General features: G+C 39.3%; 2 pseudogenes; both read left to right on the forward strand.

Moving 5' to 3' along the window:
* The first annotated feature begins 23,943 nt into the window (after positions 1 to 23,943).
* LOC149200221 (uncharacterized) lies at positions 23,944 to 30,636 on the forward strand (annotated as a pseudogene).
* A 14-nt stretch (positions 30,637 to 30,650) lies between these two features.
* On the forward strand, positions 30,651 to 52,570 carry LOC149200222 (protein TORMOZ EMBRYO DEFECTIVE pseudogene; annotated as a pseudogene).
* Positions 52,571 to 72,089: the final 19,519 nt, after the last annotated feature.

Consider the following 72,089-nt stretch of genomic DNA (forward strand, 5'->3'; position numbering starts at 1 on the left):
TGGATTGTATGCAAAAGAAAATCGATCAATGAAACGATTCTTTACAACATAACCAATGATATCATTGTTAACAACAAACTCCACCATAACCAATGATATCATATTTAACAACAAACTCCACCAATCACATATTAAAATTTTTGAGAACTCATTGTTGAGAGCAAGTTAAGTCTTAGTCAACTTAAATTAACTATCATGCCACATTGTTAATTGTTCATTTTATATATATATATATATATATATATATATATATATATATATTATATTGTACCACTTTGGTATCTCTTGTTGGCCTTCTGAATTAGAGAAGAATGGTATTATCTCATCTACATCATCTCTATTAATCATGATTATCTTTGTAGGCAGGACATGTAGTAGTCAATAAATTTTAGGCTTTCACTAAAGTTTAGGACTCCTTTGTTTTTTCATCAAAATTACCCCTGTTTTTCTTAGGAAATTTACAAGGAAATTACTTCTTTCTTTACACGGAAATTTGTTATGAATGTAGGCCACAATATTTGCTTCTCCTTAGAAAGTATTGATATAGTATTTTTACTTGTGGTACATTCACCTTTCTATCTCCATAATTATCCTATTCCTCCTCTCCATGCTTCCATTTTGTTATTGAGTGAAAGGAGTGGTATATTTCTTATTTGCAACATGTGGTGTAATTGCTAGTGATAACAATCGATAACTTAAGATTATGGATGGCATCCATTGAGTGGTAAAGGTATTTTCTTCATGGCATTTCCTTTGCAACATGTGGTGCAATTGCTAGTGATAATCATGTAAGATCCATGGATAACTCAAGATTATGGATGACATCTATTGGGTTGTAAAGGTGTAAAGGCGTCAACGATAATGATATTGTTTGGTAGTGAGTGGTTTGACCTTAAAAATAGAAATTTAGTGAAGAGGAATTGTAATCATTGAAGATGGATTTGTATAATTTTAGTTTATTTATTTTGTTTTTATGATAATGGTATATTTATAATTCTATTCAATGAAACCATTTTTTACAACATAACCACCAATGAAATCATTGTTAACAACAAACTCCACCAATCATAAAACACATTTACTTTTTTGAAATCTCATTGTTGAAAGCAAGTTAAATCTTAGTGAACTTAAATTAATTGTACCAGGACATTGTTAACTGTTCATTATATATAAAAACTCATGCATATTCGTTTTATTTGTTTGACAACTTTTGAGAGTTATTTCACCAAGGGTTCACATTATATGTTATTGAATTAAATAAGAATTAGAATAAACCTATTCTAAGTATAAGATTAAACTCCATGCACTTTCAAAATAGTACCAAAAATTGATACGTTGGGTCAAAAGAACCTCTCCGCATATCACCCACCCACTTTCTTGATGGGCACAACCTAGCGTGCAGGGATTCTATTTCAAATCAAGATTGTATGGTGAAAACAACATAGCATAACTTAATGTGCATATGCTGGTAAGTCAACAACATGGTGGTTGCAACCAAGCTCCAACCAATGTCTCTTTTGGTTAACCAATGGGGTAGTACTTATTTTCTTCTCCTTCCTCTGGCTTCATTTTGCAATATTCATATCCCCACACACAAAGATTGAAATGATTTATGTCAACCACTGGGAATAACCTTCTGGTATAACATTTTCCAATTCGTCAACCTTTTAGGAGTTGGATCCTTTGTTGGCCCAAGACTTCTAGGCTCACAAGGTGTTGAGCAAGCTTAAAGCGACATGCTCGTAAGTAATGCGTGCCATATATTTGTATTATGTCTTAGAACTGAGAATAGCGATTTGAGTGGAAGAAAGAAAATAGTTTATAGTTGCATTGTTTAATAAGGGGGATAAGGAAGGTATACATTAAGATTGGCTTCCGATTCGACGAGCATTATCCCACCCATCCATCAAGTCGCATCCCTCTACGAATCCCAAGGCACCATTGGCAAGCCTCGAGTGCACCATACTTGGCCCACAAATACAACCACAACATATATTCCAACAATCAAAACTATGCTCATCTAGGTAGCGAGGAAGAGACGTAGTAAAAGAGGATTCTATCCACAACAAGAAATGAAAAAACAAATAGGAATTTCTTGCTATATACTCTCGAGGGAATATGTGGACCTTATTCTTGCTATACTCTCCAGGGGATAGGTGGACCTTATTCTACCATAAGAGTAGCTTATGGTACAACTACTAAAGACACAAAACATCTAAGCTTTCTACCTCTAATTTGCCATGGTATGTTATAGAAGGAAATATGGAAACTTATTCTAAAGACCACTATTCTCTTTCTGCCATTTGCTCATAATTTAAAAGTATTGAAAAAATGGAATATATAGTGATTCTAATGTATATTAAATTTATTTATTATTCAAACATTTTGCAAGATTTATAAAAGCATAGCTTGATTGTTGATGTGAGCAGAAATACAACTTTTCAGCATGGAACCATTTTTCACGTGTTTTACAAACCATCATTTATGATTTCACCATAAATAGGTTTGACTTTGGAAGTCTGTCAAATGCTAGTTCTCCCAGTGTATAATAGTTTCACTCCTATTTCATAGATACAGTAATGCATAGAAGAGTCGAGTATCTGCAATTCTTATTTGGCCACACTAGGAAGCATAATTTTCATGGGAGATAAGTCTCCCCCATGAAGTGATCCCAATGGGCCTCAGTCCAACGGTTGTTTGTCTAGACTCAAGCTCTAGACTTACCTCCTTAGGTCGTGGAGTTTTGAGAACCAAGCGTAAGCTCTAGGTCCATGACATTGCAGGTAGATGCAGGGGTTTCAAGTTGACTAGATTTGACACTCCAAAGCAGATCGCAACGACATTCCATTTGGACATGTGGTATCAGTAGACCATGGTATTGACACATAGTATTGCAACACAGTCTATTTACTTGTGAGGTTATCATTTCATATGACACTTATTTGTACAATATTTTTTAATTAATCAATTTAATTAAAAACATCAAAAAGAACATAACTATTTTGTAGAATCTCAATTTTTGATTAATGAATATTACTAAGAAGATTATGTTAAATCCATACCATCAACCTAGTTATTATTGATGATTAAATTAAAACTTAGCAAGCTCTATTTCAAACTAAACATGAGTATAGATGATGTAACGATTTCTATTGAGAGAAAGGTTAATGTGCCTATCATAATAACTATTTTATTTCAAAATTTAATGGATATTGGATTTTGTTCCTCATTGATTTGGTTCATGGATTTTTGTTTTTTAACTTTGAATAGAATTTGTAAAGATGGTAAATGTAAATTCTAAACTAGCTTGAACTCTTCAGAAAAATTTCAAAATAAATTGATTTTTATATTTTAAAATATATTTAAAATAAGAAAAAAATAGAAATCTCCACTTAAAAGACTAAAAAAAGAAATTAAAAAAGGGAGAGAAGAAAACTAAAAAGTTAAACTACATTCTTATTATTATTATGATGCACTGGGAAATAACTAGCATTTCCACCTGATGCTGCAAAGGAAACGTCGTAAGGCATAGAGTGGGGATGAATAGCGACATGTGAATGGACATTGTTGAAAGAAAGGGTGGATGATCAAAAACCAAGTGACTAGTGCATGTTTAATCAGAGGATTAGGCAAGTTTTCTTTGGATTTTGATCATTGGTAAAATTGCAAGGAGGAAAATATATATGAGTAAAAGCTCACTGTTGGGAGAACAATGAGCGCACTTCAACTGCAATATATTTTCCTTCTAGCACTTTTATTGCTATATCTTTTCCTTATGCCATTCCCCTGCTCTCTGGATGTCCTAAAGAGTAGTTTCCCTTGACTATATGTCATGCTCAATTGTGTAGATTTTGATTTCAATTGGAGCCAAAGAAAGCAATGTAAGAATGTCATTCTTGATCACAATAAAAAAAGTGGTTGGAGGATATAAAAAACCAAGTGACCAATACATGTTTAGTCAGAAGACCAGGCAAGTGCTCTATGAATTGGCGATCGTTGGTAAAATTGCAAGGAGGAAAAGGTATAGCAGTTTAAGTTCATTGTTTGGAGAACATTGAGCAAACTTTGACTGCTATATCTTTTCCTTCTGGAACTTCTACTGCTATATCTTTTCCTGATGTCATGCTCCTACTCCGATATACTATATTCTCATTCCATTTTCATTAGAACACACAGTATGACTATAGTCGTGGGCACACCTCTCTCCTTGAAGTCCACCTAATATTATTCCTTCCGTGATGACAAGTTCTGGATTTCATTCCAAAAAGGTGCATCTTTCTCACAAATTTGATATGCAAATCAAGTTTTTATCTAGAAAGTCTGTAGATACTAGGCACAGTCACTGCCTACCATGTAATCACATCCTCTGCATTTGTTCCTTCACTCAATAAAATGCAGTCTAGTTTCTCACACTAACATCTATTGATCTATCTACATATATGACTGGCAGTCTCAACAAAATACAAGGCTCATAGGTAGCTAGGTCATTAATATTAACACTTGGATTGATTTTCCTTTCGTAGGTCAGTTCACCTTGATAAGTGCTGCAATTTTAAATGGCCAAAGAAGATGCTTCATCCCTATCACTTATGATTACAACTATCAAACCATGTGTTAGGTTCCCATATTTTCTATTTTTGTCCTTATATTTTGTCATTATATTACCCTCTTCAACCCTTAGTTGAAAGCCTTTGCTAGTGTTTTGGCTTACTCACTCCAAAAGGTATATAGTAACTCTCCTCATTGCTATATGTTTAATTATTCAACACATAATCATGCTATCTTTATAATTGATCCTTGAAGTTGATTAAGTTGTTGAACAATTGTTGAAACTGCCTAACTGGCAGGACCACATTTTGCAGTTGCTGAAACAGCAGAAACAGCGCAAACTGTGAAGTTGAAACAGCAAGAACAGCATGCAAACTTCGAGGAACAATTGAGATTTGCGTAACAAATCTGCATCGGCAAAGGAGTCCGACCGATTACTATATTGGTCGTAATGATCATGATCCACATGACTGTAACAATATTCTGTTAACAAGAACTGACTTTCCTATTTTTGGTACAAAGGGTTGAACCAGAATGTATAATGAAAATCTTTTGTAATAGATGTCTCCTCTATAAAGAGGAGACATCTACATTAGAAGGGGATATACAGAGAAAGAGGGAACTAGCTAGAACTCAGAAACTGTAGTAAAGGGATGAGACTGAATCTTTTTGTAATATGGTTTCTTGACATATGAATAAAGTTTTGTTCTGAGTATTTTATCTTAATTTTTGTGTTCTGGGGAATCTTGTGAGAAGGAAAGGGCCCACCTTCATGACAAGATTCACCCATCTTCTTTCTGTTTTGTGTCGTGTGTGTGATTTCTGTTTATATCTTATTCATGAGTACTGCTTCTAATGATATTTTACTTTTGCTGAAACTCTGTTTTCCTTTTAACTGATTGATGTTGTATATGAGTTCCTCACCGATGATTAGGATTTACAGAGTGTATTGGTGAACTAGATAACAGAGGCAGGTGTTGAAAGTCCTTACTCTGAGGATAGGGTCCTGATCCTTTATTGCAGGACAGCCATTACTCCCTTTTGCAGATTTATTTTCTTTAAGTTATCTACTCTTATTCCATTCCTGCAATAGGTTGTAACTGCTGTAACACAGAGTAGGGGTTTAATAGATAACAAACTGTTTATAATACAGCTTTTAATATTATTAAGATTGAGTACATACAGTGCGTGGTCACCTTTGGAATAATCATACTTTCCCGGGTTGATAATTTATGTGGCACTAGACTATTTTATTAATAAACAATTAAAGTGACCAACATTTTGGCACTGTTGCCGGGGAAGGCGACTGAAGATTTTAAGAGTATTAACGATTTTCTTTTAGAGATGCAGGATGCATGAGAGGACGTAAGAAGGTTAACCATTCAGGCGGCAAGGGCAAAGGAGGAGGAAGAAAAAATTTTATTGATGATATTATTTCAAAAGCTGAGACATCCCAGAGGTTAAGCTCTCGAAGGCCACAGACCCAACACTCTTCCCAGACAAATTATCAGACAGAGGAAGTAGTGGGACCAGAGAGGGTTATAGAACCATCAGAATATACTGAGGAACCGGTGGAAGAAGACGAACGACCAGTAGAAGAGCCAACAGAGGAAATTAAGGTGGAGGAACCAGTACAGGACATTGAAATTCCAACAGAAAACTCCGAAGACCGGGCAAGCGCATCAGGAAAACAACCAATGGAGGATAACAATGAAGGAATTTTCGGTGGAGGTTGCAGAATAGAAGGAAGGGGAGAAAATTCTCTCTCCACCCTAGAATTCCCTATTGGAGATCTCCTCCAGAGGTGCAACTCCTATGAAGAATATCCCACTTTCAGCATTACCCAATTTCCATGGGTTATCCACCGAAGATCCTGATGAATTTCTTTTTGAATTTGATATATTGTGTAGAAGCTATGACTATGTTAATACTCCTCAGAAATTGAAGTTGTTTCCAGCTACATTAAGGGGGAATGCATTAAGATGGTTCATGAGCTTGGGAGCTCATGTGATTACGACATGGGACCAGATGAAGGAGAAATTTCTGGCTAAATACCAAGATTATTGTTGAACAAGAGAAAGGAAGGAGGAATTATTCAAGATGACTCAGAAGGAGGACGAAAGTCTAGAGGACTTCGTGGAAAGGCTACAGTATAACTTACAGCGATCTGATCATCCTGATATGAGTAAGGATATTCTCAAGTCAATATTGCTAAAAGGGGTACGAGATGATTGTTTAGATATGTTGAATATGCTTAGAAAAGGAGACATATCTAAGGAGTCCTATGATGAGATTATCAATCTCTGTAAAAGATGTTCGAGAGGAGCAGCATGCAGACCAAAGAGCAAAGATAGTACATACTCAAGAGTCCATAAATTAGCAAGTGGAGGAGCAACACAGGCCGAAATAGGTAATTTACTTGAAGAATTTAAAACTGAGATGTTAAGATCTTTTGCTTCACAAATTGATACCTTTCAGGTTAAAAAGAAGCAGGCAGAAGTAGAAGCTGCTCTGGCTATTTTCTGCTCTAAATGCAGGGAAAAACACCCACTAAGGGAATGCCCCCTGGACAAGGTACCAATCTGCACTATCTGTGAAAAGGACCATGAGACTCAACAATGCCCTTCTTTGCCAGGAATAAAAGCAGCACTGCAGCCAACTGAAGAAGAAGCTGAAGCAGTGTACCTCCTCACACAGAGAAGGCAATGGCAACCACGAGGACAAGGTACGAATTCTAACATGTCGTTTAATCATTGGAATAATCATCCTCCTTTTCAAGCAAATTACCCACCCTTCAATCAAATGCAGTACCCACACTTTAATCAAATGAATTTCCCACCCATGCAGCAACTGAATCCTCCTTTTGTTGATCCTACAATGTGGAATCCCTGGGCTCTACAGCAAACCTATTTTAATCAATGGAACCCAAATTGGACAGCTCCACAGATCCCATTTCCAAACCAATTACCTCAGTATCAGCAATCTCTCTCCTTACCATCAAATGCTCCACCAAATAATCAGAAAATGAGACCCCAGCTGCCTGTACAACCTAACCCCAACCCAAATAATAATAAAGCTCTGCAGGTAATTGATGTTCAAAACCAACTGGTTTCCCCTATGCAATGTAATGACATTCATTTACGCTCTGGAAGAATAGTTGAACCCATTATTGATGACATTACTTCTGATTCTGATAAAGAAGAAATCGGAAAAGAAAAGTCATCTAATGCTAAAACAATTGGATCATCCTCTAATAACAATGCTGAAACAGTTGAAACATCCTCTAAAAAGACTGCTGAAGCAGTACAGCCACCATTCCCTGAACATTTGGCTCTTACCAAAACACTTGAGCCACCTGCTTTTAATCTGTTAGGAGAGCTGCAAAATTTATATGTTAAAATTCCACTGTTACAAGCATTGAGAGATGTACCAATTTATGCTAGAACTGTTAGAGATATTTGTATTAAGAAACCTGGAAGAAAAGCTAAGGACCCCCTCACAGTTCATGTGATGGGTGATCTAGCTGCTCTAATGTCAGAAAAAAACCCTCCTGTGAAATATGGTGACCCTGGTCATCCTACGGTCAAGGTACATGTTGGAAAAACTTTTGTTTCTAGAGTTCTAGTAGATAGGGGTGCTGCAATAAACATCATGACACTTGAAACTGCACAGTTATTACAGTTAAAGGATGTAATTAGGGAAACCCCAACCATTCTAGAGCTAGCTGAGCGCTCCACAATCAAACCTGAAGGAGTCATTGAAGACCTGATAATTTCAGTCCAATCTTGGAACTACCCAGCTGATTTTGTGGTATTACAGACCAAAACAAAGTTGGGGGGTCATCCATTGATTTTAGGAAGACCTTGGCTGGCTACAGCAGATGCCTTCATCAGCTGTAGGTCAGGATCAATGACAATTTCTAATGGATGTGAAACCAAACAGCTTACTCTTTATCCTCATGCTACACCTATGATTAATAATGATAACTCTATGTGGTTAGATTATGAGGACGATGAGACCCAACCCATCTTGACTATCGGACAAGCCCTAACTTTTAAGGATTCAACCGAAGATGAATTAATTAGTAGCTTTATTTCTGAACCTTCTTTGATTAACTCTGAAATACATGATCACTTGACTACAATCTTGGAATCTGAATCACAGCAAAATATTAGAACTGAAGATTTATCTCAGACATGAGCTGACACCTCCAAAAGTATAACAATCGAAATTGAGCCTGGAAAAATATTAAATATAAACCATAACCTAACAGATGCTAAAATACAACAGTTAATGAAGTTACTCAACGAGAATAAACAAGCATTCGCATGGGATTACACAGATATGAAGGGAATTTCTTCTGAATTATGTACTCATCGTATTTATATTAAAGAAGGATCCTACCCAGTTTGTCAACCCCAACGATGAATGAATCCCAATTTAAGGGAAATTGTGAAGGAAGAACTTCAAAAACTGTTGAATGCAGGATTTATATATCCTATATCTGATAGTGAATGGGTTTCACCATTAGTAATAGTACCTAAGAAAAATGGGAAATGGAGAGTGTGTGTAGATTACAAAGCTCTAAATAAGGCCACTCAGAAAGATCATTTTCCCTTTCCATTTATTGATCAGGTACTAGATAATTTGGCAGGTAAGAGATTCTTTTCCTTTTTGGATGGATTTAGTGGATATAATCAGATCAATATTGCACCCCAAGATCAGGACAAGACCACTTTTACTAGTCCATGAGGGACTTTTGCCTATAGAGTTCTTCCATTTGGACTATGTAATGCCCCAACAACATTTCAAAGAGCAGTGATAGGAATTTTTTCTGATATGCTTAATGATTCCTTAGAAATATTTATGGATGACTTTACTCCTTATGGTGTGACATTTGAAGATGCATTACAAAACCTTGAAAAAGTACTTAAACAATGTATAGAAGCACATCTTGCCTTAAGTATTGAAAAATGCCATATGATGATGAATCAAGGTATTATATTGGGACACTTCATCTCGTTCCTAGGAATTCAAGTTGATCTAGCTAAAGTACAAGTAATTCAGACTCTTCCTATTCCTAAAACACAAACTGATGTAAGAAGTTTTTTAGGACATGCTGGATATTATAGAAGATTTATCAAGGTTTTTTCTAAAATAACTTCTCCTTTGTTTGTGTTACTTATGAAAAATGCTAAATTTAAGTGGACTGATGGTTGTCAAAAAGCATTTAATGAACTTAAACATCAATTGTCTACAGCTCCCATTTTAAGAGGACCTGATTGGGCACTCCCCTTTCATATATCCTCTGATGCTTCAGATACTGCAATTGGAGCTGTCTTGGGTCAAGAAGAAAACAATCTTCCCTATGCTATCTATTTTATTAGTAAAAATATGACCCCTGCTGAACTTAATTATATAGTCACCGAGAAAGAATTCTTAGCAGTCATTTATGCTATTAATAAGTTTCGACATTATATTACTGGTTATACTACTTTTGTGCATACTGATCACTCGACCATTAAATATTTAATGAACAAATCAGTGACAAATGCTCGAGTTACCATATGGTTATTATTATTACAAGAATTTGATATCACAATTGTAGATTGACCAGGTAAAGAAAATGTAGTTGTTGATTTTATTTCTCGGTTAAAAACTAATGAAAACATTCCAGTGGATGATTCTTTTCCTGATGAATATTTATTTACAATATCTTCTCACTCACCTTGGTATGCAGACATTGCCAATTACTTAGTTGCAGGGAAACTACCATCACACCTATCGCACAGAGAAAAAAGAAATATCGTTCAGCAAAGTGTTAGGTACAGCTGGATAAGTGGGTGTCTTTTTCACACAGGACTCGATCAGGGAATTCGAAGATGCATCAGAGAAGATGAAGTTTATGATATATTGAAGGCTTGCCACGATGGCCCTTGTGGAGGGAATTTTGCAAACAAAAGAAAAACACACAAAGTTCTTAGAATGGGTTACTATTGGCCCTCACTTTTCAAGGACGCAAAGAAATATGTTAGGGCCTGCGATAGCTGTCAGAGAATGGGCCAGCCTAATCACAGGGATGAAATGCCACTTAACCCCCAGGTAATACTTGAACCTTTTGAAAGATGGGCACTAGATTTTATAGGTCCCATCAATCCTCCATCCAATCAAATAGTTTATATACTGGTTTGCACAGATTATATGACTAAATGGGTAGAAGCTAAGGCACTCAACAAAGCTAATGAAGAATCAGTGTTAAATTTTCTATTTGAAGAAATCTTTGTTAGGTTTGGTTTGCCTAGAGAGCTAGTTACAGATGGAGGACCTCCTTTTAATTCTCATGGCCTCAAAGATACACTCCAGAAATATCACATTAAGCATAAAATGACTACACCTTATCACCCCCAGGCAAATGGGCAAGTGGAAAGCACAAACAAATTCATAGAAGCCATTTTAACAAAAACAGTCAAGGAGAATAGAAGGGACTGGTTTCAAAGGTTGCCTGAAGCATTATGGGCTTACAGAACTACTTCGAGGAACACTACGGGTTTTTCACCTTATGAATTAGTTTATGGTAAAAGTGTTGTTTTTCCTGTGGAATTTGAAATCAAAACCTTAAGGACTGCTTTAGCTATTAACCTTGACTTGACTGATGCACAGACAGCTAGGTTGCAGCAGCTTCAGGAATTGGATGAAAAGAGGTTGGATGCCATCCATCAAACAACCATGATACAATAGCAAAGAACCAGGTGGCATGACAAAACTATTAAGGACAAGCAGTTCCAGAAAGGTAATTGGGCATTACCGTACGACTCCCGTTTTGAAAATTTTCAAGGTAAATTAAGAACAAGGTGGCGAGGACCTTATGAAGTAGATACTTTTTTTCCAAATGGAATAGTCAGACTCCTAATGATTTATGATTCTAGAACACCATTATTAGTAAATGGGTATCGACTTCATTTGTATAAACAACCTATTTCTAAAGAGGATTTCAAGGCTACTTGCATGGCAGACATACACTATGCCTTTTTGGGGGAACCAGCTATCCCTCAATGCACTTAATTTCCTGTTTATGTATTTATTTTTAGATTACCTTAACTAATAATCCCTGTCAAGGGTTGCCATGTTACAATTAAATATTTTTCATATCTTAGCTTTGGATGGTGGCTGAAAAGAAAAATTCCAATATAGGAAGAATTAATCTGCAGATTGGAAAGCATTGCCATGTCATTCCAATTCATAATTCATTCCCTCTTCCATTTCCCGTTGCTGAAACACCATTTCCCATTGCTGAAACACCATTTCCTGTTGCTGAAACACCATTTCCCGCTGATGAAACACCATTTCCCATTACTGAAACACCATTTCCCGCTGCTGAAACACCATTTCCCATTGCTAAAACACCATTTTCCAGTGCCGAAACACCAAATCCCAGTGCTTAAACACCAATCTTTTCCATTTTCCTAAAAACCATCAATGTCCCCATTTTTTCTCCCGAGAATGAACTATTACTTCGATAGAAACATATCATTATTTATTCAAAGGAATCAGCCATTTATCCTGTTAGTAATGTCCCTTCACTATTATCTCTTGGGAATAATAAAAACCTCATGTATAAAAACCCTCACACCTTACAAACCCTTTCTATAATGATCATTGACCTATTAAGGACGAGATAACACTTTTCGGCGCAACAACCAAAGGTAATTGTAAAGGTATGCATGTTAAGTGTGAATATTAAATTGTAGTTAATGGGGAGATAATTGACATGACCGCCAAAAGCATCGTACCGCCAACCATATCATTCAGCCGCAGTTTGGGGGGATTATTGAAATATTGTAATCATTACATAACACATTGATCACCACCATCTCTATTCCTCACGGTTGTGTCTAATCCACCTCTCCTATACCTTATCACGTCATAATTTCATTTGCAACGTTCTGCTCTGTTTCGACCTCGGCAACTCGGCTTTGCACTTTGTATTCTGCCTAAAATAGTAACTATGGGAGGAGATGATGTTAGGCATGAACTGGGCTCGACGGAATTACTGGAACTCTACCCAGACGCATACCAAATCTTTCTACAAGCAGGATGGGTGGACTATTTCAGAAGACTCCTGGATTTTGATTTACAGCAGGTTTTGGAATTTGCATGCAATTTGAGGGAGGGGTACTCTACTGTCCAAGGGGTGCGAATCCCAATAACAGAAGAAGACATAGCGCAAGTTTCGGGGCTTCCAACCAATGGTATTCACTGGTTTAGCAAGAAGCATCTTATTCTCAATGCACAGCAAGATTTCCTGTTACCTGGGGAGCAGATGGAAACCAAAGGCAGGGGGGTTGCGCTTCGATCACTGCCACCACCATGGCCAAAGGTTGCAGAATTCATTAAGCATTACTTCACTTGCAAGGGCCATTATCAGGTAATCTACCAACACGATTTTGTTTTATTAAATCATTTGTGGCATGGTCGTCTAATAAATATGCCCTATTATCTCCTTGGATGTCTAAAAAATATGGCACACTATACCGTGAACGCAAGGCACCAACTCCTCTGCCTCACGCACCATTGTTTGGTCCAACTCCTAATAAATAGAGGCTTCGCCCTGCACAATCCACCTCCCCTCAATAACCCTCCCCAGCAAGCTGAGGAAAATCCTTAGCAAAATGAAGAAAATTCCCAACAAGCTGCTGAAACTCAGCAACCAGCAGCAGAAACACCCCAATTGAGCACTGAAAATCTGTAGCAGTCCTCACCCCTGATGAAGCTGAACCATCCACCCCCATAGTTCATATCCCTACCGATGATTCAGACGATGATACCCTCATCACTTTCCTTAAGAGGAAAAAGCAACAGAAAGCTGCAACCCCACTAAAAAGAAGAACCAGGGCCTCAGTTAAGGAAGCCACTATTTCTGATGATTCCCCTACCCTGAGTAAAAGTCCTCGCAAGAGGAAAACTACCATATCTCATAGTTCCCCACCTCGGCAACGAACAAGGTTGTTTGCAGCAACTGAGGCCATTATCCCAAATGTCCCTCCTATCATTTTAAATCCCCGTATCCCGCGTAGCCCTGAACCTTCACCTCCTTCACCCTCAGATGCCGAAATACAGAGTGTTCATGATTTTGTGACATCATTTTTCTCAACAGAGGCAGCTGCTCCACAAGAACCAGCTGCCGATACATTCAAACTAGACATCCAAGACGATATAGGGCATGTGGCTGTTACACAAGAACCAGCCACTGACCCAACAGGTGCCACACAAGAACCACCTGTTGGGGAACAAAAAGATGATATAGGGCATGTGGCTGTTACACAAGAACCAGCCACTGACCCAACAGGTGCCACACAAGAACCACCTGTTGGGGAACAAAAAGAAGATGACATGTGGTTGTTACACAAGAACCAACCATTGACCCAACAAGTGCCACACAAGAACCACCTGTTGGGGAGCAAAAAGGAGATGCCCTAGGTAAGGTTGATACACAAACTGACCCAACAAGTGATACACAAGAACCACCTGTTGAGGACGCAAATGATGAAGTTAATGTTGAACAACAATTCTCTTCTCCATTCGAATCTGCAACTATGGAAGCCCCAGTTACTTTAGCCTCCCTGCAGGAAGAAAATGAGTTCTTAAAATCAGAAATTAAGGCCTATTAGAAAGAGTTAACAATGGCTAGGGAAGCCTATAAAAAGGAACTCAATCTGTGCATGTTAGCTCAGGTAGCATCTCAAGCTGAAAAGAGTGTATAGAAAGAGCAATACAGTGAATACATGTGCAGTGAATGTGGGGATATCTATACTCAAACATGATATAAGATAATTGCAGTCCCATTGACTAGAGCCAACCCTGTTATATTCAAAAAGGAACACCCTGCCACTACACAAGAACCAGCAGGGTCTTCAAGAATTTTAGAGGAAGAAACAGAACCACCCCGACCTACCCAAGTTATTGATGAACAGAAACCAGAATCAAAATCTTTTACAACTGTGCATATACAAACTAAACCTCCCTATGTCAGCAATGCTCACGCACAGACTTCCAGTTTTCAAGAACTAAGTAACACATGGAAGGAAGAATACGAGCTCTCCCAAGGAAAGGCGTTTTAGCAACAGAAGTCATTATGGCTTAACTATGCCTATAGAAATTGGGAAGCAATTGAATAGTCTCATGCACAACACAAGGAGAATAAGCAATTAAAAGCTAGAATGTCCCTTATCTTCGATTTGGTCCAGTGGTTACTTGCTACAAGAAAGCCTTCTTTTAATTATTTTGTATTCTTGAGAGAACGTTTAGCGTTCCTCCAATTAAAAGCAATCAAGGATGGAAGACCCCACCAGGTCTCTACACCACAGCAATTTATTGAGACTTTTGCAGAAGCACCAAACAATGACCAGAACTTGCTGTGTGAACTCTATCTTCACAATGAGGCTATGCCTAAAGATAGAAAGATTAATTTACTTCCTATTTGTGGTGATATTCAAATAAGAGCTTGTATTTCCTTTTTGGCCAACCAACTTACTTGGCAGAATTCTTTTATGTATGAAAATCACAATGAGGAGAACTGTCTTCTCTGGATTCATTCGGAACCGCATAATGCAGCCATCTTCCTTATGGAACATCAACGAAATCTACGAGAACCAGGGATGACCGATCATATTAGGAATCTGCAAGCAGCAGTCTTGGAAGACTGCCAACATTATGTCAAAACTAAAGGATCTCTGGCCATAAAAGCAAATGATTTATTCTGGGAACACTGTCCCAAAGAAAGACGGGAATATCATCCCTACAATCCCCTCAATCTTCAGGCGGAAATCTCACGTATACTTGATTATGTAAAATGCATTAGACAATGTGCTGAACGGTGGATTGGTTACCATTTTCATTTCCCTCTCTTATGGCTTCCTGGAGAACAATACAAGGCTCAAATTACATTGACTAAAAAGGAAGAGTTGGCAGCATGGAAGAAACTTCAGAGTGTCGAAGGGTTCAGAGACATGGTTGACAGCACCTTCTACACTTACTACATAAGCAATTTACATTGTTCATCCCAGTATTCCGATTCTGATTTAGAGTAGACGTTGCATGCGGACATGCAACATTTTCAGTTGGGGGGGATGTTAGGTTCCCATATTGTCTATTTTTGACCTTATATTTTGTCATTATATTACCCTCTTCAACCCTTAGTTGAAAGCCTTTGCTAGTGTTTTGGCTTAATCACTCCAATAGGTATATAGTAACTCTCCTCATTGCTATATGTTTAATTATTCAACACGTAATCATGCTATATTTATAATTGATCCTTGAAGTTGATTAAGTCACTGAAAAATTGTTGAAACTGCCTAACTGGAAAGACCACATTTTGTAGTTGTTGAAACAGCGGAAACAACGCAAACTGTGAAGCTGAAACAACAAGAACATCATGAACCTTGAAGCTGAAACAACAAGAACATCATACGTACTTCGAGGAACAGTTGAGATTTGCGTAACAAATCTGCATCGGCAAAGGAGTCCGACCGATTACTATATTGGTCGTAATGATCATGATCCACATGACTGTAACAATATTCTATTAACGAGAACTGACTTTCCTATTTTTGGTACAAAGGGTTGAACCAGAATGTATAATGAAAATATTTTGTAATAGATAACTCCTCTATAAAGAGGAGACATCTACATTAGAGGGGGATATACAGAGAAAGAGGGAACAAGCTAGAACACAAAAACTGTAGTAAAGGGATGAGACTGAATCTTTTTGTAATATGATTTCTTGACAGATGAATAAAGTTTTGTTCTGATTATTTTATCTTAATTTCTGTGTTCTAGGGAATCTTGTGAGAAGTACAGGGCCCACCTTCATCACAAGATTCACCCATCTTCTTTCTGTTGTGTGTCGTGTGTGTGATTTCTGTTTATATCTTATTCATGAGTACCGCTTCTAATGATATTTTACTTTTGCTGAAACTCTATTTTCCTTTTAACTGATTGATGTTGTACATGAGTGCCTCACCGATGATTAGGATTTAAAGAGTGTATTGGTGAACTGGATAACAGAGGTAGGTGCTGAAAGTCCTTACTCTGAGGATAGGGTCGTGATCCTTTATTGCAAGACAACCATCACTCCCTTTTGCAGATTTGTTTTCTTTAAGTTATCTGCTCTTATTCCATTCCTGCAATAGGCTGTAACTATTGTAACTGCTATAACACAGAGTAGAGGTTTAATAGATAGAAACTGTTTATGCTACAACTTTTAATACTATTAAGATTGACTACATACAATATGTGGTCACCTTCGGAATAATCAGACTTTCCCGGGTTGATAATTTACGTGGCACTCGACTGTTTTATTAATAAACATTTAAAGTGACCAACACCATGTAATGACACCCACCCTGATAAGTGCTGCAATTTTAAATGGCCAAAGAGGATGATTAAGCCCTATCACTTATGATTACAGCTATCAGACCATGTAATGTCACCCAAAGAGACTAGGAACATTTGCAAACAAAAATAAGAATATCGATTAGGTACAATGTTGGTGGCATTATCATTCAGAAAACCTTATTTGCTAAGGAAGTGCAATATTTCTTGATAATTAGAGGTACGAATATGGCGATTCCAGATTTCTATTAGAAAGGAAAAAATATATCATATGAAATAGTTTTTACAGTGTTGTTTAATGACTTTGTATCCTATTGTCTTTTCAGTGTTGTTTGTTTAACTTGATCATTAAGATTACCAATTGGATCTATTTTTCCTTTTGACTGAATAGATCATCCTAATAAGGGCATCAACTTTATATAGCTAAAAAGAATGCTTCAGCCTTATAGTGATTAATTACATGTTTCAAACTACGTAATGGCTCCCAAAGAGCTAGGAGGTGCAGGTATTGAAGGTGTATTTCTTTACAAAATATTCTTCATTGATCACCTGCAAGAAGTGCTCAGTAGTTAGAGAGGCCTCATTCATGGATATAGCAAACAATTGATACTTCAGGTTTCTATTAGAAAGACGTAGATGGCACCTTGTTTTTACAACTTAATGACAAGAAATAAGAAAGTTTGATGAGATAAACATGTGATTAGCTTTTGATTCAAAGATTAACCTATAATCAACAATTTTATGGTGAAGAAAAAACCAAATAAGAACCTACAAAAGTTGAAGAACAAGACAATGATATGTCTAAAGATAACTTAAGTCAAAAGCCAGACACTTAATTGTTCTTTTGAAATGGGTCTAGTCATTACAAAGATGTAATATAACTATTCACAAAAAGAAGCTTCTCCATGCATGTCTTTAGGTGCCAACAAAACCTCTTATTATGGTATTTCGACAACACCAAAAAGGTGGAAACTGAAAAAGCTTTCACTTGCCACTGTTCCCTATATGATCCATCCTTCTCATTAAAGTTCAAGCTACTGGTTTATGCTTCACTTTTTCTCTAAGAAGAAACCCACTGACTTATTATTCAAAATTCTTGATTGAGCTAGATTGGTAAATTATCTTAATTCAAAACAGACTGTAATTGGTTTTCACCTATGTTCATTTGGAAAAGAAACATACAAGAATAAAAGCTAAAGAATGATGTCCCATTTAAAATTAGTGGGCCTCCTAATAACATTTCCAAATCTACTTTCAATCACTCCCCATGAATTTAGATAAAAAAACATTCGAAAGAATAAACAATTTTTTTTCTAAAATCTAGATCTATCTCCATAACCGCCAGACCCTAGCAGAGCAGTTTCCCTTGAATATATGTCATGCTTAATTGTGTAGATTTTGATTTCAATTGGAGCCAGAGAAAGCAATGTAAGAATGTCATTCTTGATCACAATAAAACAAGTTGTTGGAGGATATCAAAAACCAAGTGACCAATACATGTTTAGTCAGAAGACGCGGCAAGTTCTCTATGAATTGGCCATCATTGGTAAAATTGCAAGGAGGAGAAGATATAGCAGTGTAAGTTCATTGTTTGGAGAACATTGAGCACACTTTGACTGCTATATCTTTTCCTTCTATCATGCTCCTACACCGATATACTATATTCTCATTCCATTTTCATTAGCAAACACAGTACACCTATAGTCCTGGGCACACCTCTCACTCCATGAAGTCCAGCTAATCGCATTCCTTCCATGATGACAAGTTCTAGATTTCATTCCAAAAAGGTGCATCTGTCTGACAAATTTGATATGCAAATCAAGTTTATATCTAGAAAGTATGTAGATACTCGGAACAACCATTGCCTACCATGTAATCACATTCTTTATTCATTCCTTCACTCAATAAAATGCAGTGCAGTTTCTCTTATTTTGTCTAATTTCATGTTCAAGTTTTTAAGCTTTTTGCCAATTATCACTTCTTATTTGTTGATTAGAGATAAGCCTCTCAATTTCTCTATCATCTTATAATTTATGCAAGATTTTCCGGTTGAATACTCGTATCTATGGGGAACATGATGAGTTGTATCTCTTTCATTTAGCGAGCTGATTAATTTAGTGCTTTGTTAACTCAACAATTTTAATTATTATGCAAATGCAGGTTTCCATATCTATTCAAGTTGGATTATTTTTTCTGGATGTAAACCGTGTGTGAGCAAAAGCAATGCCTTCAAGTTGGATTGTTATTTTTTTTATGTAAATTATGTGAGGCAAAGATGATAAAGCTGCTTAAAAAAGATTTTATTGGATTTTGATAATGGATGGAGTGTCCATCAGAAATATTTGACATTAATTTCGGTTAGACACAATTTTTCTTTAACTTCTTTGTCCCAAATAATAAGTGGAGTGTCTGGCTGAAACATGGAAATTACTTTCACTCTCACACAATTTACATCAAAAACAATAATCCAATTTAATTAATATCCAACTATTAAACTTTTATCGGTGTGTTTTGGAATCTCTCATCCACAAAGGCACAATGTGAACATTACTTTGCAATCATTGTGATCTCCAGTCGGGAGCAAGTTTGCAAAGCTTTAAATTTTGAAATGATTTTTTTTTTCAAACAGAAAAAACCAATTGTCCTTCATATAAGAAATATTTTACATTTCCATAGTTCAATTGTCCTTTATATAAGAAATATTTTACATTTCCATAGTTTTGAATCTCCTATCATTGAGATTGTATCAAAATTTTCCTGGAGTGAATCCAAAATCTATATTTGAATTGCTAAATATTGAAATACAAAAAATCTCCCGCTCGATCTAAAATCTACTCAAATTTGCAATGAAAAACAGAGTTGCCCCATAAAATCCTAAGACAAACAGAGTGTCTCCATTCAATACCTATGATTTAGCAGTTATGACCCACAATAAGAAAAACTGACCAAAAACAGGGGAATAACATCTTGACAAATATTCTGCATATGATGGTTGGGTCCTCTTCGAAGTTAAAATAACTCATTTGTAACCTTGCAATCGAGAAATGAGCACAAATGTTGATACACCAATGGAGCAGTAGAGGGGAAACCATAAACATCGACCATTATAGAAATAAGAAACCAGAGCCTTGCAAACAATTATTGATGAAGGTCTTATAGCAGATAACACTCAACATAACAGTGCATCCTCCTTTGGATAGGAGATAGGCCACCCTGTTCTACTCTTTGTATATGTAGGAGAAGGAGATGTTCTTAAAGGACGCCTTCAAATCTCTGATTTGTTGCTTCCAGAGAGACAGAAGTGGAGTCTTTGAAGGCCCAGTTGGCATGAGAATTGATTCTGCAAGGAAAATGACTGAAGAATGGAAGGTGACTGAGAAGGAATTGAGAAAAGAACTGGCAAAGAAGGATGATGAATGCCAAGTTGCGATTTCTAAAGTAGTCAAACAATTGCAGGGAGCTGAGGAAAGATTCAATACCGAAATTTCTGCGAAATAAGAGGAGTGTAGAACACTTAATATTGATAAGAAGAATCCGAAGGCAACTGTTTTGAAGTTGAAAAATCAAATTCAAGTGATATCATCAGAATTAGAGACAGTGAATGAAGATAGGAAATTGGAAACGGAAGTGTTTTTATCGCTAGAAGTTGCCAGGAAAGAGATTGCATAGATCCACAGAAGTTACCAAATGGCACAGGAAGAGTGGAATGTTGAGAAGGAGATCTTGCTGAGCAGGCTTGCAGAGCTACAAGAAATTATTTAGTTGGTGGCTAGCGAGAAAGTGTCACTGAGCGAGATGGAAGTGGAGTTTTGAAGGCCCAGTTGGTATTAGAAATGGAGTCTGCAAGGAAAATGACTGAAGAATGGAAGGAGGTTGAGAAAAAATTGAGAAAAGAACTTGCATAGAAGGATGAGTAATGCCAAACTGCGATTTCTCAAGCAGTCAAACAATTGCAGAAAGCTAAGGAAAGGTTCAATACTGAAATTTCTGTGAAAGAAGAGGAGTGTAGAACACTTAATCTTGATAAGAAGAATTTGGACGCAACTATTTTGAATTTGAAAAATCAAATTCAAGTGATATCATCAAAATTAGAGACAACCATTGAAGATCAGAAATTGGAAACGGAAGTGTTTTTTTCACTGGAAGTTGCCAAAAAAGAAACTACCGAGATCAGTAGAAATTACCAAATGGCATGGGAAGATTGGAATGTGGAGAAGGAGATATTGCTGAGCAGGCTTTCAGAGCTACAAACGAAGCTTCAGTTTGTGGCTAGCGAGAAAGGGTCACTGACCGAGATGAAAAAAGAGCTAAAGACTGAAGTGGAGCATTTGAAGGCCCAGTTGGATGACTATAATGATAAACTGGTTAGCATGGAAGATGAAAGGCAGGTGTTGAAAGCTATGTCTGTAAGCAATGCAGAGAGGTTGGAGGCTTTACTTCAAAAAAATAAGACAGCGATGGAAAAGGAAATTAGTAGCCTTCGTCAGCGAGGGGATGTAAATGTAAAAAAACAGTCTGATGCAATTGAGGAGTACACAGTGGAGGAGTTGATAAAAAAATTGTAGAGTTGCAGGAAACACATGCCAACGCAGTGCAGAAATTCGAAATAGTTATTGTAGAGGTTATCAAGGAATTTGAAGTGAAGGAAGAGAAACACTTTGAATTGTTCAAGGAAAACAAAGAAATGGCAAAGACAATTAACTCATTCTGAGGAGAGATTAATTGCCTCATGAATGAGAAGAATTTGGTTGCTCGAAATGTGAAAGAGGGAACCAAAATTTTTGAAGATTCAACCGTAGTAGAGGAAGGAAGGAGTGCGTTCATTGATATTGGAAATTGTATAGGTGTGCAGGAAATGGATGCAACGAGCGATGTCAATGAAAAGCCAAAAGCAGAGGATGTGAAAGAAACAAATGGTGAGAATGAAAATAGAAAGCCCAATGGCTGTTATCAAATGAAAACACAAAACTAGTCGCAACCAAAAACGCAAACAAGTCGCAACGAAAGCGAAAGTGAGAATCAACATCTCACCAGAAATATTGAATTTATTTATGCATTTTTTGTTAGAAACTTAATCACGACTGCAGCCAACAGTGCCGCCCACTATTCCCATGTCACCGAGTTTAATTTTAGTCAGTAGGAGTCGGCTATAGTCAATGGATTTAGAGAGATAGTAAATAGCAGTAGGTGAATCTCTGTAGTGAGTTTTGTATAAAGGTATGTAATTTGTAATATAATGGATAAGCTCTTCCATGAGTCTTCATGGTTTCTGTCATGGTATCAGAGCCGAGGGTTTCGGCTTAGTTTCAAAGCTCAAGCCTTGTGCTGCGTTTGTGAGAGTTAAGTGTATGTCCTTGTATTTGAAACCACCATGCTAATCCTGAATTGGAAGTTCATATGGCTTGGTCGTGTGTTGGAGAAGATTGTGTAGTGTTGTTGGGAGAGGCTTTTGGTGCTGAGTGTGTGAGGAGTATTGTCTTGAGGAGGCATTAAGCCTTGCCTTGCTGCGCTATTGTGAACCACGTGAGAGCATGCAGTGGATGAGTGGATTAAACACACAACTAGAGGTTTTGATGCCCTTCTATTGGAGTTGAGCTAGCCTTGTGGTGTGATGTTGTATTTGGCACATAATTGTTGCAATATCTGTTGTGCATGGAGAACGTGGAGAGCCGATTGTTTGATGTGGCTGAGCGCGTGGTACTGGTGCATTAAATCACCATTGCTTGGTGAGCATCTGGCATTAAATCAAGAGATTGAGTGCTCGCCCACTGTTTGGTGTTGTTGGAGAGTGCCATCACTAAGAGCTGATTGTTAGCTGCAGTGAAGAACTGGAGACTGCTGCCTGAGTGTGTTGCTTGTTTGCAGCGTTGTCTGATATTTATGTCGTTGCAACTCCGAAAAGCCGAGATCGTGAAGATTAGTGAGGTTGTTTATTACAGCGTCTATAGCTGTGTTAAAAAATGAGTGTTGTGTGAAGATGTGTGGAGTAATAGCTGCGTGGTGTGGTGTAGATCGTAGATTGGCGTGGGTTAAATAACTAGACACTGTGTAAGTAAAATTTGTGTAAAGCCCCCATGGAGTCGACGTGGAAGGGCGATTTTGTGCATAGATCAGTGTGAGAGAGTTCACTAGTGGCTATGGTGTGGGGCGGTCAGGCAAGTAAAAAGGGCCAATCCAAGGTTAGAGGTCGAAAGGAGTGTGGAGTTGCAAATTGAAAAGAGAAAGTCGTGCACTTTGAAGTTGAGTGCTTATGTTGAAGGGAAGTTGAAGAAAGGAGTAAAACATGCAGTGGACCAGGGTTGTGTTGTCTATATCGAGCATGTGGTAGCTGTGTGCTTGGGTGAAAGAGTGAGAGCATGAATTTGCTGTCAAGTGGAGCCATTTAAAGAGGCATAGAGTCGTAGAGGAGCTGTCTAGAGAAGCAGTTAGCGTAAAGTGATGGTGAAGGGTTGTTTGATGTTGGACACTACTATTAGGATTACATACCTTGTGTAGCAGACCAGCAACATGTCACCCAGCATGTTGGTGGAGATCCGTTAGGTTGTCGACACACCACTAGAGTGTGGAGATCTGTTGCGTTGTCGGCACACCACTAGAGTGCGTGTAACATTGAGATCCGTTGAAGAGCCATTAAGCGTTGATATCTGTTGATGTGCCATAGTTCAGAGAGCTTTGTTAGTGAGCACCATGTGTGACACTCGTTGTGGCAGCCACCGTGGGGAGCACTGTTGGTTTGATTGGAGTACAATGAGTGGGATAATGTTGGATATTGATATTTTTGATGATGCATTTTTAGAGAGCCCATTTGGAAGTATTTTTGGTCTGGTATATTATTTATTCTAGTAGTATATTTGAGTCACAAGAATTATTAGATTAGTAGAATAATTTTATTGATGACCATAAATATCCAGAGTTGGAGTCCATCCCATAGGAGAGCAAAACTTGTTTGTCCTCGAACCCAATTGCTAGTAATGTGATTGGCGTTTTTCTAAGATGGTTGCAACAATGGAGGATACTACCATGGATGTTGTTCAGAGGCCACTCGTGTTTGAAGATGAGTGCATTTTGGTGGCTCCTCATGGAATGTGGGGAGAGCATGGATTGGATTATCCTGTTTTCACTATTTAGGATGTTTCCTGGCATCCCAATCTAGAAAAAGTTTTTGATGTTAAGTACGTAAGCAAGGAGAAGAGGAAGTTCATAAAGAAATCCAAAAATGTGAAAATGAAACTGCACCAACAAATGAACAAGCATGGACCCTTTAGCAAGAAGGCAAAAATGAAATGTTTTGTTGTAAGCCTAGCTGAGACTTAGACCAGCAGGCAAGTTAAAGTTTAGGTCATCGTGATTAAGGGGAGGTGTTAGAAAATTAATCATGACTGCAACCAACAGCACCACCCACTATTCCGACGTCACCAAGTTTAATTTCAGTTGGCAGGAGTCGGCTATAGTCGGCGGATTTAGATAGATAGTAAATAGCAGTAGGTGAATCCCTGTAGTGGGTTTTGTATAAAGGTATGTGCTTTGTAATGTAATGGATAAGCTCTTCCATGAGTCTTCATGGTTTCTGTCATTTTTGCAGTTATATTATTTCCAACCATGTAAATAGTTTTGTGGTGACTCTGTAATGTGTTAGTTTCTTTCTACACTAGTTTTAAAATTTAGAACTTTCCATGAATTAATTATCTAGATTTCCTCAAAATGAGTATGACTATTATACTGAAGTGTCTTGTGTAATTGTTTTTGGTATTTTAATAATTATGATGGGTTTTGTTGAAGTGGGTTATGTAATTGTTTTTGGTGAAATTTTAATTTAGATTTGTAATTTAGGAATCTGATTTTTTATTTAAATGATTTCAAGGCTTATAAGGACTCTCTTTCATGCATTATTAGGTGCACATATGACCATTTTTAATTCACTACTAGACATTCCCTATTATTTGACACATTTTCTATTTTTAGCGTGCATATTTTGAGTAGGGGTACCACATAAGATGACATGTGGCATTGAATGGAGAGTTGTTGGAGGATAAGATCACTAATTCCACCATTATTTCAAATTATTCCATGCATATCACTCTAGAGGGACTATGCAATCACTCACTTTGTAGTTAGACACCATTTTTCTCTTTCCTACCCTTGTGGTTGAAATTTAGCCTTTTTCTGGAGTTTAATTTGTTAGTATTTTGCATGTGAGAATTATAAATCAATTCTAACATATTTCTAACTCCACTTACTTTTACTCACATGGAATATAGAGTTTACATTACTTTTTTGGTGATAGTATTAAAGTATTTTCCAAGTTTCCCACCATTTCCACCTTTATTCTCTGTGTGTCTTCACCTAATTGTTGGTTACTTCTCACTTGCTAATCAGTAAAATAGGAAGACCTAAATTTCGTCACTCTCTCAAATGAGCTTGTGTGTGTACATCATCTAAACAATAGTTACTCTAGCTGGTGGTCTTTTGAAAATATATTTGTTAAGGGGTGTTGGCATTATGATGCATGTGTTGTACTTGATGGCAAACAACTCATAGACGATCAACTCACTTATATATGTCTAGATGAATCTACGGAAGAGATATCAGATGACAATTCTCAGTATGACAAGTCCAAAGGGGGAGATTGTTGGCATTATGAGACAAGTGTTGTCCTTGATGGCAAATCACACAAATGATAAATTTATTTGATAAATTATAGTGCAACAAAGTTTCCTTCATGTAGAGAAAAGTTCACGCACTTTTATGCAGAGAAAATTTTATTCCATGTAGAGAAAATTTCACGCACTTTTATGCAGAGAAAAGTTTATTCCATGTAGAGAAAAGTTCACGCACTTTTATGCAGAGAAAAGTTTATTCCATGTAGAGAAACGTTCACGCACTTTTATGCGGAGAAACGTTTATTTCATGTAGAGAAAAGTTCACGCACTTTTATGCAGAGAAGAGTTTATTTCATGTGGAGAAATGTTCACACACTTTTATGCAGAGAAAAGTTTATTTCATGTAGAGAAAAGTTTACGCACTTTCATGCAAGAGAAAAGTTCACACACTTTCATGATTGCTTCATGGTATTAATCCGACAGTTTTTGATCCTATGGTTTTGGCCCGTGGTATTGCATTCAAAAGTGTTGATCCCAAGTATTGGGTCTGTGGTATTGTGTTATTATGGTTTTGGACCGTGGTATTGTGAAAGGCCTAAGACTATAAAAGAGGAAGGAGATCATTTGGCAAAGCATCATCTGAATTATTGAATATCTGATAAAGTGCTAGATCTGGAATATTGTGATTTGGTTATGGTGCAGATCTGGATCTGAATGAAGAAGGAACCTGTGCGTAAGGAGAAGGATAAGTTCTATTGATGGGTCAAATCTTAAGGCTGGAATAGTGGTATCTCTATATGATTTTGATCTGTGATATGTGGCACACTCTTGATCTATAAATCTAATAATCTAGGTTAACTAAATATTTGAAAGAATGAATTTATAGATCTGAATTATTGATGCATGTTTTATTGTACACATGTTATGATCTGGGTATACTGCAAAGTTATAAGGAAATATTTGCAGATCTGTATGCGGGTTGGCTTTGTTGAAAGCATTGATTCAATATTGGATAAATCAGAGATTGATGATGCAAGTGTAGTTGATGGGTTTTTGATGTTCAGTGTATCCAGTATGAAAATTAATGAAACGTGGTACCTGGAGGAGAGAAGATTGTAGGCTGGCTCCTACGTACTAGTATCTAAGCTAGTACAAGAGAAAAGGGGGTTGTAGCTCCCGTACTGGTATAAGACTGCACCAGTAATAATATTGTAAAAGGATTTTCTTATTAAGAAGAAGATTGAGATGACTTGCAGCAGGTGGTTTTCTCCCACATTGGGTTTCCACCTTATATCATGGTGTTCATGTGTGTGACTTATGTGTGATGATCTATTCTATTTTACTGCACCAGTTTACTATTAATATGGTTGATAATGTTCTAGTGCACTCATTAAGGATCAACTAACTGAATCATAAAAAGTTGTGGAAGTAGCATATATGAATCTGAATATGGAATCAAAATTTTTTTATTAATGTAATAATACTGATTCACCCCCCCTCTCAGTATTATTTCCAACAATTGGTATCAGATCAGGTCCTTTGGTAGAAGCTTGATCGCTTGAAGGAGATCCGTGGAACAATGGGAAAGAAGCTTAAGAAGAAAGCTCATAAGAAGAAGAAGACATCTCAAAAGAACTATGACAGTGGGAGAATCGATTGGGGATTAGGTATAAGAAGCTCTTCAGATTCAGATTCAGATTCGGAATCATTTCAGAATGAAGATGAAATATCAAGTATGAATTTGCTATCCTCTGATGTTCCAATTATCTATCCATTTGGAAAAGATGGAAGTGATAACGAAACAACTGAATGTGCTCTTATGGGTGAGGAAGAAGGATATCAAATAGAAGCAGAATTTAACAGGCTGACAAACAAAATTAGTGAACAAGAAAGACTTCTGAACATAAAGAGTGGTGCCCTCAAAGAAGCTGTTACTAGACAAAAGGCTCAACGAGAGTTATTCAAGGAGAAATATCAAAAGTTGCAGGTTGAAGCAACATCTCTAAGAAATGAAGTCAATGAAAGGAACACAACCATCAAGAAACTCAGAGATAGATCCAGTTACTATGAAAGTCTTGAACGACGATCCGCTCTCTAAAGAAAGATCTTGAAGAATCAAAGAAGCAGAATAAAGATCTAGTCCAAGATATTGAAAAACAGGGAAACGAAGTTATCAGCTTAAAATCTCAGCTAGAATGTGCCTTCAGAATTCGTCAAATGCAACAGGATCTGAATGAAGAACAAGAAAAGGAGATTCTCAAGCTAAAGCATTAGTTGGAAGAAGAAAGGAAAGTTGAAGAAGACATGAAGAAGCAATATCTAGAGAAAGAAGAACAACTTCAGGTTGAGGTAAATATCTTGAAAAGTAAATTAGAAGAAAAGGATAAGCTCTTACATTTTCAAGATAGTACTAAAATCCTGGATGATATTCTTAATAGTCAAAGATCTCCTACTATCAAAACTGGTCTTGGCTTTCATGAATCTGTTGAAGATGAATATAGTTCACAAGGTGAGGCAAGGAACTCTAAAGAGAAATCTAAAATGATCAACAAGGAGATAAGAGAGATGAAAGGTCAATCTCATCATCAACCAAGGAAAGAAATTCTTCAAAGAAAATCTTTTACTCCTCCTATGAATAATGTTGAATGTTATGTATGTCATAACCTTGGACATGTTGCAGCCAGATGTAGAAGAAGAAGGGTTCAAGATCATCAAACAAATAGATCATCTCAGTCAAGGTACTTTAATGGATATTGCTTTGCTTGCAATATGTTTGGTCACAAAGCTTCTGATTGCTACAAAAGGAATATGAAACATGTAAGATGTTATGCATGTAACAAGCTTGGACATATAGCAAAGGAATGGAGGAACAAAGCACGGACATCACACCAAAAGAAGAAAACATCATCACACTTGAAGATATGGAAGAAAAAGGAAGTTCAGTCAGAAAGTGGCGGCACAACACATTATACAGACATAACAGAGGGAGCCGGAAGTGTAAAACTTCAATCTCCTACGCAAGCTTGATAAAGGGAAGTTGCATATATATGCGAATTTGTTACTTCACAGTCGCGTATATGATTGTTTGAAGAAAGGCAGTAGGGACAGATTCAAGAAAAGGATCGGTTTTGCTCTAATTGATAATGGTTGCATTTTGCTAATGATGTGTGGATATGATGGTTAGAAGTATTTTGGTTCTAACTTGATATTGCTGATGTCTTGAAACTTCTGATCAGATCTGACAGTAAACAAGATGGCACACCCGGGGTGACTCACAGGCGCTTCTAGGTTACCTTTCAATCTATTTGCAGGTTATGGATCCTCAGGGATCGGCTTCATCGAAATTGGATTGTTTTGCCAGCTACAGATTGATTGTGGTGAATCAGCGAGACGAGGTGAAGTCGATACAGCGCGATTCCTGGCATCGGTTTTCCACCAAGAAGAAGTCTCATGGCTGGTGTGACTTTACACCCAACTCGACAGTCATGGATCCCAAGACTGGCTCTCTGGTGAATGATAGCATCGTTGTCTTGGTGGAGATTCTTGTCCTGCACAAGTTTGTGTCGTTCTCTAGGGAGAATGAATTGCAGCCGATCGCTAGCCCCATGCCAGAGGTCCTGAGTGGAAAGTTCTTGTGGAAGGTGCATAATTTGTCCCTGTTCAAGGATATGATCAAGACGCAGAAGATCATGAGCCCTGTGTTTCTAGCTGGGGAATGCAATCTGCGGTTGAGTGTGTACCAGTCGTCTGTTAATGGCATTTATGATCTTTCGATGTGCTTGGAGAGAAAAGATACAGATAAGTCCGTTGTTACAAAACGGAGTTGTTGGTGTCTCTTTCGCATGTCTGTTCTGAATCAGCGAGCTGGGATGAACCATATGCATCGGGATTCCTATGGCCGATTCGCAGGGGACAATAAGAGTGGTGACAATACGAGCCTTGGATGGAACGATTACATGCTAATGACTGATTTTTTTATTTGGTGGATGAAACTGTTGTTTTCAGTGCTTCATTTCATTTCATCAAGGAGTCCAGTAGTTTTACTAGAAATCTCGGAACTGTTTTTGGAAGAAGCAATGTCAGAAAATCAGATGGTCATCAAGGGAAATTTAAATGGAGAATTGAGAATTTCACAAGGTTAAAAGACATCCTTAAGAAAAAGAAAATAACGGGCCTATGTGTCAAGAGTAGGCGATTTCAGGTTGGCAACCGCGACTGCCGTCTTATTGTATACCCTAGAGGGCAATCACAACCTCCTTGTCACCTTTCAATGTTTCTTGAAGTTACAGATCCTCGTAACGATTCTGCTGATTGGAGTTGTTTTTTCAGTCACCGTTTATCAGTTGTGAATCAAAGATCTGAAGAAAAATCGATTACAAAGGAGTCTCAAAACCATTATTCAAAGGTTGCTAAAGATTGGGGTTGGCGTGAATTTATCACGTTGACTAGTCTCTTTGACCAAGATTCAGGGTACTTGGTGCAAGACACGGTGGTCTTTTCTGTAGAGGTTCTCATTTTAAAGGAGACCTCTATAATGCAAGTGTGCACAGATCATGAAGTAGATTCCAATGTCTCTAAAAGTGAAGCTGGAAGAACTGTAAACCGAGGTACCTTCACATGGAAGGTCGAGAACTTTTTAGCTTTTAAGGAGATCATGGAGACAAGAAAAATCTTTTGCAAATTCTTTCAGGCCGATGGTTGTGAGCTATGCATAGGTGTCTATGAGTCATTTGATACTCTATGCATATATTTGGAAAGTGATCAATCTGTTGGAACCGATCCTGATAAGAATTTCTGGGTTAGATATCGGATGGAAGTAGTGAATCAAAAACATTCTGACAAAACTGTCTGGAAGGAGTCATCCATATGTACAAAGACTTGGAATAATTCAGTTCTACAATTCATGAAAGTCTTGGACATGCTGGATCCAGATGCAGGGTTCCTTACCCATGACACAGTTGTATTTGTTTGCGAGATTTTGGATTGTTGTCCCTGGTTTGAGTTTTCTGATCTTGAGGTAATGGTTTCAGATGATGAGAAAGATGCGTTGTCAACAGATCCAGATGAGCTTATTGATTCTAATGACAGCATCTGGTGACAAGACAATCAAAATATGGGCATTATCACTCGAAGAAGAATTTCAAGTGTGTTACTGCTCTGCAGCAATTTTACAAAGGGGGTCCATTCAGGTTGTCTTCGGACGGTTCATTCTTAGTGTGTGAGTCCAACGATGAAGTAAAAGTGGTAGTCTTAGCCACCGGTTCTGTCAAAAATACGTTGGAGGGAGATTCAGAGCTTATTGTTGTGCTCGCACTCACTCCTGATAACAAGTATTTTTTCTCAGCAAGCCGTAGTACTCAAATCAAATTCTGGGATTTATCCTCAGCCACCTGCAAACGAACCTGGAAGGCACATAATGGTCCTGTGGCAGACATGGAATGTGATGCTTTTCGAGGATTGCTTGCTACAGCTGGTGCAGATAGAAGTATTCTTGTCTGGGGTGTGGATGGAGGCTACTGCACACATTCATTTCGAGGGCATCAAGGAGTTGTAACTACAGTGATATTACATCCGGATCCCCATTGCCTTTTGCTGTTTTCCAGAACTGATGATGCAACGGTTCGAGTATGGGATATTGTTGCTAAGAAGTGCATTTCTGTGCTGGAAAAGCATTTTTCTACTGTGACGAGTTTAGCATCTCTGAAAATGGTTGGAATCTGCTCAGTGGTGGTAGAGATAAGGTTGTAAATATATGGGACCTGCGTGATTATCACTGCCGGGAAACAATACCAACATATGAACCACTAGAAACTGTTTGTGTTTTGCCAACTGGTTCTAGGCTCATGTCTGTTATGAACCAAAGCCAGGCATTGCCGGAAAATCAAAAGAAAAGTGGTGCGACTCCAGTGTAATTTTTTTTTTGACAGTAGGGGAACATGGCATTGTTCGTATATGGTATTCAGAAGGTGCTCTGTGCTTATATGAGCAGAAGTCCTCGGATGCAATAATTAGCTCTGACAAAGACGAGTTGAAGGGAGGCTTTGTATCTGCTGTTCTACTACCCCTCACTCAAGGAGTGATGTGTGTTACTACTGATCAGCATTTTCTCTTTTACAATCTGGATGAGAGTTGTTAGCTACCTATACCAATAGGTTTCATATTTCATGATTGGCTATGAAAGGACCAAATATGCTCTGCTTTGATGACTCAAAGATCACATATTTCCAAGAGAACTCAATCTATGCTTATAGCTTGGTATGGACTTCAAATTTTGATGGATGATTCAACAGTTTAATCTGGATCATTCCATGGTTTAAATTTGCAGTTGTAGAATAGAGAAAGGAGTATGTCCAAACTGTTTAATCTTGGCAGACAAGTAGTTCAGGTAGAGAAGAGAAGGCTCCCAACAGTTTAATCTGGGACCTCGGAAGAAATAAGGGTAGAAGTAGATAGAAAGAACAAAAGGAAAAAGCCAAAGAAAAGAAAATGCAAGTAAGGGTCTGCAAGTCCAAGTGCACCCTCTAAGAAGAAATAAAAAATGTTAGGCAAGTAGTTGGGTAAGTAGTTGGGGTTGCAGAAAGGTTATCTTTACCATTTCAGATGTGTTAACTGTGCTTACCAAGGCAAAGTCTATCAATTGACAAGGTGTTCATCTTCATCAAGTTACAGCAAGGAGCATGACTAACCTCCCTCCTTCCCCCCTCCACTTCATTACTAACACTCCCCCAACAGCTGAGATTCATGGAAGAGATTATGGTTTCATAGTGGTTCTTAATCCTTTAGAAGCCACATTTCTTGTGTAAAAATCTTTTCATTTTGATCTACTCTTTAAACCAAGTGTTTTACAAACAAATTCAGTGTTTTCCCCCTTCATTCCCCTCATCCATATTAACTCTAACTTTACTATATAAATACCTATATCACCTCTCCCCTACTAATATTAAACACCATGGTGTATAAACCCCAAATTTTGTATAAATACCCCTCCCCTTGGCATTATATCCAATAAGTCATATGTCAGGGATCAAAGTGACATCTGGCCACTTGGATAAACCTACACCTCATCTACCCCCCCCTTGCCTCAAGTCATTCCACTCACTAAGCCAATATTTGCCAAGAAAAGACCCAAAAATCCCATTTTTGACCATTTAAACCAAAGTTGGCGCATGCATTTGGTTTATTTTTTGAAATACATTGAAAACATTGTGAAAACCCATATCCGAAGGTTTCCGCCGGGCGCTGCTCCCAAAAATAAATAATAAAAAAGTATCTGCCCGCATGCATATCCCCCGAACATATCATTCCCCCGTCCATCGTCGGATCAGAACCAAGAGATCCGACGGTCCGTATTAATATCGGAGCGGCCCCCGAGACAGAGGTTTAGCGCCCGAGAAAGTGACGTTGCGTTACGTCAGGGCGCGGCCACGCGTCGCCCATTAAGGGCTCTCGGAGCAATCTCTGACAAATGCGGGGCCGTATCATAACCGCCCCGAGAAACCGTGGCGGCTAGGGCTAAACCGTAACTGTTAGGTCCCTCACCGCCCGGTTTGAGGGTCCAACGTAATCTCCACGTCATCACCCTGCCTGCCACTGCATCACACTTTTGTCCACATCCATGCCATTGTGCCTGCCACCTCGTCACCCCGTGGACCAATGGCAACCCGCCACCTCATCCGATGACGTCATGCTGACGTCATCCAAGGCTGACCCCACCCTATGACGTCATGTTGACGTCATCACAGAAAAAGCGCCAAATTGCAAAAAGTCCATATGTAGCCAAAAAACGCGTTTTTGTGTACTTTTCACTCATTTGCTACTGTTTCCTCTGCATGCTATTTTTACGTCCTTGACTGCGCCACCTGCGGGAAACGTCCTGAAGACCTCCAGAGCACCAATTACACCCACAGTTACGACCTCTGTTCGCGGTTAGCCAGGTATTTCTCATAGTTCATCCTCCATACGCCTAAATTCACTGTAAAATGCTCAGAACACTTAAGGAACACTGAAACTCACTATTTCACCGACAGTTTTCCTCTGCAACACTTCTAATTACAATTGCAACCTTGAAACCGCCAGCAGAGCCTTCATTTCCCAAGTTTTGGTTAAGAAACTGTAAACTGCTCGCGCACACATGAGACAGTTGGTCAAGATACTTAAAACCTTCCATAGAAGACAGAGGGAGACCAGACATTGGTCTTATTCATAATTCGAGCAATATTTCAATTGTTGCGCGTCCACTCCACCCTCTGCTCCCCATAATTCATGGTTGCATTGCAAAAACTCACCTCTGTGCTATAGTGCTCACTTGAAACTAATTCACCTGCAAGACAGAAACTGAATAGACCATGGAGACTCCAATTGCACTGAACATCAAGCCTCTCAATGCCCCTCACCAGGAATTAGAATGGAAAGCCCTGGGAGATATGGATTATCAAATGCTAGACTGGTTTCCATTGGGCTCCAAATATAATATTCAGATGCTGAATGAGTTGAAAGCCCATCACCTTAGTGGAGCAGACATCTTAGGGATTTGGGACTCAAACTTGCCCATCTACAACCTCCCCCAGGTAAATCCTATGCCATAGTTGATCTACAGATGCCAGGAGTGCTATGACCCAGGCCAAAGAGCTGTCCTCAGCCCTACAGGCTCAGTCCTGTTCCATATCACCACTGAGAGTATAAATGAGATGCTGCACTTCCATACTGCAAAGCCATTGACCCCCCTCCACATGCAGAACTTGATAAAGAAGGGGAACAAGTTGTCAAATGACCAACTCATCAAAATCAACCAGCTGTTTGTACAACCAGGCTCTGAAGCCATCAGAACTCCTCCTATTGGATATCAGTACTTGAATGAATTGGGCAGAATGTTAGTGGATTTGATCAGTTATGTCCTAGGGTTCAAGGGACTGGAGGATGTGGATGAAATCATAATGGCAATGCTGTCTATATTCTCTCCTGGTAAGCCCCCAGCTGTACATTATGATTATGCTACATACATTGCAGATAAGATTCATGACCAGTTTATGAATTTGAAGAGGGAAAGACTGTTCAGGTATACTTCATACATATACCACATATTCTTGTTTTATCAGCCAGCCAGCTTCTCTATTCCCTTGAAGCAAGTCAATGCCCAGGGAAATCCAAGGTCAGTTGTGTTTTGGACCTATGTCTTTCATTGTCCCTCTGTGTCACCATATACATACTCCGAGTTCATTGACTTATTCATTCATCCAGCCATGACAGTATTGCATGGTGTTCCTCCTCCAAGGTTAACTGATGACATGAGGAGAATTCTCCACCTGAACAAAACCTACAGCATTGGTAATTGGTACCTCTACCAAGACCACACAGTCATCAGAATATATGGTTGTGAGTTGAAGCCTTTTAGGTTGCCAAGCTATGTCCCCATGAGGCTTTTTGCCTTAGAATATTTCAGGCAGTTTGGGAATGCCGACTACCTCCACTTTCAAAGCAAGAACAAGAAGTCACAGTTAAAAGTAAGGAGCCAGCTGGGCCCTTTCCTATACAACAGAAAAGAGGAGGGATGGAAAGAGGCAGACAGAATCCTAGAGGGCCTCAGACTACAAACTAGCTTTGAATAGATACCCTATGACCCCAATCACTTTGTCTCCCTCAGGAGGATAAAATACAAATTGGGCAGCTATTCACACGTAAGGCAGCCTGAGATTGAGCAGTATGCCAATACATTAAGCTGGGAAGAGGGAACCTTAGAAGAGGAATTTACTGAGGAAGAGCTGTTAGAAAAAGAAGCTAGAGATATTCAAAAGAATGCTGACTTAGAAACTTATGGACAGGTTCCCCTCTCATACAAAAAACAACCTGGAGCAGTTGCCTCGTCCTCAACAAAGCATCATCAAGCTGCCATGAATCCTCCACAGACAGTCAACAAGGGCAAAGAAAAGCAGGTGGAACAGCCACCACCTATGACCGAAGAGGAAATGGAAACCCTAGTGCAGCAACAAGAAGAGATGGAGCAGCAGGGTGAAGGGCCGCAGCAAGAGGAGCAGCAACAACAAAACGAACAAAGGCAGGAACAGCCTGCCCAGCAAAAGAAAACAGTGGAAGCCCCTAAGTCCACTGAACAAACTGAGCCTCCAAGGCAAGAGACTTCAGCTGAGGCATCCACACTCCAGACACCACAAAAGGAGGACACAAGCAGGAAAAGGGACAGAGAAACTCCCCTTACAACGTCAGCAACTCATGGGGAGAAGAGGCAGAGAATCAATCCTCTTTCAGAGGAAGAGATGCCAATAGGGCAGCCGCTGGGTATGGTCCCACCCAGCAGGGAAACATCAGCGAGTTCATTTCAACAGGAACAGGATAGGGCAATGGGAGGAGAAGTAAGTTCCTCCAGGCAGCAAAGGGAAGGTGGGCCTAGTATTAAACAATAGTTCATCGATATTAAGATGAGAAATGAGCCCATCAAAAGACAGCTGTACAACCATCTGCTAAACTTGGCCCCCACCAATCAACAAAGACTCATGTCTGCATATGATGTGCAGGGAGGCAAAATGATTATGAGTCATTTCATGCCAACAGCAGTACAGCCCCAAACTGCCTCTGATTATTTGAGGACTAACTTGGAAGTCCTTGCCAAGGATATCCACCCAATGGACAAAATAGAACTGCACAAGCAAACGGGTGAGATGGTCTATGCTTCCCTGGCAGACCAGACCTTGGATAACTATAGGCTACAAAATAGCCTTAACAATACATCCTCTCAACTGGAGTTGGAGAGGGCATCATCCCAGGCAAAGGACAACAGAATAAGGTCCTTGGAAGAAATAATCATTGAGATTGGACATGATCCCAAAGATATCAAAGGGATCCAAGAGATATTGAAGTTGAGGGATGCTGACATGGCAGCATTGAGGAGAAAGATGAAACTCCCTGCCACAATCCACCCTCAAACAGATGATGTGGCCCAGCAAAGGCATGATCAAGAGGCCACAACCCTGTTGATATCTCTGTACAAGGAGCTAATCCGGACTCAAGAAAAACTAGGAGAATCAAAGGCTGCAAAGGCAGCACTATAGGCAGCATTGAAACAAAAAGAAGAGGGTCAAACCTCCTAGCCTCCTCCTGAAATAATCAATCTTGAAGAAGCTGCTCCAACAACTGCCCCTCCTCCTCAGCAAACAGGGCCTACAGCACCAACTACATCAACAACTGCACCAGCAACAGAACAGACTCATAGTCTGGATATGCAAAAACTCCAAAATGAAATTCAAGTCCTGGAAGCTCAAATGCTGGAGCTCAATTCAGCCAAAGAATCTTTGGCTAAAATAAATGAGAGATATGATAAGAGAAAACAGAATGCAGCTGAAAAGGAACGAGAGATAAAAGCTCTAAAGAAGAGGATAACTAAGCTTGAGAAGGAGCTCACACTAGAAAAGGTGACTGTAGAGCTAAAAGCAGTCCTTTGGTCCAATATTGGCCGGTCTATCACCAATCAGTGGCAGTACATCGAGACTATAGATGAACAAACAGTACTTATTACAAAGGCAAACAGGGAAATACACAGAGCTAGAGCAAGTCTTGGCAACATGCCTGATGCTGCCACCAGAATGATAAATACTTTAAATAACAGGACAAGCTCTCAACTGGCCACCATGGGAATTGCTCACAGGACTGAGACAATCTCAATGGTTAAAAGGGTCCTGACACTAAGAAACCTGGTTGGAACACTGGAAAGAAGAACCCAGGATATGCAGACTGAAATCAACAAGTTCATGGACAGATTTTAGGCATTACAGAACAGAGGCCTCCCCAGCATATTAAGCAGTGTAGGAAGACTGCTTACCCTTGAAAACTACATCAAGAGGGTTGATGCCCATGCTGCAGGACAAATTGCAAAACAGCCCAACACTTCAGCAGAATCAGGGCCAGCATCAGGGCAAACTTTATACAATAGGGTGGACAACCTATTTTTTATTATGAATGAGATCAATCATCTGTTCGATGTGCCTCCAAACTTTTTTAAGTATACAGAAGCAGATGAAACCATAGAGGCAATTGTGAAGCACCAATTGCCCACACAGGAAGTCTGGAAAAATTTGACACAGATAATATTATCAAGCCAGAACCTGTAAATGATAATTTTTGTCCAGTTCATAAGTAGTCACACACAGGCAGAATTTTGGTAGATAAGCATACAGAGGAAAGATAAAGGTTGAGCCAACTCAGCAGGGTTATTCGGTCACCACAGCAGCAATCACAATCACAGGTGGCAAACCCGAGAAAATACAGTGCAACAAGAATAAAGACGTGTTCTCCAGCATTAAAGCAAAGTGGCTCAACCGACTCACTGACCTCCAAAGGTCACATTATCCTCTGACAGACATAAAGGGCATTTATGCTGCATTCAAAGTTGTAATAACTTCTTTTCTACTTTCTATACGAAGTTATGAAGATATTTCCTCTCTCAGATGACTCAATGCCTGAGATATTTTGTATAAACATTCCTATAAAGTCCCCTTCGCATGAGCTTGCAAGGGTTGTTGTTGATTTCTCCTAAAGAAATTCTTATGCTGTAATCCCTTTCAGAAGTTTAATAAAGAAAGTGATGGAATTTCTCGGATTTCTTAAGTGTTGAATGTGTTCTGGTGTCTGTTGATAACTGCTGGATTCCTGTGTATTTCACCATACAATACGTCTCTGTAACTCTCTCTGTTAATTAGTTTTTTTATTAAAATCCATATATGTTATCTGATTTTCAATACTAAGCAACAAGGAAAAAGAATAACTTTCAGGATTTATTCACTGAGTACCCTGAGTTCAATCTGTGTTGTTTATGAATGTTTTCTTCAGCTGTAATCTAGATAAGTGTAATTCTTAATTGCTGCACTTTCAGAATACACCTTTCACAGTGGCCTTTGTCACAGGAATTCAAGCTTTGCTCCTATGCAGTGTGTTCACCTTCACCTCACCAACTTAATAGAAAATTCTTAATTGCTTTCTGTTGGTTGACATACATCACCATTTAAGCTAACTTTGTTTGTCTAAAATACACAATAGGCCCTGCAGTTTGAACACCACCAATCCTGCATATCAAATCATTTCACAACTCCAGACTCCATTGCCCAATGGTATTTCACTATCTAAACACTATATCATAAGACCTGAAAGAAACCCTTCAACCAAAACATAAACAAAAACCTGAGCATAATAGCTAGCCTAAAAACACCATCATAACAGAGACAAATCATAAAGAGAGAGCCCTCTCTGATTACAGTTTGGCTAGAAACTGTGATCCAAAGATTGGTTAGTGGTTACCCCGGCCGTATTCCCTTGGGAGTCATAGGGAACAACCTGGGTGTTAACATAATTGGCGACTCCACTGGGGAGTGCTTGAGATTTTTTAATTACTATATATCTTCCATAAGCTACTATCAAGCTTGAAATAAGTCAAGAGGCCTTTGATCTGTTTCTGTATCACATTAACAGTGTCAGGGAGGAGCTTGTTTAGGGAATCTTCATCTTAGCTCTGAGAATATATAGCCATTCCAAAATCTTCATCCAGTCCTTCAGATATAAAAAATTTCCCGCAAAATCCTAAAAAACAGTCAGAAACTGGCTCCTAAGAAAAACCCTCGGCACACTAGGGCAAATCCTGACCCTAATCCACCTACCATTGTTGATAATCCAAATACCATCCCAAGAAACATTAGGAGGCAGCAAAAGCAGGAGCAGCCTGCTGATTTGACTTCAGAGCCAGGTCATCCTAGCCTCATACCTACTCCGTGCAAGGTCCTTTTTAGCTCTACCCCTAGTTCCCCTAGTTCACCATCCACATCTCAAAGTCCCCCTCTCATACCTTCATCCACTGCACATATCCCCTTGATCAACCTTCTAAGTTCACCCTTACCTGTTACCCCTGTGATACCCACTGTTCCTATTGTCCCAGCCGCCCTTGTAAATCCTCCAAATCCTGTAAATATGGCCAACAGATATGCATCACTGCAGATACCAGCTAATGCTGCAGCCCTACCCCAAGATTACCAAACCAAAATTTCATATTTTGACTCCAATGGCCCTCTAACAGCTGCCCAGCATGCCAAAAGGATGCAAGACCATTTTGAGACCTATTAAATAGATGATGACAGTGTCAGAATGAGGATGTTTGTCCAAAGCCTAACTGGGGATGTAAGAACTTGGTTTAGATCCCTGAATGCAAACTCCATTACAACTCCTGCTGAACTATATCAAGCCTTCACCAGTAGATGGGAGAAGAAGAAAGATCCTCTCCACATACTTGGGGAATATGACACTATCAAAAGAGGTCCCCAAGAGACTGTTTTGGAGTATTGTGCAAGATTTAACAATGTATATAACTCAATTCCACAGAATCTAAGGCCTCCTCCTGATTTAGCCTTGTACAAATTCCCTGATGGTTTTGACCCTGACATGGCCTATCAATTGAAGGAAAGAGACTCTCAATCCTTGGAAGAAGCCCAAAGGGTTGCTGTCACAGTGGAAGCCAACCTGATTGCCAAAAGAAACAGGGCAAGGTTGGAAAAGAGGACTATTTTCAAAGAAGAACCCTCTGACTTTGACCAAAAACTTGATGCCATATTAAATGGAATGAAAAGACTAGGTGATAGAGTGGAATCGGTTGAAAGAAAGTCATCATGGGAAGCACCACAGAACAACCCTCCTAGGAATCCAAATTTTAGGAGAACCCAAAACCCAGGCATTGGCAAAACCAGTGCTGATCAAGAAATAAGACCCCCTTTCCAAGAAAATTATGCTGAAACCTCCACTTCAGCAGAGCCCAATGAAGATCCGGAGATTAATTTAATAGGGTTGGATGGTGAAAGTCAAGTTTTCTTAACACAAGAAGATCATGAGGATGAGGAAATCAAACTGCTCCAAACTAAATCAGGTGAATCCTTTGACTTTAAACAAGGCTATGACACTACTGTTTATGAAGTCCATAAACAGTACAAGCTAAGGAGTAGAACAGTGAATGTTACCCAGCCTGAAAAGAAAAAGGATAATCAGCAGCCTAAAGGAGTTATAGTCACAGAACCTAACGACAAAACAAATTCATCTACAGAAGAAGTGATTGTTGAGGAGATCACTGGACCACTGCCTTTAAAACAGCAGTCTCTGGACACTTCACCTTCTCATCCTAATCTAAACGTTACTCCTCAAGAGATGAGTAAAAAGGATAAGTCCCAAGGTCAAAACAAAAATCAGGAAGAAGATGTAATGAACAAGGAAAGAACTGTCACCTATAACCCCAAGACCCAATCTGAAAAACCTTTTGATCTTGAAACAGAAATTGGCAAAATAAAGATAGCTATTCCTCTTGTGGAATTAGCCAAGCATGGCATTTATAAATTACAAATCAAAAGGTCCCTTCAACTCACTAGCAACAAAGATGATGTCAACGTGCTGGATGACACCCCAGAACTCCTGTTTGGCCCATAAGTGGATGGAAATACAGTAGTCACAGGGGTACTGCCGTTCTATGTCAGTTTACATATTCATGACAAAATATTACATAATGCAATGTTTGACTCATGTGCCTCTCACAATCTCATGCCAAAAGCAGTAATGGAGAGATTGAATTTAGACATAACAAGACCATACAAGGATCTGTTTTCCTTTGACTCTATCCAAGTCAAGTGTCTAGGTCTCATAAAAGACTTATGTGTCTCTCTAGTTCAATACCCAAACAAGACAATCCTAATGGATGTGGAAGTTGCTGATATCCCACCTAAGTATGGAATGCTGTTATCAAGATCATGGGGTGCCAAACTCCAAGGTTCCCTACAATTAGACATGTCATATGCCACCATCTCTGTCTTTGGGCAACCAAAAAGACTGTACAGAGAAACACTAATGAAGTACATGGTCAGCAGTGAAGAAAAACCTCAAAATTTTCCTATATATGCTGTCCATTCAGACATAGACTCATACATTCTCTTCAATGATACAACTACTCCCTCCAAAGGTGAAGTTGAAACCAAGATATTCATACAAGAGGAAGATGCAAATGAAAGTAGTATCACTTATGAAACAACAGTGAATCAAACTTTAGATAGTGCTGCTGCCTTAGTTGTCAAGAACATCCAATTAAATGATGAGACTACCCTAGATGACAAGCTAGAGAAAAAACCACAATTGCTACTTACATTACCAGCCCATGAACAGATCATAAAACCTCCTTCCCAACAAGATATTCTATGGTTCCTTGAATTTGTTGGCTCAGTCAACAAATTAGGGGCAGGAGCTGGAGTCTGGGTACACAATAAAGAAAATAGTCATGCAGAAGGCAGAGCCTATAGACTGAATTTCAGATGCACTAATAACATGGCAGAATATGAAGCCCTTTTACTAGGACTCAAGTTGGCAAAATGCCTACAAGCTGCCAGGGTTTCAATCATGGGAGATTCAGATTTAGTTATCCAACAAGTGAAAGGAAACTTTGTCACCAATGAAAAAAGACTAAGGACTTATAGGTCTGCTGTTGCTGAGGTACTAAACTTTTTCTCTGAATTCCAAATTACTAAAATTCCCAGAACTCAAAATCTACATGCTCATAGTTTAGCCACCTTTGCAAGTACCTGCAAGTTGCCCTTGCAGCCCCACCATTGTTTCACAGCTGAAGTAAAACACAGACCCTCCATACCAAACAACATCAATGATTGGCAAGTATTTGAGGATGACAAGCAAATAAACCATTTTTTAACTCTGCAGCAAGAATTTGCAGGACTAAATATTGACAATGAGATAGCAAGTCAATCACAAATACTTGAGACAGCAAGTCAATCACAAATACTTGATGGAGCATGTCCATCACAAATACAGTTTCAACAGACTGCTCAGCCAATATCACCTAGAACTGCAAAACAAATGTTGAATCCAACTATTTTCGATATAGAAAACATCCAGCAACTTCAACAAATTAACTGTGAAGAGGAAGTGGCCAATGCAGAAACTGAAATCATTGAGCTGAAAGACAATTTTCTACCAACGGGCCTAACTCCACTAGAAGACATCTTTGACTCAAATGATATTCCCAGAAAACCAAAAATGCAGCCATTGAAGAATGTAACATAGGTACAATTGACAAACCCAAGATAATTAAATTATCTGCTTCCTTACCCCCTGACCAAAAGCCAAAATACATTGACCTCTTCAAAGAATTCCAGGATGTTTTTGCATGGAGCTATGAGGACCTAAAGTCCTATGACACCTCTGTAATCCAACACACTATCCCTCTCAAACCAGATCAAAAGCCCTTTAAACAAAAACTGAGGAGAATCAATCCTATGCTTCTCCCAGCAATGGAACTGGAGGTACAAAAAATGTTCAAAGCAGGCATCATAGCACCAATCAGATTCTCTGAATGGATCTCCAACTTAGTCCCTACAAGAAAGAAGACATTTGAGATCAGGCTGTGTGTGGACTTAAGGAATCTAAACCAAGTATCCTTAAAAGATAACTACCCCTTACCCAAGATGGATTACATTCTTCAAAGGGTGGTAGGGGCCTCAAGGATCTCATTACTGGATGGGTTTTCCGGTTTCAACCAGATCTTAGTTCACCCTGATGATCAGGACAAAACGGCATTTACAACTCCATGGGGAACTTTCAAATATGTAAAGATGCCTTTTGGATTAAAGAATGCAGGGGCAACATTTCAAAGAGCAATGGATATTGCCTTTGCCAAGGAAATTCATGACTTTTTAGTCATTTATCTAGACGACCTAACACCTTTTTCAAAATCAGACCAAGAACATATAAAACATTTGAGACAGATCTTCCTAAAATGCAGAAAATATGGAATCTCCTTGAATCCTAAGAAGTCCCTCTTTGGTCTAGAAGAAGGCAAGCTCTTAGGACACATCATCTCAAAAGATGGCATTAGAATTGACCCAGATAGGATACAAGCTATCCTGCAAATGCCTCACCCAAGGAATGTCAAAGAATTACAAGGATTCTTGGGAAAAATCAATTTCTTGAGAAGGTTTATCCCAAACCTAGAAGAGCTAATCAGATTATTAAATAACATGCTGAAAAAAGATTCAAAGGTGAAGTGGACTGTTGAAGCCAATCAAGCATTTGAAAGTATAAAATTGGCCCTTACCCAAACCCCAGTCCTGACCAATCCTCAGTTTGACAGAGAGTTTATCATTTTCTCTTTTGCCTCCCAACATACTATTGTTGTTGTTCTATTACAAAAAGATGACCAAGGAAATGAGAAGCCAATTGCTTTCTTTAGCAAAGCTCTTAGAGATGCACCTTTAAAGTATCAAATCATGGAAAAGCAAGCTTATGCTTTAGTCAAAGCAATTAAAGACTTTAGGATTTATATCCGTTATTCCCATGTTAAAGCATATGTGCCAAGTCCTATTGTCAAAGACATTCTCACCCAAGAGAATTTAGAAGGCAGAAGAGGAAAATGGATTGCCAGCATTTTGGAATTTGACATTGAAATAAAACCAACAAAACTAATAAAAGGGCAAGGCTTGGCCAAATTAATGACAGAGACAAATTTTCAAGCCTTAGACATCAATCAGCTGGACAGTGAAACAGAGCTGGCGACTCCAAAGATCAATGTAGCCTTTGAACAATCCCCCTGGTATTCTGATATCTGTTATGTGTTACAAAACCTGTGTGCTCCCCCAGGACTGTCCAAAACTAAGTGTAGGTTCTTAAAAATGAAAACATCAAGATTTTGTGTGATGGATGGCAATTTGCTTTGGAAAAACCATGAAGGTATATTGCTGCACTGTTTAATGGAAAATGAGATTAACAATATCATGCAAGAGTTTCATGCAGGAGACTGTGGTGGACACTTGTACTGGAAGTCCACTGTGGATAAAGTACTAAGGGCTGGATACTACTGGCCCACCATGTTCTCTGATGTCAAAAAATTCATCACATCATGTCATAAATGCCAAGTGTTTGAGGGAAAGAGACAACTGCTGCCACTCCCTTTAAGGCCTATTGCAACAGAGAGACCTTTTCAACAATGGGGGTTGGACTTCATTGGGGAAATTCATCCCTCATCTTCAGGCCAACATAGATGGATCTTAACAACCACAGACTACTTCACTAAGTGGATTGAAGCTGCCCCATGCAGACAAGAAAATGACTCAATAATCATTCAGTTCTTGGAAAACAACATACTGGCTAGATTTGGCTGCCCTGATAAAATCATTACAGACAATGCTGCTGCTTTCAGATCCAAGAAAATGGTGAATTTCTGTCACAAATTGCATATTACTTTGGGCCATTCTATGGCATACTATCCCCAAGGAAATGGCCTTGCTGAGTCATCAAATAAAAGCCTGGTAAATATCATAAAGAAGGTGCTGGAAGAGAACAAAAAGAACTAGCACAAGAAACTAGTCAATGCCTTATGGGCAGATAGACTAACAACAAAAAGATCAATAGGGACCAGCCCATATGAGTTGGTTTATGGACTAGAAGCCAAATTTCCCTCATCACTAGGAGTGCCTGTTATGAAACTTCTTCAAGAAAGCCAAGCAGAACCTAATGATATGCAAAGAAGGATCAATCAGATAATTTGTTTACAGCAAACTAGGGACCAAGTCTTCAGCCGAGTCCAAGTTTTACAAGAGAAATTGAAGAAGGCCTTTGACAGAAGAACCAAGGCAGAAGACTTCAGCATTGGTGACAAAGTCCTCAAGTGGGATGCAAGAAGAGAGGAGAAGGGAAAACATGGAAAATTCGATTCCCTTTGGAGAGGACCATTTGCTGTCCAAGCAGTACAAGGAAACAATACTTATTTCCTTAAGAGTCTAACTGAAACTGACTTGGATGAAGGTCCTGTGAATGGTAGGATGCTGAAGCACTATTTTGAATACCACCCCTAAGTGCAGCATAAGCCCTCCATTGTACATACCCAAATGTATATATTACTTTCTGTTTAATTGTAAAATGCAGTTTCTCAAGTGCTATTAGTTGTCAGCAAAAGGTGAAAAGAATCAGAGGTTTACCAAGAAGAAAAGCACACAATTTGGGCACTTCAAGGCAGCAAAACTTCAAGTTCATAAAAGCAGTAAAAGGCCAAGGCATTATGACCTGCTGTTCTTGGTCTTTCAAAAGAAACACCATCCCCATGTGGAGCCACTGTTAGCTACCTATACCAATAGGTTTCATATTTCATGATTGGCTATGAAAGGACCAAATATGCTCTGCTTTGATGACTCAAAGATCACATATTTCCAAGAGAACTCAATCTATGCTTATAGCTTGGTATGAACTTCAAATTTTGATGGATGATTCAACAGTTTAATCTGGATCATTCCATGGTTTAAATTTGCAGTTGTAGAATAGAGAAAGGAGTCTGTCCAAACTGTTTAATCTTGGCAGACAAGTAGTTCAGGTAGAGAAGAGAAGGCTCCCAACAGTTTAATCTGGGACCTCGGAAGAAATAAGGGTAGAAGTAGATAGAAAGAACAAAAGGAAAAAGCCAAAGAAAAGAAAAGGCAAGTAAGGGTCTGCAAGTCCAAGTGCACCCTCTAAGAAGAAATAAAAAATGCTAGGCAAGTAGTTGGGTAAGTAGTTGGGGTTGCAGAAAGGTTATCTTTACCATTTCAGATGTGTTAACTGTGCTTACCAAGGCAAAGTCTATCAATTGACAAGGTGTTCATCTTCATCAAGTTACAGCAAGGAGCATGACTAACCTCCCTCCTTCCCCCCTCCACTTCATTACTAACACTCCCCCAACAGCTGAGATTCATGGAAGAGATTATGGTTTCATAGTGGTTCTTAATCCTTTAGAAGCCACATTTCTTGTGTAAAAATCTTTTCATTTTGACCTACTCTTTAAACCAAGTGTTCTACAAACAAATTCAGTGTTTTCCCCCTTCATTCCCCTCATCCATATTAACTCTAACTTTACTATATAAATCCCTATATCACCTCTCCCCTACTAATATTAAACACCATGGTGTATAAACCCCAAATTTTGTATAAATACCCCTCCCCTTGGCATTATAGCCAATAAGTCCTATGTCAGGGATCAAAGTGACATCTGGTCACTTGGATAAACCTACACCTCATCTACCCCCCCCTTGCCTCAAGTCATTCCACTCACTAAGCCAATATTTGCCAAGAAAAGACCCAAAAAACCCATTTTTGACCGTTTAAACCAAAGTTGGCACATGCATTTGGTTTATTTTTTGAAATACACTGAAAACATTGTGAAAACGCATATCCGAAGGTTTTCGCCGGGCGCTGCTCCCAAAAATAAATAATAAAAAAGTATCCGCCCACATGCATATCCCCCGAACATATCATTCCCCCGTCCATCGTCGGATCAGAACCAAGAGATCCGACGGTCCGTATTAATATCGGAGCGGCCCCCGCGACAGAGGTTTAGCGCCCGAGAAAGTGACGTTGCGTTACGTCAGGGCGCGGCCACGCGTCGCCCATTAAGGGCTCTCGGAGCAATCTCTAACAAATGCGGGTCCATATCATAACCGCCCCGAGAAACCGTGGCAGCTAGGGCTAAACCGTAACCGTTAGGTCCCTCACCGCCCGGTTTGAGGGTCCAGCGTAATCTACACGTCATCACCCTGCCTGCCACCGCATCACACTTTTGTCCGCATCCATGCCATCGTGCCTGCCACCTCGTCACCCCGTGGACCAATGGCAGCCCGCCACCTCATCCGATGACGTCATCCAAGGCTGACCCCACCCTATGACGTCATGCTGACGTCATCACAGAAAAAGCGCCAAATTGCAAAAAGTCCATATTTAGCCAAAAAACGCGTTTTTGTGTACTTTTCACTCATTTGCTACTGTTTCCTCTGCATGTTATTTTTACGTCCTGGACTGCGCCACCTGCGGGAAACGTCCTGAAGACCTCCAGAGCACCAATTACACCCACAGTTACGACCTCTGTTCGCGGTTAGCCAGGTATTTCTCATAGTTCATCCTCCATACACCTAAATTCACTGTAAAATGCTTAGAACACTTAAGAAACACTGAAACTCACTATTTCACCGACAGTTTTCCTCTGCAACACTTCTAATTACAATTGCAACCTTGAAACCGCCATCAGAGCCTTCATTTCCCGAGTTTTGGTTAAGAAACTGTAAACTGCTCGCGCAAACGTGAGACAGTTGGTCAAGATACTTAAAACCTGCCATAGAAGACAGAGGGAGACCAGACATTGGTCTTATTCATAATTCGAGCAGTATTTCAATTGTTGCGCGTCCACTCCACCCTTTGCTCCCCATAATTCACAGTTGCATTGCAAAAACTCACCTTTGTGCTATACTGCTCACTTGAAACTAATTCACCTGCAAGACAGAAACTGAATAGACCATGGAGACTCCAATTGCACTGAACATCAAGCCTCTCAATGCCCCTCACCAGGAATTAGAATGGAAAGCCCTGGGAGATATGGATTATCAAATGCTAGACTGGTTTCCATTGGGCTCCAAATATAATATTCAGATGCTGAATGAGTTGAAAGCCCAGCACCTTAGTGGAGCAGACATCTTAGGGATTTGGGACTCAAACTTGCCCATCTACAACCTCCCTCAGGTAAATCCTATGCCAGAGTTGATCTACAGATGCCAGGAGTGCTATGACCCAGGCCAAAGAGCTGTCCTCAGCCCTACAGGCTCAGTCCTGTTCCATATCACCACTGAGAGTATAAATGAGATGCTGCACTTCCATACTGCAAAGCCATTGACCCCCCTCCACATGAAGAACTTGATAAAGAAGGGGAACAAGTTGTCAAATGACCAACTCATCAAAATCAACCAGCTGTTTGTACAACCAGGCTCTGAAGCCATCAGAACTCCTCCTATTGGATATCAGTACTTGAATGAATTGGGCAGAATGTTAGTGGATTTGATCAGCTATGTCCTAGGGTTCAAGGGACTGGAGGATGTGGATGAAATCATAATGGTAATGCTGTCTATATTCTCTCCTGGTAAGCCCCCAACTGTACATTATGATTATGCTACATACATTGCAGATAAGATTCATGACCAGTTTATGAATTTGAAGAGGGAAAGACTGTTCAGGTATACTTCATACATATACCACCTATTCTTGTTTTATCAGCCAGCCAGCTTCTCTATTCCCTTGAAGCAAGTCAATGCCCAGGGAAATCCAAGGTCAGTTGTGTTTTGGACCTCTGTCTTTCATTGTCCCTCTGTGTCACCATATACATACTCCGAGTTCATTGACTTATTCATTCATCCAGCCATGACAGTATTGCATGGTGTTCCTCCTCCAAGGTTAACTGATGACATGAGGAGAATTCTCCACCTGAACAAAACCTACAGCATTGGTAATTGGTACCTCTACCAAGACCACACAGTCATCAGAATATATGGCTGTGAGTTGAAGCCTTTTAGGTTGCCAAGGTATGTCCCCATGAGGCTTTTTTCCTTAGAATATTTCAGGAAGTTTGGGAATGTCGACTACCTCCACTTTCAAAGCAAGAACAAGAAGTCACAGTTAAAAGTAAGGAGCCAGCTGGGCCCTTTCCTATACAACAGAAAAGAGGAGGGATGGAAAGAGGCAGACAGAATCCTAGAGGGCCTCAGACTACAAACTAGCTTTGAATGGATACCCTATGACCCCAATCACTTTGTCTCCCTCAGGAGGATAAAATACAAATTGGGCAGCTATTCACACGTAAGGTAGCCTGAGATTGAGCAGTATGCCAATACATTAAGCTGGGAAGAGGGAACCTTAGAAGAGGAATTTACTGAGGAACAGCTGTTAGAAAAAGAAGCTAGAGATATTCAAAAGAATGCTGACTTAGAAACTTATGGACAGGTTCCCCTCTCATACAAAAAACAACTTGGAGCAGCTGCCTCGTCCTCAACAAAACATCATCAAGCTGCCATGAATCCTCCACAGACAGTCAACAAGGGCAAAGAAAAGCAGGTGGAACAGCCACCTCCTATGACCGAAGAGGAAATGGAAACCCTAGTGCAGCAACAAGAAGAGATGGAGCAGCAGGGTGAAGGGCAGCAACCCTGTTGATATCTCTGTACAAGGAGCTAATCCGGACTCAAGAAAAACTAGGAGAATCAGAGGCTGCAAAGGCAACACTACAGGCAGCATTGAAACAAAAAGAAGAGGGTCAAACCTCCTAGCCTCCTCCTGAAATAATCAATCTTGAAGAAGCTGCTCCAACAACTGCCCCTCCTCCTCAGCAAACAGGGCCTACAGCACCAACTACATCAACAACTGCACCAGCAACAGAACAGACTCATAGTCTGGATATGCAGAAACTCCAAAATGAAATTCAAGTCCTGGAAGCTCAAATGCTGGAGCTCAATTCAGCCAAAGAATCTTTGGCTAAAATAAATGAGAGATATGATAAGAGCAAACAGAATGCAGCTGAAAAGGAACGAGAGATAAAAGCTCTAAAGAAGAGGATAACTGAGCTTGAGAAGGAGCTCACACTAGAAAAGGTGACTGCAGAGCTAAAAGCAGTCCTTTGGTCCAATATTGGCCGGTCTATCACCAATCAGTGGCAGTACATCGAGACTATAGATGAACAAACAATACTTATTACAAAGGCAAACAGGGAAATACACAGAGCTAGAGCAAGTCTTGGCAACATGCCTGATGCTGCCACCAGAATGATAAATATTTTAAATAACAGGACAAGCTCTCAACTGGCCACCATGGGAATTGCTCACAGGACTGAGACAATCTCAATGGTTAAAAGGGTCCTGACACTAAGAAACCTGGTTGGAACACTGGAAAGAAGAACCCAGGATATGCAGACTGAAATCAACAAGTTCATGGACAGATTTCAGGCATTACAGAACAGAGGCCTCCCCAGCATATTAAGCAGTGTAGGAAGACTGCTTACCCTTGAAAACTACATCAAGAGGGTTGATGCCCATGCTGCAGGACAAATTGCAAAACAGCCCAGCACTTCAGCAGAATCAGGGCCAGCATCAGGGCAAACTTTATACAATAGGGTGGACAACCTATTTTTTATTATGAATGAGATCAATCATCTGTTCGATGTGCCTCCAAACTTTTTTAAGTATACAGAAGCAGATGAAACCATAGAGGCAATTGTGAAGCACCAATTGCCCACACAGGAAGTCTGGAAAAATTTGACACAGATAATATTATCAAGCCAGAACCTGTAAATGATAATTTCTGTCCAGTTCATAAGTAGTCACACACAGGCAGAATTTTGGTAGATAAGCATACAGAGGAAAGATAAAGGCTGAGCCAACTCAGCAGGGTTATTCGGTCACCACAGCAGCAATCACAATCTCAGGTGGCAAACCCGAGAAAATACAGCGCAACAAGCATAAAGACGTGTTCTCCAGCATTAAAGCAAAGTGGCTCAACCGACTCACTGACCTCCAAAGGTCACATTATCCTCTGACAGACATAAAGGGCATTTATGCTGCATTCAAAGTTGTAATAACTTCTTTTCTACTTTCTATACGAAGTTATGAAGATATTTCCTCTCTCAGATGACTCAATGCCTGAGATATTTTGTATAAACATTCCTATAAAGTCCCCTTCGCATGAGCTTGCAAGGGTTGTTGTTGATTTCTCCTAAAGAAATTCTTATGCTGTAATCCTTTCAGAAGTTTAATAAAGAAAGTGATGGAATTTCTCGGATTTCTGAAGTGTTGAATGCGTTCTGGTGTTTTTTGATAACTGCTGGATTCCTGTGTATTTCACCATACAATAAGTCTCTGTAACTCTCTCTGTTAATTAGTTGTTTTATTAAAATCCATATATGTTATCTGATTTTCAATACTAAGCAACAAGGAAAAAGAATAACTTTCAGGATTTATTCACTGAGTACCCTGAGTTCAATCTGTGTTGTTTATGAATGTTTTCTTCAGCTGTAATCTAGATAAGTGTAATTCTTAATTGCTGCACTTTCAGAATACACCTTTCACAGTGGCCTTTGTCACAGGAATTCAAGCTTTGCTCCTGTGCAGTGTGTTCACCTTCACCTCACCAACTTAATAGAAAATTCTTAATTGCTTTCTGTTGGTTGACATACATCACCATTTAAGCTAACTTTGTTTGTCTAAAATACACAATAGGCCCTGCAGTTCGAACACCACCAATCCTGCATATCAAATCATTTCACAACTCCAGACTCCATTTCCCAATGGTATTTCACTATCTAAACACTATATCATAAGACCTGAAAGAAACCCTTCAACCAAAACATAAACAAAAACCTGAGCATAATAGCTAGCCTAAAAACACCATCATAACAGAGACAAATCATAAAGAGAGAGCCCTCTCTGATTACAGTTTGGCTAGAAACTGTGATCCAAAGATTGGTTAGTGGTTACCCCGGCCGTATTCCCTTGGGAGTCATAGGGAACAACCTGGGTGTTAACAAGAGTGATGAAGGAAAATGTGATTTAAAGGTCAGCAAACGTCTTATAGGTTACAATGAGGAGATAGTGGACTTGAAATTTCTTGGGGATGAGGAGACGTTTCTTGCAGTTGCAACAAATCTGGAGCAGGTGCGCATGTATGACCTTTCATTGATGACATGTGTATACGAGTTGCCAGGACACACAGACATAGTTCTTTGTCTAGATACTGTTGTTTTTTCTGGACATATCCTGTTAGCTTCTGGGTCAATAGATCACACAGTAAGAATTTGGGATACAGAGAGAAAATCCTGCATATGTGTAGCAGCAGGGCACATGGGTGTTGTAGGAGCTGTTGCCTTCTCAACAAAAGCTAAGAACTTCTTTGTGAGTGGGAGCAGTGATCGCACAATAAAATTATGGAGTTTTGCTAGCGTACTAGATTTCGGTGGTATTAGTAAGTCAATCAAGCTTTCATCACAGGCTGCAGTCGCAGCTCATGATAAGGACATCAATTCTGTGGCTGTTGCTCCAAATGATAGTCTTATCTGTACTGGTTCTCAGGATCTTACAACTCGTATATGGATGAGGATTGTTGGCTGACTATTAGACATGATGATGATGAGTTCTTACCTATATGATAGGTTGTTTCGTACATATGTTGATTAATGCAGTTATTCCCAATTGATGATACTTGGTTCATGCAGATATGGATGGCTATGGTGTTTCTCACATATGATAGAATGTGAATGATTCTGTATATACAGAATTCTGTTCAAAAGGATGAGTTGATACGGACATACCTTGATGATTCATGCACTAATACAAGTTGCTGGTGACAGATGCTATGGAGGATATCATTCAGTGTCGTTGCTGATGTTTATCATGATCTTATTTAGGTGTTTGGTCTCTGTTATAAATGTCATTTATATCATTCGATGTAAAGGTCATATCAAGACTCATGATGTAATAATGTGTCTCTATCTATTGTAGTCATTTGATGAAATATTTCAGTCATATCAAGGTCATGTAACGGCCTATGTTGGTTTCCCCACTAAGCCTGGGATGAATGATGTAATGTACTTGGTTTTCATTTTCTGGTATATCCCCACTTGGTTGGGAGATGGATGTATGTATGAGTATTTGGTGCTAGGATGGTCACGTATAATGTATAGAGTCATGTTCTTGTAGAACACCTTTTTTTGCAGACTTTGCTTACAGACAGGGGGAGCATGAACAACACAATTCAGCAAGAACAGAGCTTTCAGCATGTAGCATGGACAGATTGGTACACCTTGGCATATACAAAGGGGGAGCTCATTCAGAGATTTCAGTAGGTACTCAGGGGGAGTATGGACAGCGGAATGTTTATCTAGGAAAGAGAATATCTTGGTTCGCCCTTTGCCCTTGATGTCAAAGGGGGAGAGTGATTTGGCATTGTTGCCATATTGTCCAAAGGGGGAGATTGTTGGCATTATGATGCATGTGTTGTACTTGATGGCAAACAACTCATAGAAGATCAACTCACTTATATATATCTAGATGAATCTACGGAAGAGATATCAGATGACAATTCTCAGTATGACAAGTCCAAAGGGGGAGGTTTTTGGCATTATGAGACAAGTGTTGTCCTTGATGCCAAATCACACAAATGATAATTTTTTTTGATAAATTATGTGCAACAAAGTTTCCTTCATGTAGAGAAAAGTTCACGCACTTTTATGCAGAGAAAAGTTTATTCCATGTATAGAAAAGTTCACGCACTTTTATGCAGAGAAAAGTTTATTCCATGTAGAGAAAAGTTCACGCACTTTTATGCAGAGAAAAGTTCACACACTTTTATGCAGAGAAAAGTTTATTTCATGTAGAGAAAAGTTCACGCACTTTTATGTAGAGAAGAGTTTATTTCATGTGGAGAAATGTTCACGCACTTTTATGCAAAGAAAATTTTATTTCATGTAGAGAAAAGTTTACGCACTTTCATGTGAGAGAAAAGTTCACACACTTTCATGATTGGTTCATGGTATTAATCCGACAGTTTTTGATCCTATGGTTTTGGCCCGTGGTATTGCATTCAAAAGTGTTGATCCCAAGTATTCGGTTCGTGGTATTCTGTTATTATGGTTTTGGACCGTGGTATTGTGAAAGGCCTAAGACTATAAAAGAGGAAGGAGATCATTTGGCAAAGCATCATCTGAATTATTGAATATCTGATAAAGTGCTAGATCTGGAATATTGTGATTGGGTTATGGTGCAGATCTGGATCTGAATGAAGAAGGAACTTGAGCGTAAGGAGAAGGATAAGTTCTATTGATGGGTCAAATCTTAAGGCAGAAATAGTAGTATCTCTATATGATTTTGAGCTGTGATATGTGGCACACGCTTGATCTATAAATCTAATAATCTGGGTTAACTAAATATTTGAAAGAATGAATTTATAGATCTGAATTATTGATGCATGTTTTATTGTACACATGTTATGATCTGGGTATACTGCAAAGTTATAAGGAAATATTTGCAGATATGTATGCGGGTTGGCTTTGGTGAAAGCATTGATTCAGTATTGGATAATTCAAAGATTGATGATGCAAGTGTAGTTGATGGGTTTTTGATGTTCAGTGTATCCAGTATGAAAATTAATGAAACGTGGTACCTAGAGGAGAGAAGATTGTAGGCTGGCGCCTACGTACTAGTATCTAAGCTAGTACAAGAGCAAAGGGGGTTGTAGCTCCTGTACTGGTATAAGGCTGCACCAGTACTAATATTGTAAAAGGATTTTCTTATTAAGAAGAAGATTGAGATGACTTGTAGCAGGTGGTTTTCTCCCACATTGGGTTTCCACCTTATATCATGGTGTTCATGTGTGTGACTTATGTGTGATGATCTGTTCTATTTTACTACACCATTTTACTGTTAATATGGTTGATAATGTTCTAATGCACTCATTAAGGATCAACTAACTGGATCATAAGAAGTTGTGGAAGTAGCATATATGAATCTGAATATGGAAATGAAAATTTTTTATTAATGTAATAATACTGATTCACACCCCCTCTCAGTATTATTTCCAACAAGGGGTTGAATAAGTTATGTTTTTGTCTCGGATTATTGAAAACTCTAGGGTGCAAATTATACACACAAAGTGGTAGACAATTCTCTTTGCCAAACAAATATGTAAAAACAATAAAAAAGACTAATGTATTTTCTATTATGACAATATTGAATGAAAATGTTTTCTTCTTTCCAATAAATAAATGTGAGTGAAAGGGAATTGGACATTATGGTTATCTTGCTATAACTGACATGGAGTATAGTATTATGTGCAAATTGATGTTATGGATAAACCTGATCCTCCTTGTTTGCAAGAACTGCTTACTTCTATATATAGCCGATTAGTGGAGAGAAAAGAGTGAGTGAATAAAAGTATTGACTTGTAATAAGTTTTATTGTAACAAACAACAAGTAAATTCCACCTATAATTTTCAATGGTTCTATGCTGGTAACCGTTTTAAACTAAGTTCTTTAGTGAATTTAACTATGGATCATCATTCAACTAGTAAGCATGAAGAGATATTTTCTCTTGGAAAATAAACATTATGATAAATTTATTACAAATGCACAACTCCTGTGAGTGCAATAATCAAACGATGTAGCCATCTTGCATGTTCTACTTCCACTTTAGCATATAAAGGCAAAGAAAATTTTGCTACTACACAATTTGGAGAAATATTTGGATTGTACGTAAAAAAAAATCGATCAATGAAATGATTCTTTAAACATAACTAATGATATCATTGTTAACAACAAACTCCACCAATCATTCAACACATTCAAATTTTTGAGAACTCATTGTTGAGAGCAAGTTAAGTCTTAGTCAACTCAAATTAACTATCCTGCGACATTGTTACTTATTCATTATTTATATATGTATTATATTGTACCACTTTGGTATCTCTTGTTGGCCTTCCGAATGGTATTTTCTCATCTACATCATCTCTATTAATCACAATTATCTTTGTAGCGAGGACATCTAATAGTCAATAAAGTTTAGGCTTTCACTAAAGTTTAGGAATCCTTTGTTTTTTCATCAAAATTACCTCTTTTTCTTAGGAAATTACTTCTTTCTTTACATGGAAATTTGTTATGAATGTAGGCCACAATATTTTCTTCTCCTTACAAAGTATTGATATGGTATTTTTACTTGTGGGACATTTGGTGTAATTGTTAGTGATAACAATCGATAACTCAAGATTATGGATGACATCCATTGAGTTTTAAAGGTCTTTTCTTCATGGCATTTCCTTTGCAACATGTGGTGCAATTGCTAGTTATAATAATGTAAGATCTATCGATAACTCAAGATTATGGATGACATCTATTGGGTTGTAAAGGTGTAAGGACATCAACGATAATGATATTCTTTGGTGGTGAGTGAGTTGACCTTAAATATAGAAATTTAGTGAAGAGGAATTGTAATCATTGAAGATGAAATACTGTTATTTGTCTTGATGATGGTGTTAGGGTCCTATAATAATAGGATTCATAATTTTGAATTGGCTGTGGTTGGTCTTGTGATATTGTACATGCTTTTTCTTTCTGAAAAATGTTTTCCATATTAAAAATTTAAAAATGTAAAGAGGGTATGTCCTAAAACAAATATCAAAGGACAAAAAGAATAAGGAAAGATCAAAAAAGTGAAAAAATATGAACCCCAAACAAAAACAGATCATGAAAGTGTGCAAATCTAAGTGCCACTAATTTTTACTTTACTGTGCAAAATAATGGTTGTGTGTAGCTTTTCATAAATGCCACAACCCATGATGGTCAAATAGTTTAATATTGACTAGTTCATGCTTTAAATTTCATGTTTATAGATAGAGAATAAAATCTAGCCAAACTATTTAATCTTGGCAGATCAGTAGTTAGGTAGAGAAATAAAATGTGCTCAACAACTTAATATGAGCCATTGGAAGATATAAGGTTAGAATTACATAGTTTTCTTTTCAAAAGAAAAAGGAAAGAAAGGGTCTGCTAGTTTAAATGCACCCAATAAAGTGGAGAAAAAAATGTTAGGGTAAGTAAAGGGTAGGTACAAGAAAGGTTGCATAAGTACAAGGTTGTTAAAGCAAAAGCACACTTATCATGCTTAATCATATGTTTCAGTGTGCAGGAGCAATTATGAAAGTGAAAGGATGTTCACAAGCTAATTTAATTAACTTCCCCTCATTTCATTTCACCCCCCATTACATGATTACTAATTTCCCCATTATCCCATCATTTCCTATTAAAATACCATTTTCCCTTCATTTTGACGCTTACCCCTTGGTTTCACATATTTCCCTAGAAAATTACCCTCCAAAGGTCATTTCCCAACCCAAAACCCCTTTTCCCTAGTGTGAAACCCATTCCCCTTTGAAAAAATAATTTCCCCTTATTAATTTCCCTATTTTATCTAAAAAACCCATAAAACCCCCCTTGTCCTAAGTTTAAATTCCCCCTCCACATTATTTAATTAACTCCGCAATTCACATTTTCCCCGACATAAACCCATTTAACCCACCACCCTGGTGCAGTTAACAAACTCCGCTACATACAAACTCTGGTCCCACTTTATTAAACCCACTTATATTTAACCCCGCCTTATTCATTAATTAATTATAGTGAAGTGTAATTAATCCCCCCAGGCCCTGCAAATCTCCGCCCTTATTCCCTCCGTGCATTTCCACCGTGCGACAACAGTTAGATCTTGCACCCCCAGATCTGACGGTGCGCATCCATATCGCGTAGACTCCCTTTCCGAACTTTACCCGCCCGAGAGCACGCGAGATTCACAGTTTTGCTTGGGCCCTCTTCAGCTACGTGGCAGCACCAGGCAAACTCACATGCTCTCGAGGAAATACTGCCTGGCTGCCAAAAGCGGTATGATGGCCCTCGAAACCGCCTCCCCGCCAAAAGCCGAAACCACCCACTATTCATTATGAATTCCACACCAAATTCTAACCGTTACTGGTTAAAAGGCCGAAGACACTCATTTTCACCCTTTTCGCTCATTCGCTCTGTGAAAAGCTTCCTAAGCCTTCCTGCGCCACCCTGAGCCTTTGCAACCGAATTTCACCGCCAACTACCTCCCGAACACGCTCCAGATGCCCAATTCAGCCATCCAGTGCACAACTGAAGCCACAGTACCCTTTGCAACTACCATTGAAACCAGTTTGCAGCCTATACCACCATTTCCAGGTATTTTGACAAAAAACCAGAACGACCATCTCAATTTGAAAGCGTATAGTCAATTCAAACAGTAATTAATTAAATTTAATTAATCTTTCCCTTAAATTGAGAGTATTTCCCCCCTGAATGCCCAAACCCCTCTTTTCTGACCTACAAACTACCCTTTCACTCCACTAGAGTTATCAAAGCTTCACTTCCACAACCTGTATAAGCCTAATTCCCATAGTTTATCCTAAAGATGGCTACCCAAACCTCTCTGGATGTCAGACCTGTGTCAACCCCTCACCTGGACATTGACCATTTGGCCCTAGCAGACAGGGATTTCCAAATAAGAGACACTGCAACTCCAGCCCACCTTCTGAAGCTCCACTGTTGGAGTAAGGACAGATTTCTAAACCATGCAGATGACATCCACCTTTGGGAATCCAATTTACCCAAATACCTATTCCGAGAAGTTCACCCATTTCCTGATATTGTACATTTTTTTCATGCCTGTTATATCCCTAGCCAAAGGGCTATTGTTGCCCCAAATCAGCAGTTGTTATTCACCATTACACCTGAGTCAATCAACCAAATGATACAAATCCAATCTAGCCCTAATCAGACCCCTCTATCCATTGGAAACCTATTAGACTTATACATCACATTAGACCAGGTGAAAATCAAGAAAATCTTCCAGAATTTCATCATTGAAGACCATCATACTCCTACAGATACCCCACCCTATGTTGCCACCATTTTCTCAAAAACTAGCAAACACATAATCACCATGCTCTCATGCATCCTAGGATATGCATTAGATGAGCATGTGGATGAGGTCATCTTGGCATTCCTGGTCATTTTCACTCCAGGCAAGCCTCCTGCTATCATGTATGATTATGCTCAGTTCATTGTAGACAGAATGCATGAACAATTCACCAGACTGCCCACTGAAAGAGTTTTCAAATACTCTTCAGTGTTGTTTTATATGTTTTTGTATTACCGGACAAATAAGTTCCCCGTGAGCATCCAAAAGTTGGACACCAAGGGAAAGGAGAGATCAGTGGTCTACTAGACACCCTTGGTCTAGAATTTTTCCACAACATTCACCTACAAAGACTTCATAGATTCCTTTGTATACCCTGTCATGAACATGCTGACTTCTAATACTCAGTGTAGAATCAGCCAAGACATTAAAAGAGTGCTACAATTGGAAAATAACAGCAAGGTGGGAGACCGGTACCTCTACCAGAACCACGCTGAGATCAGAGTTTATGGCTACCAATTATCCCCTTATAAATTGCGAAAATACCTCCCTATGAGGATATTTTCCCTTGAATATTTCAGAAAAATCATCAATTCGGATGAGGTCCACTTCCTATCTGCTAGGAAGAAAACCCAGTTCAAGGTGAAAAACCAATTAGGCCCATTCATTTGCAACAATAGAGAGGCTAGACCAGAGGCCAACAGGTTACTACAACAGATGAAATTCAGAAACAGCTTCATATGGCAGTATGAACCTCATGGGGTCATAAACAAGTTGAGACTTAAGATCAAGCTGGGACCATACATCCACCACTCGAGACCTGACATTGAATAGTTTGGTAACCAATCTGAGTGGATGGAGAATACATTAATTGATATGGACAACACAGTTGTGGATGTTGAAAACACACTAATTGATTTAGAAAATCAATTTGACTAGAACTCTTTCCTGCAGGTTCCAGAAATAGAAGAACCAATGAATGTTCATCTTGTGTTACAGACCCCGGCCAATGAAGAAAAGAATCCAAAGAGGAATAGGGAGGAGGCATCCAACTCTGCCATGGACACTACAGATGAGTTGTTTGAGCTAAGAAAGAGGCCCAAGTTGAATCCTGTATTTGAATAGGAGGAGAACATTGCATCAGAGGAAATAACTGACACTAAGACAATGGGGCAGAGAAGTAAAGAAGCAACTACATCAGGTGAAACACAGCAACCATCAACCTCCAACACACAAATGATAGAGAGACAACAAAGTGTTGAGGTTTCCTCCCTTGTCAGGCCAGCTGACAGGGAAAAGGATATCAAAGACAGATTCAAAGAGATAAAGATGAGGAACGAGAAGTTGAAGGCAGAGACATATGCCCAATACTTCAAGAATACTCCACCAAACCAAAGCAGATTGATGTCAGCCTTTGACATCAAAGCAGGGAAAATGCAAGCATCATTTTTGCAGCCCACTGTACAACAATTAAAGATCTCACTAGAGTACAAGAAAACTGATTTTGAGGTGTTGTCCAGGGATGTTCATCCCATTGATCAGATATATTTCCATAAGTAGGCTGGAGAAATGATTTACTCCACCCTCACAGGAAAGGCCTTGGCCGCCACCTGCTTTTAATCTGTTAGGAGAGCTGCAAAATTTATATGTTAAAATTCCACTCTTACAAGCACTGAGAGATGTACCAATTTATGCTAGAATTGTTAGAGATATTTGTATTAAGAAACCTGGAAGAAAAGCTAAGGACCCCCTCACAGTTCATGTGATGGGTGATCTAGCTGCTCTAATGTCAGAAAAAAAACCCTCCTGTGAAATATGGTGACCCTGGTCATCCTACGGTCAAGGTACAGGTTGGAAAAACTTTTGTTTCTAGAGTTCTAGTAGATCTGGGTGCTGCAATAAACATCATGACACTTGAAACTGCACAGTTATTACAGTTAAAGGATGTAATTAGGTAAACCCCAACCATTCTAGAGCTAGCTGAGCGCTCCACAATCAAACCTGAAGGAGTCATTTAAGACCTGATAATTTCAGTCGAATCTTGGAACTACCCAGCTGATTTTGTGGTATTACAGACCAAAACAAAGTTGGGGGGTCATCCATTGATTTTAGGAAGACCTTGGCTGGCTACAACAGATGCCTTCATCAGCTGTAGGTCAGGATCAATGACAATTTCTAATGGATGTGAAACCAAACAGCTTACTCTTTACCCTCATGCTACACCTATGATTAATAATGATAACTTTGTGTGGTTAGATTATGAGGACGATGAGACCCAACCCATCTTGACTATCGGACAAGCCCTAACTTTTAAGGATTCAACCGAAGATGAATTAATTAGTAGCTTTATTCCTGAACCTTCTTCGGTTAACTCTGAAATATATGATCACTTGACTACAATCCTGGAATCTGAATCACAGCAAAATCTTAGAACTGAAGATTTATCTCAGACATCAGCTGACACCTCCAAAAGTATAACAATCGAGATCGAGCCTGGCAAAACATTAAATATAAACCCTAACCTAACAGATGCTAAAACACAACAGTTAATGAAGTTACTCCACGAGAATAAACAAGCATTCGCATGGGATTACACAGATATGAAGCGAATTTCTTCTGAATTATGTACTCATCGTATTTATATTAAAGAAGGATCTCGCCCAGTCTCTCAACCCCAACGACGAATGAATCCCAATTTAAGGGAAATTGTGAAGGAAGAACTTCAAAAATTGTTGAATGCAGGATTTATATATCCTATATCTGATAGTGAATGGGTTTCACCATTAGTAATAGTACCTAAGAAAAATGGGAAATGGAGAGTGTGTGTAGATTACAAAGCTCTAAATAAGGCCACTCAAAAAGATCATTTTCCCTTACCATTTATTGATCAGGTACCAGATAATTTGGCAGGTAAGAGATTCTTTTCCTTTTTGGATGAATTTAGTGGATATAATCAGACCAAGATTGCACCCCAAGATCAGGACAAGACCACTTTTACTAGTCCATGAGGGACTTTTGCCTATAGAGTTCTTCCATTTGGACTATGTAATGCCCCAGCAACATTTCAAAGAGCAGTTATAGGAATTTTTTCTGATATGCTTAATGATTCCTTAGAAATATTTATGGATGACTTTACTCCTTATGGTGTGACATTTGAAGATGCATTACAAAACCTTGAAAAAGTACTTAAACAATGTATAGAAGCACATCTTGCCTTAAGTATTGAAAAATTCCATATGATGATGAATCAAGGTATTATATTGGGACACTTCATCTCATTCCTAGAAATTCAAGTTGATCCAGATAAAGTACAAGTAATTCAAACTCTTCCTATTCCTAAAACACAAACTGATGTAGGAAGTTTTTTAGGACATGCTGGATATTATAGAAGATTTGTCAAGCTTTTTTCTAAAATAACTTCTCCTTTGTTTGTGTTACTTATGAAAAATGCTAAATTTAAGTGGACTGATTGTTGTGGGGAAAAATGCCTATGCAGAACGATCTTATCCACCTAAGGTGTGACAGTGCCTTAGCAACAAACAGATACAACTATTCTGGTTCTTTCCTTTATGAAATGTGAAAGAGGGGAGATCGATAGACTTACCGTTGTCTTCCGTTTGTCCCTCGATCTAGATCCTCTTCTCTTTGGGTGTTCACAGCTACTTGCCTCCTTGCTTGTTCAAGAGAACAGCTACTTGATTCCCACGAGATCACAAGAGAACATCTACCTGTGACAAGAGAATAGCTACTTGCGACAAGAGAAGAACACAACACAAAGGCCAATATACATATTCATAAATGATTCAGGATTAGAAGTAAATCAAATACACTAATGCAATCATATAAATACACCAGTATATAGGAGCAAACCAAGATAACTTTATTGATAAGTAACAGGGTTCAGGAAGAGATACAACCCATAGGGCTCCAATCCAGCATCTCCTTCCCAGCAGAATGGAATTCCTTCTTCAGCTCCCTTCAAAGAATTAAGCACCCAATGTTTCCAGTCTCAAATCAACAGCAATTCTTTGCAATAACAACATTCCAGCCTCCAGATCCCATGGAGGAGAGATCTATATATAGTTATTTTGGAGAGAGGATGAGTCAGCTTGAGATCTGACTAGTGTCCTCTCCCTCTCTCAGTTCTTGAATCCACTTGGAGGTTCTTGATTCCACTTGGAGATTTGGAACCTCTTACTCATCACCAGTTGAATTCCCTGATACAAGTGTCATTTTGGAAGCTTCCTCGGCATTGACACATTGAGGAATGAGCCTGCCACTTGTCCAAACTCGCTCAGCGCAGGTAGCCTTTGTTGGAGTTGACATTCAACGTAGGTAGACAGTGGAGCAGTTGACATTCAGCGCAGATGCTCAGTGGAGCAGTTGACATGATCCAGAATTGGCTTGTTTTTTAGCAGTTTTAGGTGGAGAACTTCTATGAATTGCTGTGGTTTGTTGGACTTGTTCCTCTAGGGGTAGGAACAAAATGTTTAGGGACTTTGGATCCCTTAGATTATGGACATTTCATGCTCAAGGCTATAAGGCACAAAAATGTCTATAACAGTTGCCCCCTAAAGTATGAGGCCGTTTATCGGGTGAAATGCTTTATCCAGGAAGGTCCAAAGTTCATCCATTTGCTGGGAGGAGACCTCTAATAAGATACAATACAATACATTATGATTCATACTGCTTTCATGATCTAGCTGAGGTGGGCATTCCCATGCTCAGCTTTATAAATTCATTTTTGTACATAGAACAGACGATCGTCTGATGGTAGACTGATAATTTTGGTGAAATTATCATCCTTTGATTAGGATGATCATCTGCTGCAATGATGTACATGTCAAATGTCTTTATCTTTTCCTGAATATATATCGCAGCCCGGATGGATGAAACTAGATCTGGGGTATTCAAACTCGTCCGATCTTCACTCTAAGTACAAGTCGATCCATGTGAGAATTGCACTGAAGTCGAACATGGAAAGACATCGCTTGATTACCGGTCAATAATGTAAACCGTTAACAAGTGCGAGAGGAATCACCGATAATGATAATGACCCTCAAGGTACTGCAGTACAATTCACGTGGTGTGAATAAAGGACTTGGCGTCGAACACCACGCAAAATCTTCTGGTCGAAGGTCATTGATGTATACCTGTCGCCGGAAGTGAGAAACTTGCCATTGAGACATGCAAGCTTCAAAGTACTGAAGGGGTTGTTCCTAGATCAACTTCTTGGATAATGAGCTGATGTCGACAAGAAGCGATCCGTCAAAGGAGGGCCTTAATGAATCCCACATCAGTGACACGGAACGGAGCTAATGATTTTAATGGAGGTGAAAACAATCTGTGACATATGATTCAGGGTGGCGGTCATGAATGGATGAAGGATAATGTATGGCAGTGGATGGGACCCGGTTGACTCTTTCTGAATGACTTCTCTTGAACATAAGGTGACACTGATGCGATGGATCGGTAGCATTACCCCAATTATGGATGGTATGGCGAGACCATGGTGATGTGACCGGTGAATGAAACAACCCAACCCGATTGTGGTACGGAGGAAAAGTGTCATGTTCAAGAGCGACTTGCTACCATCAAATTTTTCTTTAGTTTCTCCCAATTTTTTCCCAGTCATTGCTGACCAGTACCTCTTTATTTTTTGTCAAGCTTGAGGAGGATAACATATGCTTATTCTATAACCTGCCCTTCGGGCAAGCCCATTGCTATGTTTTAACGAGCCTAGCGATAGTGAAACTCGTTCTCGTCTAAAGACAAGTTTGTCGCTATTTAGTGATTTTAACGAGTCTAACGACAAAGATAACTCGGTCCTTTTCATTTTTAGAGAGTCTGAAAAGGTACATAAAGTTAACTCCAAAAGTCCTTTTTCGTCATGTGATCCCTTAAGTCTGAAAAAGTATAAAACAATACAGAAGGAATGAGTTTTCGATAGTTTTAACGAGCCGAACAAAACAAGTGCTCGATCTTTTTGTGCAATAATCCCTCAGGTCAAAAAATATTAAAATCTAGAGGAGGGATAGCACTTCCGGTCGCTTTAACGAGCTGGAAGGCCAAAACTCAGCAATCTTTTCATATTTTACGAGCCAGTTGAAAAGAGCTTAAAGAAGACTCGTCTTTTGAGGAACGAGTGATAAACAAGGTTAGCAGCTGATTCCAGGTACAGGTTGGAATTTTCCAATCACGGCAGTGTCACAAGGATGGCTAGGTGAAATCACTCTTCGCAGCTATTCCTCAAAATGGGTAAACAATCATATGGAGGTGAACGATCGGCCAAATGAAAAGTGGAGGTGACGGTGCAAACATGACCAAGGCTTTTATGGCAGATAAGGTTACATACACAATGGTTATTTACCGGAATAGGTTCATTTTTTAATGAGCTTGAATGCGCCAAAACACTGCTCAAACTTATGTTTATTTTTTAACGAGCATGAACTATGCGCTAAAACTGCTCGAATCTGTTTATTTTTTAACGAGTCATGAACTATGGAATAAAACTGCTCGGATCTGTTTATTTTTTAACGAGCATGAACTATGGACTAAAACTGCTCGATATAAGTTTGCATGCCCCCAACATAATAACGCAAATCGAGGTCCATGCCCCCCCAAGCTTCATTGCATTCAACTTGGTGGTTGGAATGAAGGTTTACCTTTGAGATTTGGAAAGGGGATTGTTTTCATTTTTTAATGAGGTTGACACAATAAAAGAACTATCCTCATGACTCCTTGTTTCATTTTTTAACGAGGTCGACACGAGATAAGAACCGTCCTCAGAGCCCACTGTATTTACAGTATTTCTATCAGGGCGATGACCCACGCTGACAAAATGTTTAGGAATCTTCCGAATCCATTAGATATAGAAGATTTCATATGGTAGGTTTCCACTATGGCCACTTCCGCCAGATTACTTGCAGGCGGTAGGGAAAAAGTACCCATTAAGGCAGGGTCTTTTAGGAGACCTACTCCAATATTTTGAAGCGAATGATTGCTTCCATGGATCATTGGAATGCTTCCCGTAACTTGTGAACTGTTGAGGAGGAAAGTTTGTTGGTCGATGACTGTAATTCCTCCTTGAAATGGAAATGCAATCTTCCTGAAGTAGGTCGACACAATTGCGGCCATGGCATATATCCAGGGCCTTCCTAGTAGGATGTTGTAATCGAGGTTCCCATCAATTACTTCAACATCAATTCCTACTGTTTTGCCCCCTAGTTCAACTTGCAAGTTACTTAAAATCCCGTATGGAGTGTATGATCGTCCATCAAATGCTTTTAACATCATTGACGATCTCGACAAGGGTGGTGAGCCTAAATTCTTCCAGCAACTCATCGACATAATACACGTAGATGCCCCCTCATTAATAATTGTTCGATGAACAGTTTTGTTGAGGGCTTTCACTTGAATAAGGAAAGCTAGTTGAGCTGGTAACTGAGGGTCATATCCTTTATGATCAAAGGCCACAAGATTGGAGTCCATTGGGTCAATTTCACCTATTGCTGATAATAAAGCTTGCTCTTGGGAGAGGCAATTTTGCGGTACCTCAAGCGTCGACATAGCAGACGGCGATTGGGCCAGGTGCTCTATTATATTATAATTCCATGCTATTTTTGCACAAGGATTAAATGTCGACTTGTACACTACTCCCTTTGGCGACTTTATCATTTTTTCAGGAATGGTGGGTGGCACAACTTTGGTCAAAGTTGTTGTCGAACTACTAGGTTGTTTATTAGCCTTGTTATTCGACACCTGTGGATTCACGTAATCTTTATTCCCTGCCAAAGAATCATTTTGCTGCTTTGATATAGACAGCATAAGTACTTGGGATCGGGAAGCATTTTGATTAGCAACCAGTTTGGTACCCGGGCTTGGAAATGGATCAGTCAATACTGCTGAGGTTTTTGAACTCTTAAAGAGTTTCTTAACTTTAGCTATATGTGGACAATCTCTCGTCCAATGATCCTCGTCGCATATATGACACCCCGTAGGGGGTTTCCTTTTTCTCCCTTTCTTTTTCTTCTTGCCCCCTGGTTGCTTCAGTTGTTTGCCCTTGTCGGTCGACGCGGCATTTACTTCCGAGGCAAGAAGTTCCTCATTTGCATTTTGATCTAAAGTCTTACGGGCTTTCTTAGACGAAGCCTTTGTCGATTTCGCGTTTGTCGTGCCAATCACACCATCGCCGGCATGAGAATCACTATTTGATTTAGGAGGAGGAGGAATTGAGAATTCCGGTCTAGGGGCGTCAGGTATTTTGTCGTAGAGCGCGCCAGACTGAGTGTATACTAAGTCTAGATATTGTGCACGAGCAATAACTTGCTCCTCCGTTACGACTCCCCCCTTGGCCACATCTTCCGTTATGGCAAGAAGTAACGACTTGATAAACCATTCAGCTAATAGCTGATCGGGAACGTATATCTTTACCATCCTACGATGACGACGCCACTCATGTATATGATCAGATATATGAGTGGCCGTTGTCTGCTTGAAGTTGGTCAAGATTTCCGTTCCCGTTTCATACCTTATCGGTAATTGAAAATGGGTTAAGAAAGTCGTGGCTAGGGAGCTGAAATTTTCGAAAGAGGCTCTAGGTAATTCAATATACCATTTTGCCGCTGGACCCGTTAACGTCCTCTGAAAAAGGCGAAGCCTAATCGAATCATCGTTTAGGGTGTTTGATGAACACCACAGATGAAATGTCATCACATGATTCGACGGATCTTCACCCAGATTTTCATTGAATTTAGGAATATCTGACGGAAGTTTATGCGGAATCGCTGGCCACCAAGGGGCATAAGCAATTGGATCATTCGTCAGCCGGTTTAGATCTGGTAATTCTAGAGTTGCTACAAAGGGCAACTGTTGATTCAGGTTAGGCGAAGCATACCCAGGATAAGATGGAATCGCCTGAGCAGTGGGTCTTTGCATACCAGCATAATGTATTTGATGTTGGCAACTTTGACAAGGTTGATGGGCATAACCATTATAATATGGTTGTTGATTACCGCTTTGAAAATGCGATTGCCCATTACTTACAAAGACTTGTTGCTCAAGTCCTCGATATGATTGCTGGAATGGGGGTTGTTGAGTTTGAACCAGCTTTGGTTGTTGAACCATTTGCTGTTGACCAATACTGGATGATTGACCAAGATGAGGAGTCACAGTACTTGTTTGATCCTGAGTCGCTCCAGATAATGAGGCACTAACCTGAGGTTGTGATTGAGTCGTTGAGACAAGAGGCTGTTGTATTGCAACCTGAGGCTGTTGGGGTTGACATACAACATGTAGCGCTTGTACTTTCAACGCAGTAACCATAGCAGGTATAGTGGGAATATTCGACACAGGGTGGACTGGTTGCATTGAATATACAGCCCTTGGTTGCTGAGGCAGTATTGGTACCCAACCGCTGGATGTAATTCCAGTTTGACCTGAACTTTGTTGTAAACTCCCATATGGTTGTTCTTCGGGAGGGAACAATGAAAAGGCATACTGCCCTCCATATGGTGGCAATCCAGTACTTAAAGGGTAGATTGGCCTTTGAAAACACATTGGATCAATTTGTTGAGTTTCAACATAAGAAATACCAGATGATAATCCGGATGAAGAAATAGGAACTAACCATGTCGTCGAATCAGTCCCTGATGGGACTCTGGCTTGTTGTTGATAACTCGCCGGGGCAGATGGTAGACCATCGAACATTGTTGGGGTAGCAGCAGGAGGCTCTGTCACTGCTGTGTCGGATGACACAGTCCTAGATGTCGACGGTTGTTCAGACATATCTAGTCTATCCAAAAGATTTTCTAGCGATTCTACAAGAACTTACGATGAAAAGAGACTAACTTCGAAGATCAACGAGGGAATGGTGATGATTATTCCGTTTAAAATAAATTTTAACGACGCTTATACACAACCTGCTTTTTCAATTTTAAAGAGTCGAGAAAAAGCAAAAGATGACTCTAGTCTCCTTCGATGTTTTAACGAGCCTGAAGTGACAAATGCTCGGATGGACTTTTTCTGTTATAGAGTCTGAAAAATGCCAAAAGAAACTTCTCTGGAGTTCTAGGAAGAGGGTGTGCCAAACTTTTCGCAAAACCGCAGAATACTTTTTAGGGTACGGGCAGTCGATCTTCCTGAATGCTGTGTTCAGTGCATTGCGATCAGTAGGGCGGCCGACACGGCTTCCTAAGTATAAAGGTTATATGCCTATAGGGGTCTCCAAATATATATGCGACGGTACGTGGGAGCACAATCCGTACTAGCGCTTTCGTCCCTCAGGAGGAATCACCCACCTTCTACGAGATCGACAGTCACTAGGCTTAACGACGCCGGAACACGTCTCTAGCCTAGACCTCTATGTTGTGCGTTATGTTGCAAAGCGTTGTTAGGTTCATTCAGTTTATTTTAAGTTGATCTTTTTAAAGTTTGTCTTTCAGGATCACCACAAGATGTATGGTACAATTCCTAAATGCAGTATAAGATGATAAGCAAGCTTTATAATCTTTTCAACTTTGAAAATCCTAGCTACTAAGGGAAAAGAAAGCGACTATCTTTTCTCAAAGAGCAATCAGCACACTCTAATGCACTCTTTCCTAAATCAATCTGTTGGCATTATGATGCATGTGTTGTACTTGATGGCAACCCTCTCATAGAAGAATATCTCACTTATGTATAACTGGATGAATCTTCAGAAGAGATATCAGATGTGAATAATGGAGGACAGCTCAAAGGAATCAGATGATAGTTCTAAGTGTGACAAGTTAGCTTTGCCATCAAGTCCAAGGGGGAGATTGTTGGCATTATGAGATAAGTGTTGTCCTTGATGGCAAACCTCACTGATGACAAATCATAGTACAAAAGGTCAGCAGCAAGGAATTGATGATCAGACTATAAGAAGAAGAGAAAGTTCATACACGCAGGTTCGTTAAGCCCAAGTCGCGTGTACACGCTGGTTGGCTTCAGCAAAAGCGCGTGTATGTGGAAAAGTACCTTTGGTCCATGGCGGTTATTCCTTGGAAGTTGTGCCTATGGTTTTGGACCTTGGCGTCTCGGCGGACGTGTTGATCCCAGCTGTACCAGATGATGGTATTGGATTACTATGGTTTTGGCTCTTGGTATTGAACAAGGCCTAAGGCTATATAAAGGGAAAGAAATCATTAGACAAGTGCATCTGAAATGTCTTGAATATCTGATGAAGCATTAGATCCAGTATGCAGGGTTATGGGTTGATGATGCATTGCTTGATCTGAGCTAAGGAGAGATCTCACCTGTTGATGGAGAACTAGATCTAAGGAGAGATCGGGATCAAATGGTTTGAAATGAACTATCTTTATGATGCTTATTCTAGATCTACATACTGACGCATGTATTGTTCTATAAACGTTATGAGTATGACTGATGTCTGGTACAGCTGCAAGTTATGAGAAATTATTTTTAGATCTGTACGCGGGTTGACTTTGGCAAAAGCGCGTATACACGCGGGTTTGATTCATCGAAGTAGCGTATACATTGTAAAGCTTGATATTTGAAGTTGCAGATGGATCTGATGGTTATTACAGAGTTCTGTGTCTGCTCTGTGTTCTGGTGACTGTTGTTAACAGGGTTTCAGTGATTCAGGGTTTGATGATTGTTTTGAGCTTCAATGATAGTTATGGGTCCAGTATGAAAATTGGATGAAATGTGGCCTTACAGATTATGTGTTGTGCTTCAGTGTATCCAGTCTGAAAATTGATGAAACGTGGTACCTGGAGGTGAGAAGATTGTAGGCAAGCACCTACGTACTAGTATCTAAGCTAGTACAAAAGCTAAAGGAGATCTTTGGAGCATTGTAGCAGGTAGCAGCCTGCGTACTAGTAAATGGATCGGCTAGTACAAGAGCAAAGGGGGTTGTAGCTCCCGTACTGGTATAAGACTGCACCAGTACAAATATTGTAAAAGGATTTTCTTATTAAGAAGAAGATTGAGATGACTTGCAGCAGGTGGTTTTCACCCACATTGGGTTTCCACCTTATATCTTTGTGTTCATGTGTGTGGCTCTTGTGTGATGTTCTGTTCTGTTATTCTGCACCTGTTTACTGTTAATATGCTTAATAATGATCTGATGCATTTACTGAAGATTAAGCTAACTGAATTATAAGATCTCTGGATATACGCGAGTTTCATTAGACACAGTAGCGTGTACACGCGGGTTCACTTAATTGAAGTAGCGTATATGTTTCTGAGTATGAAATTGAAAAGATTGATTGATCTGATAATACTGATTCACCCCCCCTCTCAGTATTATTTCCAACAATTGGTATCAGAGCAGGTCCTTTGACAGAAGCTTGATCGCTTGAAGGAGATCCGTGGAACAATGGGAAAGAAGCTTAAAAAGAAAGCTCATAAGAAGAAGAAGACATCTCAGAAGGACTATGACAGTGGGAGAGTCGATTGGGGATTAGGTATAAGAAATTCTTCAGATTCAGAATCAGATTCAGATTCAGAATCATTATCAGGTATGAATGTGTTATCCTCTGATGTTCCTGCTATATTTCCTTGTGAAAGTGATGGAAGTGATAGTGAAACTACTGAACATGCTTTTATGGGTGAGCAAGAAAAGTGTCAAATAGAGGCAATGTTTAGAAGGCTTGCAGACAAAGTTAAAGATCAACAAGATCTATTGAACAAAAGGGAATGTGCTTTCAAAGAAGAATTTACCAAACTAAAGGCCCAAATAGAAGAAGGAAACAAGGTAAGAAAGCTACTCAAGGACAAGGAAGACCAATGTCAAAAATTGCAGCATGAAGTGACATCATTAAGAAAAGAAGTCAACGAAAGAAGCACAACCATCAAGAAACTCAAAGATAGATCCAGCTACTATGAAAATCTTGAAGCTACAATCCCCTCACTAAAAGGAGATATTGAAGAATCAAAGAAGCAGAATACAGATCTACTCCAAGCTATTGCAAAACAAGAAAACGAAGTCACCAGCTTAAAATCTCAACTAGAATGTGCCTTCCGAGTTCGTCAAATGCAGCAGGATTTGAATGAAGAACAAGAAAAGGAGATTCTCAAACTAAGGCATCAGTTGGAAGAAGGAAGGAAAGATGGAGAAGACATGAAGAAGCAATGTCTAGAAAAGGAGGAACAACTTCAAGTTGAGGTAAATATCTTGAAAGGTAAAATAGAAGAAAAGGATAAACTTTTACGATTTCAAGATAGTTCTAAAGT

The sequence above is a fragment of the Pinus tabuliformis genome, chromosome 2_1, assembly GCF_031772625.1.
Source record: "Pinus tabuliformis cultivar Carrire ecotype Pingquan chromosome 2_1, CPIR1, whole genome shotgun sequence".
In the NCBI taxonomy this organism is placed as follows: Eukaryota; Viridiplantae; Streptophyta; class Pinopsida; order Pinales; family Pinaceae; genus Pinus; species Pinus tabuliformis.